We start from the raw sequence: 72,089 nt of genomic DNA, 5'->3' as shown, positions 1-72,089 counted from the left end.
TCATGATTTATCACCCAGTCGTCATTTTGAAGTCAAACGTTTTGTAAAAAAAAATAATTTCACTAACATAGTTATCGTCCCATTAGCTATTTTTACTAGCTTTATACATTATGTAGAAACTTTTGCTTAAGCTACTTACATTATTTTAAAATTATGCTGATGCAGACTATTTTGGCATCCGAAATCAGCGAAGTTAGCTTGCCCATGATGCCTAAATTTTATGTGCTATTTTTGCTCCTTCATTCCACTCGCACTTCTATAGCTGCAGTTCAGCATGATTTAGAGAAAAAAAATCAATGAAAGACTACCTTAAGAAGTTCAACTACATCCCTTTGCTTTTTACTGCCTCTATTTTGAAGAAGTTTATTAAAGGAGTCTTCTGCTTTATTTGCAACTCTTACAATTTTGAAAGATTCTCAGTCTTTGCATCATTCTTTAAAATTTCGAATTTCTTTCTGTGGAAATATTTTAAAAATGATATGTTTTTAGAAATTGCGCAATTTTCGTTCGTTTTCCTTTATGGAGACATGTATAAGGCTACTTTTAGTGGAAAACAGTTTCAAAGGAACATTTTTTATACATTTTAATTGAGTTTTTCATGACGATAAATATCTAAGATAATTCAATAGTTCTCACTTTTTTTCGTGGTGGTTTTTTTAGTGGTTATTTTGACGTCATGCCATCATTTCGTGACACAAGATAGTTAGCTTTGCCAAACGACTCTCGGGATCAATCCCAACTATTTATTTTTTCGTAGACTCCTAAAAGAGAGATACCGATGACACGCGACAGTTTATGATCTAAGTTTTAGACTTCTCCAAACTTAATAGCTGGAGCTTTTTTATACGAGGATTTTTAAAATATGTTAGTGCGTAGCAAACTGTGCAGAAAATGAGAATTAACGATTTTTATACCCGCGTTGAAGTTTCTGCACGTAAAACGTAACTTTATCAGTCAAACAACTTTTAACACATCAAGCACCCCAGCTGTTTATGCCTGCACTGATGGTCAATCTAAAGGAGAAAGCTCTCACTGATGACGCTGTTGCTAATTAATATTCAAATGTATTTCGTGTAAATATTTCTAATAGAAAATAAACTGACGGCTAAAAATTGAAATAAAACAACACTCTTTTGCTTTAACTAATAAGATACCTAGTTGCAATTTTTGTGTTAGTCAGCATATTATACGCTGGTTTCCTCAGCTTATAACAAGCAACAACAGATTTAAAAAAAAATAATTTGAATTTTTAGCATCTTGAATTCAAATTATGTTTTTCGCAATCACGAGCGTGTGTGTTTGTGTAGGCGCATGTGTGTGGGTGCGTAAGTGTATGTTTGCATGTGTGTGAGTGAGTGTTGTGTACGTGCGTGTGCGTGTAGGTGTTCGTGTGTGTGTGTGTGTGTGTGTAGGCGTTCGTGTGTGTGTGTGTAGGCGTTCGTGTGTGTGTAGGCGTTTGTGTGTGCGTGTGTGTGTGTGTAGGCGTTCGTATGTGTAGGACATGGACGCCACCGCCCAGCAAAAGTGGATTCCGGGGGACAGTGCTCAGGACCAGCCGCACCGCCGCCGCACAGTGGAGTATTTGACTGAAAATCCTGGCCAAAACTAGTTTGAAATTTTCACCCTTCTGAAGACGACATCCTTGTGTGCGTTTGTGCGCTGTATGGCGAAGCTATCCCACTTATAGACATGAAACTTGGTATACAAGTTGTCTGAAATGTCTAATGTTACAATTTGAAACTCGATTTTTAAAATTTGAATTAGAAAATGAAATATTTAATATTTTATCCACGGTTTAGACTTTTGCATGTTTACGACCGTAAAAACGATCCTAGTAAACGTAGAAAAAAACCCAATGCATCACTAGATAGGAAAAATAATTTTCTTCAAGATTATGGTTTGTTTGAAGTTCTAACGTAATTAACCGAATTTCTAAGAATTTACAAAGGAAGGTCACTTTTTCGACTTTTTTCAATTATTCAATCCATGTAAACTAAAATTCTTGCATCCAATATTCTAATAATGTTATGGCTCTGAAACTTTTCAAGGAAATAATATAAACACCTTACCTTCATTTACAGCGAAAACTGTGAAGTTATGTTCTTTCACTGATTTATAATGAATTTTTTTTCAATGAGTTGAAATAAAAATTTTCAATAATTTTCACTCGATCCGAAATGAATGCCACGGTTGGCTCTTTGCCAATAATGCTTAGACAAGTTGAAAGTAAACATGTTCGATGCGAATTGCTGTTTTCCTTTGAAGATATGTAATTAAGTGCACTGTTCGAGGGGGGAAAAGAGCAAAAAGTGGTTAAAAAAATCCTAGTATTCTGTACAAAACACTAATTTGAAACCAAAAAAATAATCAATATTATTCTTTTCGTTTGGTTTCAATTATTAAAACCCTGAGTTAATCATGCACGAAAAGAATTAAAGACAAGGGTTTCGGGGTTACAAAGAACCTTTTTTCTATTGAAAAAAAAATAAATAAATAAATGAACTAGGATATTATAACTGTAAAAACACTCGAAAATGGATATTCAAAAGCTCTTTGTTTTTGAATTGTATATATTGTACTCGTACCTTGGGTCGATCCTTAGTTTTACATCGTGTGATGTGTCCCGCTAAAAATTGTACGAACAAATTTGGAACTAAAATTTTATGTAACTTTAATTTCACAATGAGTAGGTAAAATGTCTTAAATATGGATAGGAACGTTAGGAGACAATTACAATTGTACCCTAACGCTAGCAAGTGTGTGGAGGGGGGTATTTCCCCCCTTTTGCTACGTATAAGGGGGAAAGACCCCCTCCCCCGGCACATTATTTGCAGCAATGATCTGAAAAAATATAAATATTTATTTATTTTATCTAAAATCTATCTCAATTTTAAGGAAGAGCAAATTTTCTTAGCGAGATCACAAAATAATTTAATTTATTAACTTATTAACGTACATGAGAAAATTAACATAACTGAACGCAAACACAGGGGTGTTTAGGGGTGCAGTGAATCTCTTTAGCGATGCATAAAGGTAAGCGTTTTCGAAATTAATTGGATGATTCTCATTCCATAACTTACATCTTTACACATTGATGAAGCGGTTTCTCATAAACATGAAACTCGTGTCTGAAATTTTATTGTTGTTTGTGCGCTCAAATATGTCGATCTTTTCATTCAGTAGTACTTATGATAACTTTTTTGCAAATTTATTAAATCTTTGTAGGTAAATTCAGTTTAAAATCATGACTTGTCACAAAAAGATCGAATTATGCACTTTTTTTTAAAAAAATCATTAAAAAAAAGGGCAGTTGTAGGCGGAAGATTTTTTTGCTGAAATTAGCACTAGAGACTTTGCCAAATACGATGCAACTTTCAAAACCGCCCGACCGAGCCCGACACCCATTTAAAAAGCTTTTTCTAGTTATAAATTAAGGCGAAAAGCCTTTAAAAATCTCACGTACCAAGTTTTCTTCATTTTTTCACTAAAAGAAAATAAAAATATTTACTTTGATTTATAATTAGCATTAAGCCCTGACATTTCTTTATACCGTAAAATTGGTTTGGTTCAATTCCATTCATTTAGAAAGCCACAAAAAAATCTACATTGAAACGTAATAATTAAGCTGAAACGTAACAAAAAAGCGAAAATTATTATAGAAATCTCATCTTTCACTGAGGCTATGAGCAATTGTATGTGACTCAAGTTTCCAAAACAGGTACCGATCGATGCACCAGTTAGTCAACTATCATGGAATAAATTTTCATAAAAATCGGGTAAATTTTTAATTTTGGACTTTTGGCCAGGATTTTCAGTCAAATACTCCACTGTGCGCCGGTGGACGGTGGTGCTGCAGGCCTGGTCCAAGCTGAAAAAGGAACCGGAACATCAAGGACGGTCAAGTGAGAACAATAAGCAATCGTGATTGCTCAAAAAAAAATCCACATAAGTTGTCTCATTAATATAAAACTATGCAATAAAAGACACATACAGTGAAATCCCGTTATAACAAACTTCAAGGGATCACACATATTGTTCGTTGTATTGGAAATTCCGTTGCACTGGAATTCAAACAATGTAATGGCAGTTAAATCGGGACTGAAAATTCTTTTCATTGTTATTGGTAGTCGTTTTGATGGGATTTCACTCTAACAAAAATAAAATTTAATAGTAATATTTACAGAAATAAATCACAAAATAAGAACAATATATATCAAGTTTATAAATATGTGAATCACAATCAATTTTCTCTGCAAAATCTGTAAGAATGATAGTTTTGCTTATGTTTAGTTGTGGTACATTTTTAACTATCCCTGTACAGTAAAACCTGTGCTAGTTGAGAACTTGCAGTGCACTACTTTAGTGGCCAAGTTAAGCAGATGGTCCAAGTTTGGAGGTTGATTTTTAAGATATATGAAGGTTACGAAGGTTACGAAAGCGGTTAACTTTCCTGGTTTTACAGAATTTTTTTTTTTTTTTTCAGTTAGCTTTGATTCTTCCGTTTTTGCTCTTTCGTTTCATAAATACCGAAGCAAAAATTTGATAATACCAGTGAAGTTGGCAAGTTTGGCTCTTCAAGAAAAACAATTGTTTCTAACCATTTTAGCTTATACAGGAAATCCCTCCAAAAAAGGGGGAAAAACGAATATCGGGCAAAGTGAAATATTGGGGTGATATGGTAAAAAATTTCCCCAGTTTTCAGCATCACCTGACTTACAACATTTTAACTAAGTTCTTAAGCGTTTGGTAACAGTCAAAAAATAGATATTCCCAATTATCAAGAAAAATAATAATTTTAGCCATTTTCAAAGTTTAATGAGCATGTTTTCAAAAAAAAAAAAGGTAACTATAATATATATATATATATATATATATATATATATATATATATATATATATATATAGGGTCATTCCATAGAAATGTCAACCTCAACCTCAAAAACTTTTTTTCAACAAAGCCCTAATTGTGACTTATCATTTCATTCAGCATACTTTCTAGCACATTAATCCAGTAACAGTTTGCAAAAATTTCATTCGGTATTTTTCTTCTGGCTCTAAACGTGCGAGGTTGTAGAAATGGCTTAAAATACGCTAAAAACTTGCGTCTAAGTTTTCTTGTGTAACGTAAAATTTTTTGCAAATTTTTAAAAGAACTATTTTTATTCTAAAAGATTAGATGTTGGCCCAATAAAATTGAATGTTCTTTTTGCATACATTATAAGATAAGTATTTTAATTAGTTTGGTTATTTCACTGAAAATATTTACGTTACGTCAGTCACGAAAATGAACTATTTTCTGCATAAAAACTAAACTAGATGATTGAACCAAACAGCACTTTTTATTTTCTAACATCTATGTCATATCTACTTAAAAAGTGCAAAATATTTATTTTTGTATCAGTAGATATACAATAATTAGTGTGACTAACGTAACATTTGAGATGTGACTAACGTAACAGTTTGCATGTGACAAACGTAACATTTTAAAAATGACTGCTAATATTTAAAACTTATTTAATTTAATTTACATTTTCTTGAACAATTTTGAATAAGTAGGCATTCTATATTGATAAAAAATATAAAGGGTGAAAAATACCAGTAATATTACATTGTAGACCTTCTGTCTATTTAGAAAAATACTTTTTTAAAGGTCTTTAAAAATATACTTTCAATTTAAAGAATTATTATTTAAAAACAATAGGATGAGTAAAGCAAAATGAGTACTCTGCTGAATGTGCGTGCATTCAATGCAAGAATCCAAGCTAAATAATTAAGAAATTAGAAAGACAGTTTTAACAAAGAAGAACGTATATTTTTTAGAAAATACATCTTCACCTATTATTAAAATGAAGTAATGGCAGCTCGTTGGAAAACATTTGAAGACGTTACACGATACAGTGAGAATAAGCACTGCTGCCATATATTTCAGAAAATGCAAGAATGATCATTTAGAAATTCAAACATTTGCGGTGATATCCGGAATTAAAATTCATTCTGCAAAAATGTTTGAATATTTTTTTTTCAATGTTACATTTTGATTCAGGATGCACAACACTATTCGTTCGATGAATCAGTAAACCTTAAAAAATAATATGCCATTGAAAAGTACTAGGAGTTTCTTATGACGATAACTAGTATATCTGCAGAATACTAGAATTCGGCGAAACTATCAACTTGAATAAAGTTAATTTTTTAAAAGAGAGATATATATAAGATTTAATTAGCCCAAAATAATGTAATTCAGTTTGTAAAAGCAATTTTTATTTATTTATTTATTTATTTATTTTTCGCATATTCAAATTGAGTTAATTGAACCGAATCCTTCCATTCAATTTTTTACACTAATGTAGAAAAAAAGTAAAGAAAGAACCATAATGCAACGCAAAGGAGGTTCCTAAAAAGTGTAAAAGTTATATAAGAGCAAAAGATTAATTACAAAAAGTTTTTATATGCATTCATTGCTTGTTATCCGATGGTTACGTTAGTCACGTTACGTTAGTCACACACAGTTTTTCGTAAACGCATCATTAAGGGCCAAAAAAGATTTATGCGTAATAAATCTGTAGTATATTTTTAAAAATAGACTGTTTACCTCTTACAAATATATCGGCCAATGTTAAATGCCTGCGTAACTTTCAGAAAAATTTGCCTCGTAACATAAGCATTGTTTCTCAGGGTTGCAAAAATGTTACGTTAGTCACGATGCCTTTTTTGGCAAAAAAATACCTGCCAGCGCTGTTTTGCTTCAAATTCTTGGTAGAAATAAAAAATAGTCAATTTGTACATTTTAAATCTGCATATTAAATCAAAAAACATTTATTTTTACTCCCGGTGTAAGTAAAAAGAGTAAGAAAATCAGCTGCGAATGTTACGTTAGTCACTATGGAATGACCCTATATATATATATATATAATTACCATTTTAAATATTAATTCAGATCTACTCTGCGGTGAACAGTTAAACGGCAGTATTTGCAGAAATGAGTTTTTGAGATAATTGAAAAAATGCGTTTTGGATTCTATACTAACGATAGATAATGTCGAAATAAAGTCTTTTTTTTGTGATTTTATTTCAGCAGAAACAAAATAAGCGAGCTTGCACAATAAAGCTCACGAAGAGTAGATGGAAAAAATGCAAAAAAGAAAGAAAAAGAAAAGCGAAAAATTTACATTGCTGCTTTTTACTTGCACACAGCAGTTCTGGTGCTCACTACAGTAAATATTTAACTAGTATTTGGCTTGTTTTTATCCTGAAGGTTTAACAAAATTTTTGGGTGAGAGGCAAAGTGGACGCGACAAATTGAAATAGTTCATTTCGTTTACTTATTCAATCATTTATTTACTTGATCACTTACGTATTCAATCATTCATTAGTGTATTAATTAATTATTTTTTATTTTTTTTATTTGAAGAATAATATTTTCAACATAGTACATTTAAAATAGTTTAAATTTTAATGAATATTTTTAAATAAAATTCAAAGTTTTTTAATGCAAGTTTTATTATAAAATAACATTCTTTTTTCTTTGTATACTGTAATTTTCAAAATAAATTTCCAATTTGTTCACTATGAAAAAGTAAATTACGTCATCAATGTCACTTCTTCCCGTTTTCCTAATTTTTAAAACGTGTCTTTTATATTACACGGTCTGACGCTACTTTTTCTCTAGTACCAAGTGTTAGGTTTTAAATGCTGAACAGATGTCGTTATAAATACAAAGGATATTTTAATACACTTTGATCATTTTCAACTTCTTATTACTTTTTCTGAGACGCACTTAATTTGATGATATTAAACCAGTGATAACGAATTCCGATATTGTGTGAAAACTATAGATAAGAAACACAATCATATCGAAAAAACAATCCGCTAGTAAAAATTACTATTCTGCATCGAAAAAAAAATACAATTGCATAATAAAGATTTAAGTAGGAATTTATTAGTACTGCTTATTGGGTTTTACAATTAATGTAAAGTTGGCCTGCCGCTCAGAACAAACGTTCTCTGAGCGCTGAATATTAGAAACAGAATTTCTAAAATGGAAGTTTTTAACAATAAGAAGAGAATATCGAATATTTTGGGCACGGAAGCAAAACTCATTGTGTTCAAGGCACAACTTTTGCTCAGTTATCAAGTATTAATTATATATTTATCTTTGAAGTAAAGTCATAAAAAAATTGATTTAGTTTTAAAAATCCATGAATGAATTTTTTGGGGAAAAGCAAACTTTTAAATGGCACCCATACAAATTTACTTGGTTTCATTAATAAGAAACTAAAAAAAAGCACATTGTCTGCGATATTTAAAATAACTCTTTGGAGCTACCAATAATGATATGAAAACAGATATTTTATTAATCTGACAATGATGTGACAATTAATTAATAGTAAGTGTATTCCTTTTCTACTCAATTAATGCACATTTAAAAAAGTAATTCTGACTTTTTTGGAAATTGGTATTTTTATTACTTGCTGGGTTCGGCCTCAAAAATGAGTTTTATTAGAAAGGTTATGCTTAAGGAGGGACCGTGATAATAGAGGATTGTTACTGCAAGGAATTTATCAGTTATATATACAAAGAGGGAATACTACCGGTTGCGAATGTATGAGTGAGAAATGTGATTAACCTGTAAATGCAAATGATTATTATTTTACGTGCACGATTCGAGGAAACAGAAAAAGTTTTTTGAAATTTTGAGGGGAAGAACTCGGTTCCTGTGAATTTCATGATCGATAGTGAACATGATTTTCAAATGTTCATCAAACTAATTTTTCTTTGGAATAGCTTTAGTTTACGGTTTACATATTTTGTACTATTTTTACGATTGGAACGTTATGAAGTGCAATAACTCCGTCAAAATAGTTATAAACCCGACATATTTGAATTGAACAAAAATGCCACGGAAGTGGAAATTACAGGGGGTTACGAAGCACGATTTTTTGAGGCTCTTCTGCAACACTTCGCTCCTCGCCACAAGATTATTACCAGTATAGATGGCGAATGGGGCAGTTTGCGACAAAATGGAAGTTGGACGGGAATGGTTGGAATGCTTCAAAGGAATGAAGCCGACATTGCTGTTTCGAGATTTGGAATGAATGAACTAAGAACATTTGTGATTGATTACAGCATTCCTTATGACATAACCAAATATGTCTTTGTCACTAAAGCTCCAGAGTTGGTAGGAAGAAATATTTCAATTTTGCAACCATTTTCTAAGAGCTTATGGCTATGTGCATTTTTCACCGTATTGGTATTGATAGGCACAATTTGGATATTCTTCAAGAAGAACAAATTTGATTGCAAAGTTTTATTTGACACATTTCGGAGAAACCCCTTGGAAAGAAGCCATCAAAAATAAAGTGGACAAGTAAGAGGATATTGCAGATTTTCTGTGTGTTATCCAGTTTGGTATTGTCATTCAGTTATTCAGCTTTGCTTCTTACTCTGTTGACGATTCCTATTCGAGAAAAAGGAATCCGACGTATTTCTGAGTTGCACAAAGCTGTTGAAAGTGGATCCCATAGATGTTTCACTCCTGCTGGTACACACATGCAGGACTTTCTACTTAAAAGCATTGACATATCTTCCCTATTTATTGGAAAAGCAATACAGAAGAATGCTTGGACAATTCCTCCTACAGCAGAAGATTTCAAAAGAATACTAATTGATAGCAGATCAGCTGTTATTGCTACTGCACTTATACTTTCGCAGTTTGATAAAAATCAGATATTGATTTCTGAAGATTCATTTTTTACCTTTCCAACAGCAGTCGCCATGACGAAGAACTTCTCTTGCAAAAAGCAATTGAACAGTTTTTTGTCGATAGTAAAGGAAAGTGGAATTTATAAAAAAATCAGCAACTGATTTTATTCTTCATAGTAAAACTGTGCATATGGACCAGGAGGAAAACTCAGTGACTTTGTCTGTTAACGATTTTGGAGAACTATTTAGTTTTCTCTTGTGTGGGTTTTTGACGTCCGCTGTTACTTTAATGTGTGAATTTATACATTTTAAACTTTCATGTTAGATTTATTTAGTAGCTCATAAATGTAGGTTCGTAGCAAAGTGGCCGGAAAGCCACTTATAAATGTATCTGACACAGAATTCCTAAGTCTGCAAACATGATATCGGACTTGGATAGCTATTGAGTTGCTGTATTGCGAAGAGTTCAAACTCAATTCTGAAACAATGTAAAATTTCACACTTGGCGCATTTTTCAGTGATTCATTCGCGTTGAAAGCATTTTTCGGACATTTTCCGATTTCAGGGAGTAGTTCAGTTGTGTGTACAGGTTGTCCAAAAAATCGCTTACGCACTTTAAGAATTCATAGAAAAGCAACAAATTGTCATATTAATATGCAGTTTACGCCATAATAATTCATAGGCTCAAGAATTGTTTATTACATCATAAGACAAAGGGAAAAAATGAAAAGAAAAAAGGAAGAATGTGTAATCATAAATAACTGCGGTAAGATCACAGTAAGAAAGAAACGCCGTGTGAGGAGTTTAATCATTTTATTATACAAAAAGTAATGCCTTTCATCTCCACAGTTCAATATGTGCACCGTATGCTGCTTGAACTACGTCTTAACGACACTCAAATTCGTCCCATTGTGCACATACGGTACACACAATAAACTCTAGTAATGAAAGGTATTGCTTTCAGTTTAATACAATGATTAAACACCTCACATGAGGTTAGCTTTTATCACTGCGACAAGACTGTGATTACTTATAAATCTCACTTTTTCGAGTTATGCCTGATCTTGAGGAATTTTTTTTTGTTATCGGCAGAAATATTGCTTGGATGAGTGATTGCTTCAACTTCAGATTTATGTCACCGTGCAAAATATTGTTAGCGAATCTTGCCTAGCAAGCAACTTATAACTCTAGTTTGTTTTCTCTCTAATGCCCTCAGTATTATCAAATAGAAATTATTTTTCAATTACTATACACAGAGGTGGAATTCATTAATTATTTATTACTTTTTTAATGACTGGAAAAAGCTTCTGAACTTTCTTGCTTGAAAATAAACGTTGTTATTTTATTGATATCAAATTTTGTATGATAGTTTATAACTTTTCCTTAATACCGAAGCATTTGAATTTTTCGAAATTATACAGAATGAATTAAGACGCTTTTTTAAAAACCGATTTTTCAAATTTTCGCATATTTTTCACTAGAGAGAAAGTTTTTGAAGCAGTGTACATGAATTACTTGACAGTTGCTAAAACCTTCCTGGACTACCACGTACAGATTTTAAAAGCTTCTGTTTTTTTTCCATTCCGCATATTGCAAATACTTAATGTTTTACACATTTCCCCCCCTAATATAGGGTTTTTGAAGTTTTTTTTTTTATTAATAACGTGATTGGTTCCCTACTTTTCTGTTGTCTCTTGGCTGAGTAGCGAGTTTTAATTGAAATATAGATAAATAAAAGTTGTTAAAAATGTAAGGCTTTCAATACTGTACATAAACTTTAAAAAAAGGGAAGAAAAAATAAGGGGTTAATTACGTTTGTTGGGGTGGTTTAGTAGAAACTATAATTTAAACATTAATATTTCTAGCTTAATGTTCTGTCTTAATGAATTGCAAACAAATATACGCTATTGTATATTTTAAAGAAAACGATGTTTAATCGAAGTTCATTAAAATGTTTACTTTTTAATGCAGTGTAATGTATTTTTTTGGTAAACAGTTACATAAATTTGAATTTGTAAGGCTTAGACATACATGTATGCATTACTTATCTCTATCTACTGTTAATTGTATTATTAATATTTTTGCTACCTCTGTCATAATGTCTTCTGAATATTTGCATATTAATAGTAATCTCAGAAATTTGGAGTTAAGGATGTCCATGCTTTTTTATGCAATATGCGAGTTGAGTCAAAAAATGGGCTTTTCTAATGCTTGTGAATAATATTTAAATGTATCTGCTTAATCAGATGAATTTGTTATTATATAGATATTCTTTTTTCCACTGCTACGTCTTTTTCTTTAAAAAATACAGGGAAAAAGTGCCAATGTGTTATTTTATTTTCATTTCATCAGTTTTCTAAAACCATTATAAATTTCTCAACGCAAAAATGCTCTCATGATTGAATGGTCTTTTTTTTTTGTGACAATTTTTTTGAGATTTTCAACAATATTGTTTCTTTACGCTCTGGTATTTTAAAAATTGTCTTCATTTGTTCACATGAAAATAAACATTTGTCGCATACGAACGCAATTAAAAAATATAAGACAAGCATTATAATTCGAAGAAAAACATACATAAATCCCACTTACATTGAAGGGTTTGTAACCTATCCTGCGTCAATTTAAACTGTACAGTAATTGGAATGTCATTAAAAATATTTTTCCTAAATAAATGACTCTGCTCGATGTCAAGTTTTAAAATCTCGTAGCCTGTTCTGATCACTGGATAGACGTGAAAAAAAAAAAAAAACAGTACAAAGAATGTTTTATTATATTAAGATTATTTTTATATATTACCTAAAAGCCTCATACAGAGTATAAAAATTTATTTTAAATTAATTTTAAATGTTTTTCAAAATTAAATGAAAATATTTTGTCTTTTTGTTTCCTGTAAGAATTACATTACATTAAATTGTCGACCAACTATTCAGTAACAAAAACTAAATGAATAAATAAATAAAAGAAAAAATAAATAAATATTTGAAAGTAACAATAAGAATTATAATTAAAAATAGAATTACAAGCTGATTATATAGAAAAATAATAGTTATAAATACTTACACATTTTTTTTCCTTATCTTTTAGAGGTTAAGCGGAACCTTTCACATGAACCCTAGATGTGCCCACAAGTGCTCCATCATGTACTTTAGAACTAACTTGCCAAAATAAAGAGTTCTAAAGTAAAGAAAAAAAATTAAACATTCATGAACTTACTTGAACTTTCATATAATGGTTCACAGCAGTTAGATTTATGTTATTAGTTACCTTAAAATGCATTTTCACGTGAAGAAAACAGTGACAAAATTATACACAACTATTGATCTAACAAAGAAGTTGTCACCACAGAAACATAGAATGGCCCATCGTTCGAAAAGTTCAGTCAAGAGGTAGGACTGGTACTGTCATTTCTTGAGAATATTTAAAAAAATTTTTGCTTGAAAATATTTTAGTAAAACATACCATGTTCACACGTTCTCCCCTTTCCTCTAATGATCTATTGCTAAATCTCAACGAAAGAAAGTTTAAAAAGAAAATACTGCAGCGTTTAATAGCCGAAATTTACCGATAACTTGACTTTCAATGCAAAAGAGGTGATGTTATGGATGAAAATATATCCGGAAAACATTCGGTGTTATAATATTTCTAATTTAACTTTGATATTATTTACGTCATTGCTTTTAATGTACAACACATGAAGCTCTACCTGAAATACACCGCCAGCTCAGTCATTTTCAGCCGAGGACTGCAGTTTCGTGCTTATTAGCACTCATCAGCCCGGCATAGGAAAGTGACTGAACTGGAGATGGAAAACCTCTTAAGGAAGCCAAGAGTGCAAACAAACTGGTAGCTAATATAGAATTAGCACAGACCAGACGAGTGACCGAAGCAATGGTTCGGTTCAACTCGAAGGTTGAAGGCAAGGCACGGTATATTCAGTGAATTACCGCCCATTAGCCAGGGCTAAAGCAGAAATACATGAAATACACCGCCAGCTCCTTAAGAGGTTTTCCATCTCCAGCTCAGTCACTTTCCTATGCCGGGCTGATGAGTGCTAATAAGCACGAAACTGCAATCCTCGGCTGGAATTGACTGAGCTGGCGGTGTATTTCATGTATTTCTGCTTTATCCCCGGCTAATGGGAGGTAATTTACTGAATACATGAAGCTCTCTATACTGTCTTCTTTGTAAAATGAATTTGTTTTTGTGCATAACGAGTTACATGGTCTCTCCATAGTGATTGGTGAGCAAAGTTACTGGTCACACTGAAACGAGATTCGTCAGAGAACATCACTCTGGCCCAATTTTTGTGATCCCAACTAACGTTTTTCTTACACTGGCGTAATATCTCTTGAAGATGACGCGGTTGAAGTCGGATGGAACGAACATGCATCCGTGCATATAATCCAACTTGATACAATTACTGTGAGATGGTTCCTGCAGAAACATGCGTATTGGTAGCGGTCGTAAGGTTTGCAAATATCTGGACAGGAGTGAAATTTCTGTTGGTTTTTGACACGGGGTTTTTGCATAACACTGCCGTGTGCAGGTTAAGAGCAGTATGTGCAGGAATGAGTTTTCGAGATATTTGAAGAAACGCGTTTCGGATTCAATACCAACAATAGGGAAATGTTGGAATTAGACGTCATTTTCGAGCCTTTTTTCAGCGGAAACCAAATAAGTGAGCTTGTACAGTGAAGATAACGTACAATAGATGACAAAAATGCAAAAAAATGAACAATGAAAAATTTGCAGTTACTGCCCTTTAACTGCACACGGCAGAACAATCCTCTATAGTTGTGGAGTTCCTACCACGCACCCGACATGCTTTCGCAAATTAGTTCCACCTTCAGCGGTCTTCTTTAATCACGAGTCTTTGATGCACCCACTGCCTCTTAATTCTACCAAGAACCAAACAAAATTTCATGTATGCACTGTCTTTTGTGCAGATAACGAGTCCTTGTCCACCACGCCCCCTATGAACTTGAATTTTACTTTTATTGGACAGTTGTCTGAGACGCAATTTTACATAAATCACTTGTTCTTTAGCAATTGTCAAGCAGTGTATAATGATACATAATGATATTGCATTATGTATTGCTTCAAGTATTATGTATAAGCTGCATGCCTTTCATCAGCATGTCAATTCAGTAATGCTTATTAAATATTTAATAAAACTTGCTCTTTAAACTGCCACTTCATGGCTGTTATGTTAGCTTATTGTATAGTTAGCAAACATTATTTTGAAAACATACTTTTCCGGTTAATTATATCTGCAAACAAAACCTTTAAATTTGAAATAAGTTATTTCAACTTAATTAACTTAATATTCATAGTTAGTTACTATGTCATTTGTAAATGATCAATAACTGTTAAGTCAACAAATCTGATATGTAATTTGATTTTTATTTGTCAAAGCTAAGTCTATGTTATAGTATTTGTGTTGACAACAACTTCTGTTTTAAAATTCGAGTCATCATTTTACTCAATTGAACGGAAAGTTAAAAAATGTTGTTATTTACGTTTACCTGATACTTATTACAAAAATAATGAAGTACAACAATTGCTACAATAGCTTTGATGTAAGGAATTATTACTTCTCAACTATCATATTTATAATGGAAAAAACAGTAGAATAACATGCATTAAAATAAGAATGCCGAAGTGAATTATAATTATGATTTTATTTTTAAAGAGATGCTCATTGTATACTAAAACTCATTAACTTGAAACGAATCCAAGCATGATGCATTTTAAATAGACATTCACACACCCTGAACACTTGAATTGCAAAGCAACAACCAATCCTCGTATATATAATAGCCAATGATCGAATACCCCGTGTGTTTCAGCAATGTAACTCGCGTCACGACATGATAGTTTGATAATATGCTTTGGTAATGTTTAACATGGCGGGAAAGGCTTTATCGTGACAAGGCCAAACTCGATCCGCTAACTTAACTGTTTTACTGCGAAACTGTGTCATTTCAGGGGAATGAAGAAACGAAAAAAATGGCTAACATTGAACGCTACGAACTGGAGTTTAGGGTTAATCTATTTTAGAGTTGGGGTTACAATATTAACTGTCAAAATATCGCCAAACAGGCAATGACTTCGTTCAAATGTAGAAACAGTTGTTTCCCGTCCTACCATGACGGACGGTTTTCCAGTCATTGAATAATTAATTTGTGAAATAGAAATTAATCCACCAAATATATATTTTTTTGTGTTATAACTGTAGCAAAATGTTTTCTTTGGTGTAACAAGTAATTTCTGATGTTCTAAAATGGTGTAATTTTAATAGAATTTAAAATGATCCGCACGTCACAGTTTACTTTTTTTTTTCAACGGTTAAAATTTTCATTTCTCAAAAAATAAGATATATTTCCTTTACACTAACTTTAGCTTTTAAAACATGCAGGTTGTAGAAAAACAATATTCACTAACGTATACAGCAAACTATTAGAGGTTTACTTTAAGTGTTCCGCATGTGAAACATGCAAATAACTAATATTTTTAGTAACAAAATTATTTTAAAAAGTATGACTGTAAAAAAAGTATCTTAGTATGAAATGTCAGACTTAAACTATCTCTTTATTCCGGCTTAGGTAAAATATTAAGATCTGATATAAAATATTGGTGCAGTTACAGAGTTCGATCGTCTCACATGTGACGATAGAATAGCTACGAATTTACTACAAAACAGGTCAATTACCAAATTCAACAGAAATTCCGTTCTAAATTTTCCCCTTGTTCAATCAAGATAAATTTTTGTTATAACGTATAATCATTTCTACAAAATAGTACATCGTGAACTAGTTAACCATATCATCAAAGATATATTTTGAAAATTGCAATTACTTAGATTTCATTTTCCGACTAATATTCATCCGAGAAAAATATTTATTACAGTCTCCAATGACATAAATACTCTTGTTGAATAAGAGATGCATGCTTGTAACAACAACAAAACTGTAATGAACTTTTCAACATCACGAAAGATTTACGTCGTGTGCCTTGTTAGCATGTTTACATAATCAATTTTGAAGGAATGTACTCAGCGATCGAAATTCTTCTTAGGCCCACTGATCCAATCTACGATCAGGGAAGCTATTTGAGTAATGGTCTCGTGCCGTAATATGCAACAATGTCTTGAATAAAAGTGACTGAATTTGGACAGTTTCTCTAAAGTGCTATTACTCAAAAGTTGTAACGCGCATGTAAAGAGGATATGTATTGCACGTAAGATCCAGTATGTTCTGAATATGGTAGTTCAAACGCTTTATGAATAAAAGACAAAGAGAAACGTATATATGAGTTTATTCTGCGTGAAATAGCGATCGAGTTAGGCTGCAATTTATATGTATATACTCTTTGAAGACACAAAGCGTGGCAAAGTATTTTTTAAAAATAGTCATGCTAACTGCATTTAACTTTTTTATTTTCTTATATTATATTGTTGAAAAATTAATCATACACATTCAGAGTAGAAATTATGCACTTCAAACCAATATATCTATGGCTCAGAAATTAGGTAACTGTTATGTTATTAGATGTTATATTTTTTTCCCTACTTTGTTTATTATTGCAAGATTTATCAGCTGAAAAAATGAGTAATGCCAAATGCTGCCTAAAAATAGAGAAATTTCTAGTATATGGCCTGTCTAACTAAGCAACGTTGTAAAAACCTATTACGCTTTTATTGCCTTCTCAAAAGTTACCCATCTGTGAGTTTGCAGACTAAGTTCTCGATACATGAAATATTTTTAGAAACAAAGTTGAAGTACACGTGAAATATCATAACCAATATCAAACAATGGTAGAAATAAAGTGTTTCGCCAAAATAAATGTTGTTAATGATGCATTTTCTGTCAATTTTCCTTTTTTTTGCATCTTTTACATTTATTAAAAAATGAGAAAGACCTCCGCAGAACACAGGGGTAGGGGTTACGAATGAGTACTCTTAAACAGTAAAATTAAGGACTGGAATATAAGATTTATTAAAAAGTCATCCCAGACGAATTAAAATGCTGAAGTAGGTTAATCATCGTTAAACAAGACCACGTTTGCTTAAAACTTCGTTTGGTAAATCTTGTGAACTTCTTTCAGATTAGGAGTTACTTTTAAATCAGATATTCAGTTCAAATGACGAAGTAATCAATATTTGTACCCTACTGACTTTGAATGGGGTAGGTATTAAGAGTACGAGAACATATTTTTACCAGGTGTGGAAAGACTTGGCATGGATTAATTCCATTGCGCATGTTTAGATGTAGCGGTAGTAAGGCGACGAGTTTTTCCCCCTCAAAACGGGGCGCTTTAAAATTTAAAATAAGTACTTAAAATTAAAATTTTTTTAAACGGTTTGCACTAGTTAAAGCTACTAATTTCGTTTTTAAAAAAATCGTCGCTAAAAAGACGAACGGGCGTATCTCACTTTTAAGCATTTTGCAGAAAACGAAATTACAGATTTCCATTGTACTGTATCGCTTGAGAACCACCACCAGTGTGAGGAACTGTAACTTTTTTACTATTTATTGTAGAGGTACGACCATTGGTCATATTATAAAATCAGCTTTGGACATTTCTGTGGTGGTAATAACTTTTTTTCGATTTTTTTGTGATACTATTATTCGTCTTCTTAGCGACGAAATGTTTCATTTAATGATTTCCTTTTTCTTTCGATGCTTATAGAAATGCGATCAAGCCAACATTTTTATCCTAAAGTAATACAAAGAATCTTTAATTGCTTTATACATTCAATACCTAAGCAAAGTCATAAAAATAATGCATTAAAAGTGTTCATTAACAAAGTTAAGTGCTAAATTAGTTTTTAAACAAAGAAGACTAAATGTTGATACCGTTTTCAATCTTACCTGAACTAACTCTCGGCTAGACCAGAAACAGTTAATGTGAGCTCGAGCCATCAGAACTTGTCTCTAATAAATAAGCATTTAATAGGCCGAAAACATCATTACAAAATAACTGACAATCTTTTGGTTTTGCGTTAAAACATTTCGTAGAGAATAAAATTGCGTCTTCTTTTATCTTTTAGTTTATTTGAATTTACATAACTAACTAAATATATGCACTAGCGCCGACTTCATGCGGCTTAAGGATAGGTCCCCACAATAATTTGTGTTTTTGTGTGGTATTTTTTAGAGGGAGCTTTTGCTTTAGGAGTGCTTTATGTGAAGACAAATTTATCTTTTGCATAACGAGTGTCAATGACAATGGTGACGTTTTTGGGAAATCTGAAGGCCTTTAGGATTTTCAAAATATTAAGGCAAAGACTCAATTTAATGTGCAAAAAGATGTTCTCGTCCGCCTAGACTTACTTTTCAGGACTAAAGAGAATTGCATTGCGGTGAGTCAAATATTCAGGACTTCAAAAGTTGGTTTTTAAATTTACAGCCTAAAGCCCTGTATGTCCACTACATGGCTCCAGGGCAGTAGCCTGGAGGTAGCATTAAAGAGCAATGCTCTATCTTTCTACCTTTTTTGTAACTGAAGCTCTACTTGGAAAATTACACTTTTAAAAAGGTCGAATTCGGGGGAGGGGTGTTCCCAAAACCCTCTTCCTATAACGTCAACACTCCGAAATTGCGTTTTAAGAACTTCAATTACTAAAAATTTCGGAAGTAGAGTACCGAACTCCATCTCTTCCCCTAAGGTCATTAAATGAGGTCCAAAATTGCATTTTAGGAACCTTTTTTGAATAATTTAATTGATAGGGCTGCAATCCCCACCCCCATTTTAATTTCAATTAAATTTCAGGAAAAAGCCGTATAACCTCGTTTTACTCTAACGTCATTAAGTGACGGTCTAAAGTTGCATTTTCAGAACTTCAATTTCTCAAATTTTCGTAAACTCCGAATCCCATTTTTTTTTGCCTAATGTCATCAAAGATAACCAAATGAGCTTTTATAACAGATATGTCAAATTTTCCGGGAGAGAATCCCCTAACTGCCTTTTACCTAACATTTTTGAAGATCATTTAAAATTGAAGTTTCGGAAATTAAGTTTCAAGCAATTACTGGGGAAAAGTCTCTAACCCCATCGTTAGCAAAGATGGCCTCAAAATGCTATTTTTAACACCAATGTTTCGAGACATTTTTATGGGAAAGAAAAAAAGAGGTGACTCCAAATTTCAAAAGGTCCACGTTAATGCTTAAAACACTAAATTACAATCTAAGCCTTTTAAACATTTTATAACTTCTCCGGTATAACTGGATTGAGAAGTGTACAAGGAGAGTTATTAAAATATTTAAAAAAAGAAAAGGATTAATGATAGAGAAAGCCTTTGAAAACATTGAAATTGGAGCTGCCTCCTTTATGCAGAAAATCCTTCAATTCTTTTTCTCCGCATACATATGTATGACGCAATTTTCAGGATTAGTGTGCTCATATTCTAGTGATGACCCCATCTAAGAAAATCTGTATACCAATTTTTAAATTATTTATCTTAAAAACACCATGTTACATATTGCTGGTTTTTAAAATTATGCAATAGAAAATATGTAAACTGACATTTTCAAGGTACAATAATCTGATTTTTTTGGAGGTGGAAAGGGGGGGGGGCGTGCCTCATAGGATTACATACCCCCTTAGACCCCCGAAGATGTCTACCCCCGCCCCCCAATAATTTTTACAAGTTGGCGCCCCTGACTCTATGAACATTATTTCAACTGTAAAAACTGGAGTCAAATTCAGTTTCACACCTTAATGGTTTGCTTTTTTGTTATTTGCTTAGATTCTCTTTTCAAATGAGTGTATCATATGTTTAATGTAAAGTCTGGTTACTTGGATTTTCAAAGCGTTCCACAAAATCATATATTTATTATTATCACAGTTTAATATTATTGGTAAAACATATTTTTGAGTATTTTAGACGAAAGTGAACAATTGAAATTTTCCTCTCTTCCTTTTGAAAGGCAGGAGTGACCTTTTGAAAGAGCCGAGATCTAAAAAATAAGTCGACTATATTTTTCCAAGTAAATTCAAATTCTTTGCAAATGTTCACTGAATCATTTGGAATCCAATGCTCTTTGAGTCCCTAAGGTTTTGTATCCTAAAATATATCCAAAGCATCTGTTCAAAAAATCGATATTTTCTGCAGTTTATTGCAAGAGTAGTACATTATACATTCTTCATCACTCTTCTTTGGGCCTTATTGAATAAGAAGATCATTTGCTTGAAAAGTTGAATGCTTGTCGATTCTAGTCTGAACCTAACATCAAATCAAATCAACACTGGTATTTTTGAAATTAGAGCACAAAGGAATAACACTATTTGCATTTGTAAAGTCAAACAGTGAATAAAACTATAAGACTCAGATAGAAGGAAGAAATTTTCTCTGTGTTAATTAATACGCTTCCTTATACAACTGAGTTATGTTGTCGTGAAAAAAGTCTTATAAAACTTTAACTAGTATTATAAGAGTGGAAATATCAATAAAGACATGCATGGTAAATATAGATAGATAAAAAGTATATAAATGAACGTAAATATTTTGCACCTTTCTGACCTATAGTACAGAGCTCGTTACTCCCCCCCCCCCCCGCCGGATCTTTTGGTTTAAAATCTTTAATCAATTTTACTGAATATTCGTCCTTGTATGTTTCACAGTACTCCCCTTCCCAAATCAAATGCTTTCCCCAGAGATGCTTAAACTTTGAAAAACAGTCCCGAACAGCTTCGTTTGGGATGACATCTAAGTTAATGACAATTTTAATTTGGAAACAAAAAAAAAAAAAAAAAAAAAAATCGAAAGGAGCCAAATCTGGCGAGTATGAAGACTGAGGGAGGAGAAAGGACAGCCACCAGATTTTTTTTTCACAAAGCCGAAGTACTGATAAAGCTAAAGTATGGCGCATTGTCGTGGTGTAGGAATCATGGGTCGTCTTACGAAAATTCTTGTTGCTTTTTGTTGAAAAGGAAATACGGTTTACTTAGAAACTTTGAAACTCAGAAAAAATGATGAATGAAAAAAACCTGTTTCTTGAAAATTATCTGGAAATTACAATCACTATTTATGTAATTTGATGACAAATCAATTCACAAAATTGAAAGAATTTGTAGTTTTGTAACATAATCTTCTGTTAAAAGTTCTGATAGCAACCAATTAAGACAAGTTAGAAAACTTCAAAATCAATCAATTGAAAGCATTCTTGACTGCAAGATATGAACTTTTTTGAAGATTCAAGTCTCACATTCAATCTACTCAAATATTTGACAAATGTTCTTAGAGATATTCTTTAACTTACCAAATGTTAAATGGTACAAATCGAATTTCCTCAAACGTAGTTGAGAACAATGACAAAGTTCATCAAATTCTCCTTTGTTCTAATTCCATACACATTCATTAAAAATCCCGAAAGAGACAGACGACTTTTGAACGATTTCCGGGTATGAAAAGAGATGTTCGGATTCTTGACTAAAAGAACATACTATGAGTATCATGAGCTTTTGTGAAGCAATCAGAGATCATTTTCAATAATTCCTTATTCTCAAACTTCCGCTTAAACAATTAAAGAAAGGTATTTTCCTGCAATGAAAATCGATTTCTTTTAACTTAAGCTTTCCACTAGTACCTTTTAATCCATATTAAAATGAATATTTTTTGAAGAAAAGAGGAAACCTTTTGTGTAGTTTTATTTTGAAGAAATAATTACTATACTGTCGGCATTGAAGATTTCTCCATTACGCTCTATGTGGTCTCTAAAGGAAAGAAAATGCAGTTGAAGCAACTTTTTTACATTGTTCTTAATCTATTTGTCAAATGCCAGGAGTATCAGATACTTAAGACGAAGTGTCAGCGACTTTTTTTTGTGTTATGTACTTGTAATTACTTACACATGCTGAAATACACTCATGTCGGATAAAAATTTTATTATAATTGAGTGAAGAATTTAAGATTAACAAAGGGATTAAGTCAGTGGTTATCTAACTTTTTAATACCTGCACCTCCTCTTTTCCACAATAAATTGCTTCGCCTCCGCCTTCAATTTTCGTAGCAATCTAATTTCATTAATTGTGTCTTGAAGTTACCATTTTTAAAAAGATTAGGAAACAATTCCAAATTTTATATAAAACTGTTTCCTATGCATCAAACCAAATTCATTTATGAATTAAAAAGCGAGTGTTGATAATTTTAATACATTAACCAACTCGTATAAAGTTACTGAAAAATAGATATTTAAAGTATCACAAAAGTGAAATATTAATATAATATTAAAACAATGAGTAGGCATGCTTTTGAAAGCAAAATTTTTCAAACCATTTAAAATTTACCAAACTTCTTAATGAGAGTCCGCAGTTCCAAATGCCTTAATGGTGACGTTCAGCTGATTTATATCTTACAATACAAATTTGATTATCTTTTTGTGTGTAATAAACCGATATGTTGGTAACTGCTGTGTGTTTACTTAAAATAATACTAAAGATTTTCTAAAATTAAGATAACTGACACGTGTCCTGATTCTCTGGATGAATAATAATCACGCTTTAAAATAACGAAGATAATCAGAACTTTGAAACGGTTCCGGTATATATAGCTGGTTGTCCAGAAAATTAACACTACGAAGTGCCAGCTAAAAGATTGCTGCATTGACGGAAACATGTGCCGCCAATTAAACAATAAGTGTGCTAAGATTTCTGCGTTGTTTGGTATTGGACCACATTCATTGCTGTTCCGACTTCGCATCAAGTGACTTACATCTCTTTTAACCTTTAAAGAAACATTTGGAGGACGGCATGGCAGAAATAATCGTCAAGAATATGAAATCTCATCAAGATGGCTTGCTGAACCACAGCATCGGTTCTGATTTGCAGACCTCTCAAGTGTTTTATTATTTTTTTTTTAAGATCCAACGAGGTGGAAATGACTTGGTGCGAAGTCGGAACTGTAAGGAAGCCTCCTGATGCAAGAAAACTTATCACCTTGTTTCATTGGCGGGACATGTTTTCCGTCAACGCAGCCATCTGTTAGCTAACATGTTTTTTCCTGTTAGTGGACATTCAGTTCCAACAACCACCGATCCCGTTTGAAAGATCTGAACATCTTTATTATCTTCATTGTGTTTTTTATTTATACATGTAATCTAAACACACATCAGAGTTCTTAGTACATTTTTTTTTAAACCCCCGTCATATATTCCTTGCTCCTTAAGGATATGCGCCGCACAGAAGATTCCCTTCTGCCTTGCTTACATGTGCAATTTTTTTATACAAAAAAAAATCATTCCAAGTTTTTGAAGGAAAATATATATTTGACATGCAAGATAAAATGTCTGTTTTCCTGTTAAAAAGGGGTCCTCAGTCATATATGATTGCTTTAGAACACCCTAGTTCAGAGTTTCCCAAACTGTGGTCCGCGGACCCCCGGGAATCCGCTAGTCCATGCAAGGGGGTCCGCGGTGCTATCCAACTAAATCGTTAAATATTATTGAGATTGAAGGACGAGTAACGATATTTTAGTTCAAAAAGAAAGCACATTTATGAGGAATAAAAATGTTCTTGCTTAAGTACATGCAGGACGCAGCAGCTCCCCAACCCCCCCGCCCCCTCTCTCGGAACTCTCGGAAGTAGACACTCTACACATAAATAAATTTTGTGTATAACGAAGTTCATATTTTTACAAAACTAAAGTTATTTCTTATAAGAAAACTTGTTGTAGAAATTTGGTGATAACGTTTTTGTTCCTAACTGAATTTCAAGTAGAATTTTACTTCCAAAATTTAAAATATTAATGTAGGAAATGAAAACCACAGACAAGAGCTGTGAAAAGTATACCGAACAATGAAAAAAATTTTGAACGAAAAAAAGCGTAAAAAATATATTTAAAAAAAAAGATTTGAAATTGCCCTTTTTTTCGCGTTTCCGGGGGGGGGGGGGGGTAGAGGGGTCTTGTAGTTCATAACTTTTTCGGAGGGTGTCCGCGGAAGTCTGAAGTTTGGGAACCTCTGCCCTAGTTGGTATTCGGAAAAGTATGCTCGTTTAGTTTTAGGGGGTCTTTGAACTACAGTCCATCGAAGATATTTTAATGGTCCGAAAAGCTTTTTTGATGGAATAAAATCAAACTGTAAAAAAATAAAAAGGAAGATAGAAAAAAAGAAACGAGATCCCCTATTTCAATTCCAAAGAGAAGAGGACGCTGTAAAATCGTTAACTTACTTCAACACAACGAGGAATAAAAACTTAAACATTTACGGTTTTGGAAAACATTTTACCCGCTTAATGTTTTTTTTTCAAGAAAGTTATCATTTCTTTACTTATTCGTTGATCATTAATGTCTGGAGGTTTGCCTGTTTTGCAACGAGAGTGTAGCTATAATGAAAGAATACATCAGTAAGAGACACTATGTTACTATATGCACTTGAAGAAATATTCTGCATTGTAAGGACATTTCCAAAGCGATTTGAATTTTCAGCACCTGGTTTTTTAATAAAAAAATTTTGCTAAACGCGGAAAATTTCCCCAAGATGAAGAGTTTATAAAATAATGTCTTCAGTGGGCAATTAATGTGCTTTGTCCATCAGAGGCATAAGCTGCTTAAAACATTACCTTGTTTAATGTGAAAGTAAATGAAATCGAACTGCGTTTGCTTCATTGACACAAGCAGACAACGAACAATTGTAACAATGGTAACAATTGCAAAGAATGTTAGAAATTATAAGAGTTTTAAACAATAGTAACAATTATTATCAATGGTGAGAATTGTAAGCAATGGTAACAATTATAACGCTGGGAAACAGCAATTTTGTTTATAGTTTTCGTTATTCGATTTCCTTAATGCGTGGCCTGCCCTTAATTTATTAAGATGGCTCTTGGCCCATGCACAGAAAAGGTTGAAGACATCTAGTTTAGACGACTTGTCGTTAAATCACGTCTAAGTTGAAATTCATTTAACTCAACGTCTCTATTATTGTTTCCAGCGAGTTTTAACTCTTTTTCCTGACTTTTTCTTTTGATTTATTAATATGTTTTTGAAATGGCTTTTTAAACCAAAAACACCACAGGTTTTGTATATTACGAAGAGAAGGGGGTGGGCAAAGTGTATGTTCTCAATTCATATTGGTATGAAAACCAACATGAATTGCGCAAATTAACCGAGCAAATCTCATTTAGTTGTTGAAATTTAAAAATATTATAACGCACGTAGGGGTGACCTACGTGCATTAACAAAGCTAAGAGCAAAGGCACATCCAACCAAATGCTACAAAGACCCTTCCAAGTGCGAGACACCGGCCCCCTCCCCAAAAAAGAGAAAAATACTCCTGAAGTTCCCCTAGTTGGTACCTCAGACCATCTACGGTTAATACCACTGGAGTACATCTAGACAGTTTGGAATCACATACCATTTCATGTTCGCAAATACTGTGCTTATGCGGTAGATGGCGATTCATAAAAGTTACGAAAAACAAAAGTTTTCCCTTTAGGTTCTAAATGCGTAATACCAGCTCGTTATACTACATTCGTAGTCTATTCTGTTGGGCTGCGTTCGGAAACGATCCACCGGTTACACCGCGTGGTTAGTCCGGTGTGGTTATGACGTATTTGGAATTTCTCTAGGAATTCCGGTAGAACAGCTGTGTTTCCGAACGCTCGTGGTTAAACCGCGGTAGTTCTAGTTCAGCAGCAAACGACACTCCAATCAAAGCGTAACTTTCATAATAGGCAAGTCACGTGCGTTACGATCAAAACATGAAACACCACCGGATTGGCCAATACAGATTTTGTGATCTTGCTAACCGCTTCCAGACAGCGGTGCCACTGGTTGCTACCAAGTCGACCGCCAGAAAACAACCGCAGCGTTTCCGAACGCGGTTAAATGACGTCACCGGTTCCACCGCAAGCGTTTCCGAACGCTTGCGGTTGCACCGAGGCGACCGATCCGCGTTTCCGAATGCACCCTTAGACAATAGAAATGTTAAGATTTGACCCTCGTGTAATAAAACAAACTGTTTATTTTTGTTATTTACCTTTAAGCGTTACGAGTTCAACACGTTTTCTACCTGAAAAATGGGCTTTCTAGCAACCTTAGAACAAGTGTGTGCAACATTTTAAAATATGTTTTATTTGAATAAATATAATTTTTTTGGACTAAATATAAATATTTCATTTTATACAGTGAGGCATACATTCATTTCATACATACGAGAAATCTACTACCGAACTCCGAAGTACATCCTTTATCGCATCAAGAATGCATGCCTGACCCTGTAATGCGGCGTGAATATCCTCTCCTAAAGTGTGACATTTTTTTAAAATATTCATCCTGTATAGGTAAACACATTAATTTCTCAAAGACAGGGGAGGGGAAAATTGCCCTCCTTTCTATCATTTTCTTCTACGAATCTAATAAAACCGTGCAATTTTCAATGATTTTACAAAAACGGTTTATTTATCCAGGTAATATCGACTTTTTTCGCAATCTTTCTTATCAATTTTTCTGCTGAAAATAGTATTTTTCTTTTGATATTTGCGGATTTAAAAAAAAGCCTTGCTTCTATTCTCTTTGGAATGAAATATTAATCTTCCTTTTCACTTGTTTGTTCAATTTTCCAGAAACGAAAGGCAAAACAACTCCCAATTCCGAGAAATGTGCGAAAATATCTAGTTTGTTATCGCGGGATGATTTCATGACTTTTTCTAACATTTCATTTCACATTCTTCTATTTGCTTTGTGATTCAATTCCAAATAGATTGCGAATAAATCAAGTTTATTGTTTATTCATATACATAATTACGAAATTCACTTCGTATTAATAATACATTTGCATTGAAAGAAATATTTTTTAAAAAATGTAAATGTGACACACGTTTTGCGTCGTTTCAGAAGAATCTTAAATGAAACTTATTAATCAACTAGAAAATCGCCCGTCAAGGTATGATGGGTGTGAAAATTCCTTCTACATTTGAACGAAGCAATTGCCTGTTTGGTGATATTTTGATAATTGCCATTTTTAACCCTAACTCCAGTGGATTAACCCTAAACTCTAATAGATAGCGTTCATTGTTGATTACCTTTTCCTTTCGTTATTCTCCTAAAATGAGTCTTACCATTAAAACAGTTCAGTTACTGGATCCGGTTTAGCCTTGTCAAAATAAAGCATTTCCCTGCATGTCAAACATTACCAAAATATATTATCAAATTATCATGTTGTAGCGCGAGTTTCATTGTTGGAGACGTCAGGAGCATTACTCGATCAGTAAATTCGCTAATAATATATATGAGGATTGCTAGTGGATATAGTGTTCAAAATTTTCAAATTATGTCTTTACATTCACATGTTTAGTAAAGTGATTTCGGAAAAATTATGGTTTCCTGTGAAAAGAAAAAAAATACTTTTTTGAAAAAGACCTTCACGAAAATAAGTTTAAACTTCAGATCTCCAGTTTCAATAGCTGTCTTCATTGAGACACTCATAAAAGCTAGGCCGTTTGCGGACTGTGGGTGTGGGGAAGGTGCTTTATTCAGTATCAAACACACACACACACACACACACACACACACAATATCCAACAGTATAAAAATAACTCAAAACATTTCTGGAAACCCTTTTTCTGTACGTCTAGCTCGAACAAAAAGCCCCGTCCCCGTCATTTCATGAGACCTTATGTCCACATGTAAATTGAAAACTTTCAACATTCTCAATTACTGAAACCGTTCGTTTCAAAGTAACGTTCGGAACAAATCACTTAATAATCAAATGAAAGAAAATGTAACGCAGACCGCTAAAATTATTAGGTAACTGTAGTAACGTGTTTAGGTGTGAGATTATGGATAAAAATTTATCCGACATTTAAAAAAACATTTAGTAAAGCAAATGTCATGTTCTAGTTCAATGCATAAACATGGACCCTTAGATTTATCGACTTGCCAAAACAAAATATACTTGCAAATCTTGATAAGGCAACGTTTAGATGCGATTCAGAAATGGCTGGGAAAACGTTTCCACGTGTTATTACAATTACAATGTGCTTTTAAATACTTTTACAGTATTTAAATCAGTAACGCGTCAATACTGACTAAATAAGAAATGATTGAAAATCTTCGTTTAGATTATATAAGGGTATAATGTAGCTATATATTGGTTAGTGTTTAAGTGTTAAACATAATAATAAATGATGCGGACAAAACTTTCGCAAATCATACAATGTCAGATTATATTGTCATTAAATGTGCTAACACCGAGTATTTACTTTTTCAGTCGAGATTTAAAAATAAAAGTCTTGTAGCAGCTACAGGCACTTCATCTACTATACAAGTTAGAAAGAAGTTTTATATCTTCGGCACAAATGCAGCGCTTTCCATTCGTTTCTCGACTGTTCCTAGTTAATGTTTTTGCTACAAGAAAATATTATAGTTTTTGAAAAAAAAAGAAGAAAAAGAAAAAAAAAAACATTCACATGCAATCTTCGATATAATGTTCGACATTAAACTGAATATTTGAAAGCTCTAGCCCCTTTTTTTCTGAAAAAAAACCCCTCTCTATGTATGTATTGACCATTTTAAAGCAGTAAAATGACACTAGTATTTTAATCAAACTTTAAATTTAGAGCCTACATAATATGAATTAGCATGTATGTACACATCAAGTAATACAGAAAATGAAAACAAAAATACAACATTAGTTAATTCGGCAACATTAGAAGAACTTTGAACAAAAAATGCAACAGGTAAATCTGACAAGCATAATAAAATAAATAGGAGAACAAGGAAAGGTGCAAACCAGCAATTAAAGCTAAATAAAAGGTTTACCCTCAGTTTCGCCGACATTTTAAATTTTTTCCCTTCTTAAATGCATTAAAAGGTAAGATTGAAATTGAAAAACGTGGGAAAGAGACATGTTTTGTCGGCAAATCTGGGGGGGAACCCAATTAAAATTCATGCTTTTTATTTCTACGTATTGGATACTAATTGTTGCTTTTTAGAGACACCGTTTCTTTCTGCCCGGCCTTGATGTAGCACATCGTAGTAAAATTAATTTTCACACCTCAATTGAATAAAAGTAAGAATAATTTACCGATACATAAGTTGTAAACCTGGTGCACTACAAAACTAAACAAACAATTCACATTAGCTCAATCATGCTGATAGCGCATGCGTGGTAACGCGGTTGTGCAGAGATTAGTCAAAATTAATTATCAAAGCGTATGAGACAAGTATCTATTTACTTTTTTAAGGTCCATCAAATTACGTGTATCTAGCAGCCTATTCATTGTTATCATAATAAGATTATGAAATGATAAATAATGCTTAGTATTACACTTGTCTGAAAGCAAAAATTACTTTCATTAAAAGTTATTCTGGACAAAAGTCATCGAGGTGATTATTTAAAGTGGTGCGTTCATCAACATCATTATCGGGATATTGGGAACAAGTTAGTTGAAAGTGAACAACTCTTTTTAGATTTAGAAGTAAGTTTTAAACATTTGTTTGCTTTTTTGAGAAGAATGCTGCTGAATTGTTTTGTTTAAAAAATTTACCTTTAGTTCTTCTCGCCATTTTGCGTAAGTTTGAGTGATTAAGTGTACTAAGAATCACAATAAGATGAATTCAAAAACAATACTGTTTAACTTCGTCAGTGAAATTGTCTATGTAAAAGTAAAGCCTTTAAAAGGAAGTAAAGTCGTACAGCTAGTATTTTTGGTAATTTTACATTTTTTTTTACTAATAATGAAATTCAATCATGGTAATAAGCGCTTAGTAACTGAAATTCTAGCGCTCAGGGTAGCTCATTTTAGTTTAAAAACTCTAAAAATATTTAAAGTTATTCATTACTTATACCAACATTTTCTTTTGGGAAAACGTTAGTGCGAGCCAAAATGGGAAAGTTAGTCCTTACATGTACGTATATGTAAAAATATAAATAAAATTCTTGGAGTCATAAGAGTTCTTGGTTTAACTTCAAAACCGTGGTCTTCACTTTCTAGTTTTAAATCCCTTTTTCAGCAAACTTCTGGTTGTGAACCGTCATTTTTATTCCCTGAAGCATAATACGTTTTTTGAAAAAGAAAAAAAAAGGAAACCGTGCTTGTGTGATATAAAAATCCTTAAACTAAATAATAACTGCTTTAAATGTTTCTTTAAAATATCCATAAAATAATTCACGTTATCACTCCAAATACAGCTTCTTAAATACACCTAATAACAATTTTCTCCCCTCTTCGCTCCAAACTCAATATTACCATATTTCTCATACGTATTGTGAAATACATAACTTTAAAAGTACTATTTACGGCAAAAGCGTAAAAAAGCAAATCATGTTCAAATCAAAATGAATGCAAAATTTTTACATTTACTTTTTAAAGTTGGGAAACATGAACGAAAGTTAGCCAACTGATAAGTTAATCTGCTGGAATGTGGGCAGATATTAGTTAATTGATTATCAACATGTTACAAACATTATTAACATTTATACTAACAAATGATGGACAGTTTTATTTTCCTCTTTCATTCAAACTTTATTTTAACAAAGTATTGACGTTTTTTTAAAAAACATTTAGACCTTAGAAAACTACCAATTTTGGAAGATTGTCACGACTTAACCTGCATTGCTCAGTCTAAATTTCAATAATGATACTAATTAACACAATTTTGCACCCAACAATGAATACAAAATTACAGTGCTATTGTTTCCCTTTCAAATGCGTAATTCAACTATTAAATATATTTTTTTCTTCCATGAAAGGGCAGTGTGAATATACGGTAAATTATTTTTTTGTGTTCTCAAAGAAAACGTCATCTAATTAGTTTAACAATCATTGCTTCACTAGTTGCCTCTATGTTTGTGTTTGTAAAGATGAAGGCCAAATCATTTTTTAATTTTTTTCAGTTTTATAGGCACCAGGTTAAAATGTTGTCAGGGGACTGACACAATTGGCAGAGTTATCTATGTTACTCTCTTAATCGTTTCCCCGCTTCCTTTTTTTGTCTAATAGTTCTGCTTTTCTTCCTCTTTTAATTCAGAATTTTTATCCCGATTTTTAAAAAAAAGTTTAGTAAAATAATCTTTCAGCTTTACGCTTTTTTTCCAGTCTATATCTCCCTGTTTTCTTCTTTTATGGTCCTTCATGATACATGAGTTCGAATGAGCAAACTAGAAAAAAAAAGTTTTATGATCGTAATGATGAATATGTATTCCCAGTGACACAAAAAACGCTAGAGGAGTGACATCAGAGAAGTGAAAAATCACACATAACTTGTAAAAATAACATCACACAAACGTTAAACTAGAACTTCACTAGAACTTCAGCGTAATCCATGATGTCTGCACACAATAAACACTTCATTGTACAAATTTACATTTTGATAAACAGTAAAATATAAACACATATACTTACCAGGGAAAATACTGCAACGACTGGAGCATGCACGGTTTGTGGCGGTTATAACGAAAACTGATGCAATAATGTTTGAATTTTGAGCAAAACAGTTAGCTTGCTTTTTAACTGACTTCAAAAAAGGAGGTTATGATTTCGTATTGCGGCTTTTTATGTATGTTTTCGAATTATTCCAACACTACTGGACCAATTTGATTTTTTTTTGTTTGGAAGGGTATACATCCCAGATGGTCCCATTATAATTTGGTCTGGATCTAATTAGGGGTCCCGGAGAAATCCAAGAAACTTTAAACTTCATACGTCACGGTCACGTGGTTTTACTGTAATCGGTGTATTTTTACACCTAAGGTTTTGGCTTTCTCTTGAACGAAATTTAATTCTCGCGGCACATGGATGATTAATTTTCACAACGCTGCGCCGCCGCCTGTTAATTTTTTTTATTATAGGTGTTAATAATGTATTTATTACTGCGTAGCAAAGCAGTAAATTAAATATATTTTGCTACTTTAATGGTTGAATCAATTACCTTAATATTTTATTTACTAATAAATGACTTTATTTAGGCACTAAAATATAAAGTTCTTTATTTAATATTCCAGTTTTTAAATATATTTAGTGTTCAATTAAGGGGGAATTGAATACCGAACACACCTCCCCCACGTTTTATTTTATATTCTTTAATAATATACGTTATAACTCTGTATGATTTCTGAAGTTTGACCAATATTCTAGATTTACTATTTCATGATGCCGCCAGTTCAATTGGAAATTAGGTTATATTAATTAGCAGGCTTTAAAAAAGGAAGAGGTTCTGAACTCGTCGAATTTGTTTTTCCTTTGTACAATTTTCCATAAATACTCGAAGACACCTGTACACAGAGGCGTGCACAGGGATGGGGAGGGACATCTGTTCGCCCGGGCTCGAGCCTGAAGGAGGCCAAATATTTTTATAACTAAGGGTGAAATATAGCGGTAAACAATATGGAGAGGAGCCCGGAAAAGTCATTTGTGATGAACTCCTAAATTTCTGTGCACGCCCCTGCCTGTACCGATAAGGAAAATTCTTTTTTGTTTGAAACGGTATACTTCCTCGGCGGTTTAATGGTAATCAAGTTTAGGTTTGATGAAATTGAGGGAACTCTTCAAATATCATACTCACATTTAAATCGATTTGTACTTTATTAACATTGTATATCGTCTCACTTAGTGACCCGGTTTTTTTGCTTTTTTTTTTGGTTTAGTGGTGGTTTTGTTTAGGGGTGGTCTAACTTAGGTTCCAAATCTTTGATTTACCCTATTTGTTCTTTGGGAAAAAGTTAAGAGTAAAAAAATAAATTTTATGCAATTTCCCTCACAAACGATTAAATATAAAACCCATTGATGAACAAAAGCCATAAAACAGAGGTATATACTTTCTTTACCTATAGTTAAAGAAAGTACTAAAAAAATATATTATTAAGAGTAATGATAAGGAAAATTTTGAATTAAGGATTCTCTGAAGCAAACATAAAATTCGTTCTAGTGGAATTTTTAATCTTCATCTATAGTGAAGAAACATGCGACTTTTATCACGAGTTGCATCATGACACGTATTTTGAAACATAAATTACAATTTACAATATTACAATTCTAAAATTTACAAATTTAAACTTAAAGCGATTTCTTTTTTATTTTTCTTTTTTTTTCTTTTTTTAGTGACTTATGCATTTGCTTCCGAAAAGCAAACTTTGATAAAGTTGAACAAATGATGAAGACAATTTTTTTTTGTACAGAGTTACGAATTTGAAAAAGCCTTTCTTCACAGTCGTCGGAATTCTCCGAGACGCTCGCCGTCTTATTTACACCACTAAAAAGCAAAAAATAAATTACTTTTAAATTAAAAAAAAAAACGCCTTCAAAAAATACCCAGGAACTAAAAAGCAAAAAATAACTGATTACACTTACGTTCTATTTCCTACCCAAACATAGAAATGAAATTTATTTTACAATTCCAGTACAAAAATCAATTAAACTAAACACCGAATTATAAAATAAACACTGATTTAAATTACTATACGATGAATTATTTTAAATACCTAACTAATTATATACGATCTCTTAATTTTTAATAACCTTTTGAAGTCGGGGCCTCCTATAAACTACTGCCTAACGCAACTGAGTACGTTAACTTTAAAGACTAATTTCGCGTATAGCAGGCCCAAATTAGTGTTTAATTAAGGGTTCGGTGGGTTGTCAGTTGGTTAAATTTTATTTCTATGTTTGGGTAGGAAACAGAATGTAAGTGTAATCAGTTATTTTTTGCTCTTTAGTTTCTGGGTATTTTGAAGGCGGTTTTTTTTTATTTAAAAAATATTTTATAACTTTAGTCTGTATTACGTGGATTATTTGCCGTCAAGGAGATACTTCAGCAGTTCCGAAGTTGAATTTCAGTCTTTCAATTTTATAAGGTGAGGGTGATACGGTTCTTCTGTGACGAAAAAAATCTCTATTTTTTTACATATTAATAAATATTTTTTCAATGTATTCTGATAAAATATGTTCCGATGTTTATTCAGGAGTATGACTATAGCAAAATACATCATGCCAGGTTATTCAAAAAAGAACACTGAACGTATTTGTGCAAAAAGTCGAAAAAAGGGAAGCCAGAGGACTATACATTTTTAACCATTTTCAGCTTTTTTATGCTAAAATGAAACAGTTACCGAGAATTGAGTGGGTGTTCCAAATAAAACACATATTCTTCATAATTCAGCATACAATAACAATAATATACTTTATTTTTTCTAAAACTATTCTATGCGCCGTTGAAATTCAAATTGCGTATATTCACCTGGCAATATATCTTCAGCATCTAGGAAAAGAAGTTAACCCTTATTTTGACTTTTCAACAATCTTGAATTAGTGTGAAATATTTGTCACAGATATTGAATAAGTATAGGAAGCATATAATTTATAATACTTTTATTACATAATTAAACATTATTTTATGCATAGTAACTCATTAATTTTATAATTTTTTAGTCATGAATTTTTTTAATCGCCTGTAGCAGAAATGACTACTCAGTAAACTTCTATGCTCAAGGAAAAAAAACGATATTGCGTGACTTTTTAAGTTCTCCCCTGGGCTATTCGAATATTTTCAGTTAAACTTCGGAATCTTAACCCTCTAAAGCAGAGTTTTTGTTTAACCTATTTTTTAAAGTAAAAGTCATTTAAAATTTTTATTCAAACTGCCGTGAAAAGGTAAAGCGCAGTATCTCCAGAAATGAGACTTTGGGATGTTTTACAAAACTCAATATGGTCACCATACTAAAAATATAGAAATTTGGAGATTTGACGTTTTTTTCGCGCTTTATTCTCAGCGAAAAGTAACTAAGCAAGCTTGTACGCCAAAGCCAACTTACAATAAATGACAAAAGTGAAATAAATAAATAAAAAATAAATAAATAATGCAGCTACTGCGCTTTACCTTCCCACGTCAACAAATTCTGCCCGTAAGCCCCCTATCATGAGAGAGCTTTTCTAATGATTAGGTGGACAATGTTTTCAGGCAATTTTCAAAACATATCGCTTCCTTTTGGTGAAATCAAATTGTTCAAATGTAGCTTATTGGTATGCATTTCAAATATGAGTCATTAATGCAAACCTGAAAGATTGGACAATCTGTGCGTGAGCCTGTGTTTTGTGAACCAGAAGATTTGTGCAATACGTTACTTACAAGTTATAAGGACGTATGACCTCCTATTTGTTTAAGCAACATAATTTTAGGAAAAATGTTGTGAAATTTTCTGCGCTTCTGTAGGAGTTTCTCTTGAGTTTTGTGCCAACAAATGCAACAAAATTGAGTATGAATTGAGAAGTTTGTAATAGAGAAATTGTAACTCAAAAATAACCTGAATGACTGTAAACTGATCTTGGTGGAAAAATATTCTAAAATACGTCAAAAAAAAAAAAAAATGTTCAGGTTGACTATACTTTTAGCTCTTTTAGCTGTTTTCCTCATATTAAGTTTAAAGGAGAAAATAACTTAACAAATAGATTAGCCTGGGAAATAAAAATCAACTAATTTCTGTGTTATAATGCCGTTACCATTTGTGAAAATGTTTTTGTTGTAATTGCATCATAGACAACTGCCATTATTTTAAGCAATACGCAAAGCGATTTTTTTAATCATGTGCGTAACGTTTGGCAACAGTACAAATTACTTAACTTGGAAGTTTTTCGAAAAATCTGTTTTCAAAATCCAGATTATTGCATTGTTAAACAACTTAAACATGATTTCAAACTAAAAACAAAGCAAGTACTCATGAAACCTCCTTGTGAAATTTTTTAATGCACTAGAGCATTTTGGTGGAACGAAGTAAGATCCACGTGTGGATCATATTGTGTATGGTCTAGTAACTCGAGTTCTAATTGATACGAGGTTAAATAATTTCATATATAGTGAAATCTCATTACAACGAATGTCAACGCAACAAAATTCCGTGTAAACCAAACGAATTTTTAGTCCGAATGTAATTGCTGTTACATTGCCTTAGTTCCAATGTAATTTCTGTCATATTACTTGAATTCCATCACAAAAAAATTACGTTACAGCAAACAAAGGTTCGGGTCTCTTAAAATTCCTTGTAACGGGATTTTACCGAGTTAAAATAAGGGTGTGGAAAGATAGTTTGCTTTACAAATAACGTACTGCGATGGTAACCTGCATTGTGTTAATTTGGAAAGTCTTCCTCTTTCTTCCTAGGAAGAAATATACTTTCTCGGAGAAAAATGTGTTGTTATTCCAGCAATATTATGCATCATGATCAGTTGGTGAAAAGAGACGTAAGGAAAAGAACCCTATTACAGAAGTGACATACTAACGTACATGCACATTAGGATGGGGCGAAAAATAAGAAAAATTTCAGATCAACTTTTAATAGCTGCCAAAAGTTATCTTTTGTAGTAATTAGTTGATGTGCGAAATTTGACGAATATCGGTTAACATCTTTTTTTTTAAACTTAATTTCATGGTTTAATTGTAAAAAATAGATTTTAACCAAATTTAATAGCACCTTTTTTTTACTTAAAAGGACATTTATGTATTAATAGCATATGAAATATCTTCCAAAAAAAATTTGGTCTTTAAACGTTAACATTAAAAGAAGGCAATGCATCGTTTTGTTGTAAAAACCATGTAATTTAAAGATGCACTGCTGTCGAACTGGTGGAAGCATGTGAAATGCCATTTAAATACCTCATACAACCTTGAGCTTTGACCGGGAAAAGTTCCAGACGCATTTCTGCTGCAAAGTTCCTGTCAAAGAAGTGTTAATAAAAAAAAACCCCACATGAAAATTTAAAAGGATCTTTGAACAAAAAACAAAAGAAGAATCAAAAACGAAGAGAAGAATCAGACTTAATACCCGTGAAGAAGGTACTGAGGAAGCAGAAAGAGATAAAGAATATTTAGCAGAAGGTACTAACAAACCTGATCTGGAATTTAGTTGCATCAATTATAAAGCAAAGTACATCGCAAGCAAGGGTTAAACCCCTCGATCAGGGCTTTTTCTAAAACGTGTGATCGCCACGGTGTTTTGAATAAATTAGCTGCCGCGTTAGCATCATCGGTATTAGAAGACGTCGGCTCAATTTCACCTGAAACATCTTCAAATATAATCGTGAAAAAGTGAGAAAATATCTGCAAGCTCACCACCAATGCCAAAAATGTGCAGACGTACGAGGTTTGTACCTCGATGGACGAAAGTATAGGGCAGTCTTCTTGGAACAATCTATGTCCGACTGTTGTCATCGAGAAATATGTATTGAAGAGCATGTAACACTGCTTATGCTGCCAGATAATAAATATTTAGGATATATTTTGCCAAATCCATTAAACGCAGATGGAATTGCAAACGGCATACTAGATTTTATTGCAGAAAACAAAATCGATATTACTTAGTTGTGCGCCATAGTATGTGACAATACTGCTGTAAATACCGGAAGAAAAAGTGGCGTAATTTTATGTCTTGAAACATTCTTTAATAGACCGTTGCAGTGGTTAATATGCCATCTTCATGGCAAGGAATTACTTCTTCTCCACTTACTAGAATACTTGGATGGACCAAGTACTAGTCCCCAAGGACTTAGCGGTCCTATTGGCAAAATGTTGAGAGGCTGCGAATCTCTACCGATAGTGAAATATGAGGCCGTTGAGTGCAATATCCAAAACATGACAACTATTGACCGAGGTAACCTAAGTACAGACCAGAAATATTTACTGGAAATATTTAAAGCTTTTATTAGTGGCAACTCCTCCGTACATCTTTCTGAAAGTGTATCTGGTTCCTTGAGTCATCCTAGTTGGCTCACGACAGCCAGTCGAATTTTGCGTTTGTACATCGGTACTTAATATCCGACAGCAAATTCAAAAATGCCTTTTTCATTAATTGTTAAAGTTTATAAATTTTGCTGATTTCTAATTAAGTGTACCTCATCATCCAAGGATGGTTCACGAAACTTGTGACAAGTTAATTCATATGTCGTATTATTTGCCAGACGACCTGTTGCATGCAATCGATCCAGTCATTCAAAGGAACGATTTTTTTTCTGCACATCCTGAAAATATTTTGCTGCCAATGATAAATGATGATCGAAGGTATGTACGGCAGTAAGCTGCTCTTCAGATTTTGAGAGTACGAGACATCAAATCTGTGAATAATAATAATATCCGTTCTTTTACCATTCCTGTTCTTAACTTTTCTTCCTCCGGCTATGTAGACTTGATTAATTGGTACACTCTCGTAACAAAAGTTTCAAAATCGAGTCAAATTTACTCATTTATGAAAACTTCACCGTTTCATAATGGCTCCGACTACATGGGTTTTAAATATGAAACTCGAATGTGCTCAGGTTTGAAACTATTTTAAGTACTCAGAAACGAGTCAAAACTACTCAATTTTGAGTCAAAATTACTCTTATTTGAGTATGTTGAGTTTCAAAAAAATGAGCTGTATTTAATCTGTATTTGTTGACATACTCATTTTTGAGTATGAGACTTCTCATTTTCGAGTATGTATGTTCAGTTACGAGTATATGTTACTGATATTTTTTGAGTATGTCTGTGTTTCATTTTCTAGTATGTGTGGTTTTACTTTTGAGAATGTTTTTGTGTTGTTTATGAGTATGTATACGTTTCATTTTTAAGTATTTATAGTTTCTTTTTTGAGAATGTGTTTGTCGTGTTTGAGTATGTTTATGTTTTCACTTTTTAGTATGTATAGTTTTGTTTCTGAGTATGTGTTTGTCTTGTTTATGAGTATGGGTATGGTTCATTTTTTAGTACTTACAGTTTTATATTTGAAAATGTGTTTGTGGTGTTTGAATATGTTCATGTTTTCACTTTTTAGTATGTGTAGTTTTATTTCTGAGAATGTGTTTGTCTTGTTTATGGGTATGTGTAGGTTTCAATTTTTAGTATGTGTGGTTTATTTTTGAGTATGTGTTTGTTCTGATTTTGAGAATGTGAAGTTTTATTTATGAGTATATGTATGTTTCGTTTTTCAGCACACGTTGTTTTGTTTTCGAGTATGTTTCTATTTCGTTTGTGAGCTTGTGCATGTTTCCATTTTTTAGTATTTGTGGTTTTATTCTTTAGTTTGTATTTTCATTTATGAGTATTTCTTCGTTTCATTTTTCAGTATGTCAGTTTCATTTTTTAATATGTTAATTTTATTTTTCGCTACATGTGTCTTTATTTTTATTGTAATAGCAAAAATAACTCTTGTTTAATACAATAAAATACTGCATTTTAATGCATCAGTTTTTTCATCATATTTCTGCATTTATTTTATTCTGGAATGTCTAAAAAGCACTGTTAACTGAAGGTTTAGATACTAATATATAAATAATTAAAATAAAGCATACATAACAAATTTATTTAAAGTAGCACAGGCAAAAATGAGTTCTTTTCCTTACATGAAACTTTTAAAATGCAATAAAAGACTGAAACTTGCTATGCGAAATTATCGAAGCATATGCACCATATTGCTTTTTATGTTCTGCCAAAACTTGCTTCCCTTGAATGTATAATACAGTAAACGCTCGATATAACGACCATCTCCGTCCCTCAGAAAAAAGGTCTTTATAACGAGTGGTGGTTATAACAGAAGCAAATTAACATAGAATATATATAAGTTGGGACTTTCCTCACAGTTCGTTTTAATGGGATGGCTTTTTTTTATGGTTGTTATAATGAGCGCAGACTGTAGTATATTCACTATAAAATAACCCGTCAAAGTATGACGTATAAAAAATGCATTTCCATTTCAGAGAAGCAAGTAACTGCCTCTTTGGGTATATTTCAATAGTTGAATTTATGGCTCACCAAATACTTGACAATTATCTTTTTTCTTGCAAAATCAGCAGAGTCGAAGTACACAGACTTTGACAATTATAATAAATAAAACTCTATGGTAAATACAAACTACATGTTCGGAATTAATCATCGAGCAATTATAGAATTAACCTCAACCCAGTAGATATTAACTGGAGATCTTTTTTTCATTAGTAAAACAATTAAGTTACTAAATCCAGTTTTGCCCTTGTCATAGCAGCGAATTCTCTGCTTTTCAAATGCTGTCATAAAATATTATCAAATTATTAACAAAATTACCGAATTTTACTTGATGCAACAATGAAATAATGCCATCTCGCATGCTATTGTGTGGGACTCGTTGCGCGTTAGAAAATCATTTACCTATTAAATAAATGAATATGAAATAACATGACACAAACACAAAGCTCATGCAATAACATTTTTTTATTGTAATTCGTAGCATTGATACAAAATGCTGAAATATTTTTTAGACAATATCAAATATCATTTTTTTTAAATGAAAAATTACTTTGTAAACAAAATATAGAGAGAAGAAAAAAAAATGCCAAATACCTATCAGGGGTATATGCTACATTAAAAAAGCAGGCGTAACTAAAACTTCATTTCCTAAACTGAATATTAAACGCATCACAAAAAGCTATTTTCGACAAAAAGTATTCCAAAACAATAAAATTAAAAATAATTTCCACATTAATTTATTTTGTACCACTGGTATGGCACATTACATGCATCACAAACTGCTATTTTCGACAAAAAATATTCCAAAGCAATAAAATTAGAAATAATTTCCTCATTAATTTACTTTATACCACTGGTATGGCATAGAAATAACACTGTGCGGTAAAAAAAACCCTTTGAAATGCTTCTGATATTTTGTCGATCGATGTAAAATGATCCCCTGATTTCGAACATGCTCACCGTTTCCCCCTATATGTACAATATTTCTTTAATGTGAAAGAAATAAATACCATTGTGCAAATAGGTACGCATATGGGGGAAACGGTGGGCATATTTGGACTCGGGTGTCATTTTACATTAGGATAAGCCAACAAAATGACATTTTAAAGTTTTTTTTTTTTTTTTTGCTGCAGTGTAAACATACAAATCATTTTAAAAAGCTCGTTTCTCGGAATTTCCTATACAACACATTTAAATGTCCCTTCGATGTCTATACAATTTGCCTTAAACGATATAATTGAAAAGTTTTATCAATACAACAGAAATGTGACACAATTGTGATGAAATATACTGAATTCCATGGCCGAGAGAAAAAACATTAGTAGTATAATATTGCAGTATACACTTGATAGTTGATTCATGGGCTATTAATATTAAGTCTTTATAAACCAAACACTGAAATTAGTTACATATGAAATTAAGTAGTATAGAGTGGACCGACCAGTGAATATACACAGTGTAATTCTTTTTAAAAAAAAACAACACATTCACATTTACAGGAAGAAAATACTGCTTTTGTCCACTGGTAGGGGTGTTCATTCACTGGGTTTTTTTCGTTTTAACCTCCCCCATAAAACCCTAGCAAAAACAATAAAAGATCTCCAATACATTTTTTTTAATAATTCAACGACACTATGAATTTTTTAATTTGAAAATTTGCCTAAGAGTTCATTCACTGGTCGGTCAACCCTATATTGACTTTATTGGCTGCAATGCCCTTCTGTTATTTTGCAGATACTAAATTTAATTCACGGTGATATATCACATGTCTGATACAAGCAGACAAAAAGGGTAACTATACATTATGTAAAATTAGACACAGTAAGAAAAAATATTTTTCATTGTAGAGGTCACGTTTACAATTTAAACAAGATATTTACTAATCCCTCCATGACGGGGACTAGACCGCTTCCAGAATATACACCTGAATCCTACAACCGCACAATGAACCAAAACCCTACATTGTATGGCTAAACCCTACAAGTTGGCAGAAATGCAATGTGTATAAAAGTACACATGAAACATTTAAAAACTCAGCATATGCTCATTTTTTAACTCTTTTTAAATGTTTCATTTGTACTTTTATACACATTGTGCTCATTTTACTCATTACATAGTAAAGTTTTCGGCTGCTTTTTTTACAAAATATTTGTAGCTGAAAATTTTACATTTTCTAAAAGAGACAAGCTAAATTATTCATGACATACTTCCGTTGGAAGGTTCTATTGTAGCAAAATTTAACTGTAGACCATTCGCAAACTGTTCTGCAGCAAGCCTTCCGCAGTGTTTCGCTTGCAGAATTAGAGATGTAGCTAGAAGTCCGAAGTCAGCACAGAACGAGTTTCCTTTGTTTTCGTAGAGCAGGTTAAATTCTGCATCGATCTAGAAAATGTTTTGACACAATAAATAAACTATTCATTAATAATAAATTATTTTAAACAGAAGGGAGTAGGTTGATTTTAAATTATTGGAGGTTAATTTCGAGCTTCAAGGGAGTGGTCCAGACCCAGGGATTACCTTTTTTCCTACCGCTAGTGGAAATAATATAAATTGTGAAGGTAATCTGCTTGATGATTTAGAGAGAAATAATTATCAGATTTAGAAATCTAACTTAAACAAGTTATTTGTTATTATCAAATATTGCACTTGACAGAATTTAAATTTTAAAAACTCTACCAAAATCAAATCGAGTCTGATTTAAATTTAAAAAATCCTATTTTCTTGATTTTTTAAACACTAATTTGTGATTGTGACACTCGCCAAATACTTTACAATTATCTTTTTTCTTGCAAAATCAGCAGAGTCGAAGTACACAGACTTTGACAATTATAATAAATAAAACTCTATGGTAAATACAAACTACATGTTCGGAATTAATCATCGAGCAATTATAGAATTAACCTCAACCCAGTAGATATTAACTGGAGATCTTTTTTTCTTTTTTTCATTAGTAAAACAATTAAGCATGCATCCCCCCCCCCAACTTGAACTAAATTCTTAACGTATGCTATTATTTTTTAGAATAAGATGTCAATCAAGAAATAACCATAAATAGAATAAAATTGTTAGTACAGAAATGAAACATACTTAATGTTTATAAAATCTCTGTATCTACACTTTTTTAGTTATTTGTATACCTGCCAACATGTCTACTTCGAAAACCCTACAATTTTCTCGACAAAACTGTACAAAGACAATAACATTTTTAACTGAAAATGCGACGTTATATATGAGATCTTAATTACATGACTGTCACTTCCAGCAGGTTTACTTCAATTTTCAGTTAAATAAATTTGTTTCATTTATGTAATTTTCTGTGAAGTATGTTAAATTAAGCAGGTTTGAGAAAAAAAATATGAACAATAAAAATAAAATAATCTGTCTAAATGAAAAGTTTAACTAATTAAGGGTAGCAAGCAAAGGTTAATACAATCTCTTGTTTCCAGAAATATAAAAATATTTGCTTGAAGCAAAAGGATAGCGATCTCAAACACGGGAACCAGTATTCAGCTAAGCACGTATTCACTCTTGAAATATGACGAAGTTCGTTCAAGTTCTTCTTCCCGTATTAACACACCTAACAATGAATGCTGAAGAAGCTCAGTGCTTGAAATGTAGTTTTATTTATAAAGAAACGTCAAAATCGGTAAACATTTTGAAAAAACCGCACACTTTTACCCTACAACCGTACAATAGGGTCCAAAACCGTACATTGTACGGCTAAACCCTATACAAGTTGGCAGGTATGCATTTGTCATTTCAATCTTCAAAAATTGGCACAAAGGACATCATGAAGAAAAATTGACAAAAGTAAACAGTGTTGACAAAAAAGAAGACATGTAATTGAATACATGCTTTAAAAACTTTTTAAAAAAATTTTGCGAATGGAACACAATTTCATGCAAATAGAAAAACATGTTTAATGACTAAGGAATGTTTACTTACATGCCCTTCCCCATCTAACCCTTTCAAGACAGGAAAGCATTCGACGATCTTTTTTGCCAGCAGTAGTTTCGTTTGTGTTGTAGGTTGACTATCGAAATTTGAGATATAGGCATCCACCACAGCTCGATTTATTTTGTACTTGGCAGTTATGTTTATGCTACCAGGTACTCCGGCTACCAACTTCAAATAAATTTCCGGTAATTTTCTTTCGAGCAGTTCTTTTATTCTAATTTTCTTTAAAATAAGTTCCTCTGTTGAAGTAGTTTTCCCTAAGTTTTTAACTTCTTCTGCTTCAGAACTTTTGACTAAGTTTCCGTCTTCTTGCGCTCCCTTACTTTTCTCTTCTGTTTTCGAGTCACATTTTTCACTGCCAATTTCATCTGGCTTATTTTCTGCAGTATGAGTTGTTCTGAAAAGTTTTAGAAATTTTAATCGAGGCCCTGCTTTTGGAATCAACAATCGGATCGTTTCTTCATCAAGCAGCGGGAAACTGTATTCATCGATACCTTCATCTGAAATGTTAGAAATTAAACTTATTCATTTTCAAGCATAATTATTTGATGGAGAAATACATCTTTTGAATAACATAAAATGAAGGGCCCGCAGAGAGTTTTTGGAGAGAAAAAAATTAAAAAATAGGAAAGTTATGGCCTAATATATAGGGAAAAAATAATAATAATAAAAATAGTGCTAAAAAATGAAAAGAAATTTAAACTGAAGCTTCTGATTACAAACGTTGTTCTACGTTAATTAAATATTAAATTCTAAACATGGAAAACATTTCTGCACTTAATTTTTTTAACACTAGACATTCTGAAAAAGCATGAAGTTTTGTTTAAAACTATTAAGTGAAAGTCTCACAACATATTTTCTTTTTGTCCCTTACAAAAAAGAAAATTGCACTTGTTACTGAATGTATTGAGAAAATTATAACTATATGCAAGCAATACGTAAATTGCCAGCTCAATACAATGTGAACTGATTCGAATATTTCATATTCATTCATACATAAGGGACTGGATATATTATTTATGCATTTTTAAACTTAAGTTAGCTGAAAAAAAAATATTTAGTCAGAGATTAGGCATTTTACTTTTTGACACTTTTAAAGAGCATGATATTTCGTTAAAAACTTTGGAATTCAACGTTTTTAACGAAATAAAAATTTTAGTTAATCGTCTCTTAACAAGGCATAGATAACATTAGAAATGTGAAAAATTCGATTCCTATAGCGGATGCAAAGAGATACCGATTATCAAAACAACGTTATCAAGTTTATAGATGGCATGTAAAAGACTTTAATAAAGTAAAAGTGTTTCAGGATTACACGATTAAACTCAACTCTACCGCAAACATATTATTAATAACTATCGACATATTTGAAGCAAAAATGAAGCTAGTAAAATGTGGCATTCTTTACACTTAAAGTGTTGACACATAAAATTTAAATCAGCTTGTAAATATATTAGTTGATATAAAAGTTATTGATAATAGTTCATTGTTATAAAACACCATGAGAATCAACAAAAAGTTAATTAAATATGAAGTTTTATTATTTTTTTTTATTAAGCAAAATAAAGAGGAAAGCACATATTTCTTGCACATTCACTTTTAATGAAAGATAGTATGTTTTGATTTCATTTGTTACTTTTAAAAAATTAATAATAACAACTATATTTTTTTGAAATAAACAAATCTAAAATTAAACGTCTTTTATACTTCATTCTAAATAAAAATATTGAATGATAAATAAGGAAAAATGAATGTGCATGATTCAGGGCAATTCCACCATAAAGTAAACCAAAACATGTAAAAGTGAAATTTGAAAAAATTATCAACTTTATACATTTTTTGAAAGCTAAAAGTCTGCAGATAAGTATAACATGAGGGATTTTGATTTATATTAACATTTTAGCCAAAAAAATGCTTGATATGAAAATGGCGCAGAACAGTTCTGTGCAATAATTTGATATTATTATATCCTTGCTCTGCAGAAAGTTCAGAAGCTAGGAAAATAATGGTTGACTTTTACAATAACATTGGGGTATAATACATCTAAAAAAACATCCTTAAAGTTCTATATTATTTATTAAAGCATTATAAAGTTACATTAAAATATCATTAATTAAAGATACGTCCGTTACTTAAATTTCACAATTTTCAGGTCCTATGATTTATTACACATTAAATATAAATATTTCACTCATTTTTTCTAATTATATTGTTTATATTATTTATATAAAAAATCTGAAATAATTATTTTTATATTTACATATATTTTTGTGAGTAACAGACGTATCATTTTCAATCGGTAATAATTCTGTCAAACTAAGTATAATGGATGTTATCATTTGTTGAAGTATTTATTTATGTTAGTTTTTAATTTTAATAACAATGAAGGCTAAAATTGAGATTATTATGCTAACATTATAATCTCAATTCAATATCTCAATGCAAAAAAATGAAATTTTGAACAACATCCCAAAGGAAAACGTGGACAGCATATTTATCATGCTGCATGTAGTCAGAACACACAGCATACGATTTTGTTATTGTTTTATGCCAGATAACTACTGTGAAGATTGTTACTTTCTCATTAGACCAGTGTGTGCTTTGAACCTCATCTTGGTACCCAATTGTATAATTTTCAGCAAAATCCACTTGAACCAAAGCTTTTGTTGGATCATTTTTAATGTCAGTTTTTAATTTTGCATAGTCTTACTATTCAGAAAATTGATATTTTTACTGATGGAGCAGGGCAACATTTTAAGCAAAGGTTTAATTTATGCAATGTAAGTTTTATGAAAGAAGATATGGAAGTTAAAGGCACATGGCATTTCTTTGCCACCTCTCATGGAAAGGGACCAGTGGATGGAATTGGTGGTCAGCTAAAACATAAAGTTTGGATGGAAACTAAAACACGAAGACATGTGATTAATATTGTAGAAAGTTTCGTCAAATGTGCAGTAGCTGCCGGCAAGAAAACATCAGTTATATTTGTTCCACAATCAAAAGTTCTTACAGCAATGGATGAACTAGAAGATAGGTGGACTGGAATTCAAGCAATACCCTCAACTCAATCAATACACTGTGTTAAAGCTGGTGGCAGGTACTGTATCAGGCACTCTCTTGTATCAGGAAGCCAATCACTAACAAAATTTAATTTTCAAACAGAAAAATCTGAAACTGTAGAAACCACCATGCCACAAAGTAAAAGTACAGAATCTGGTGCATTTGGAGATTGGGTTTTTGTCGAATTGGTGTCGGAAAAGAAGACACTACATCACTTTGTTGGTCAAGTCACTGTTTCTGACAACCAACGTCCCAAACTAACAGTGAAATTTCTTAATAGAGTTGGCGAAAAGTTTTTTTGGTCAACAAATGATGTTTCAGAAGTTGATCGCAAAGAAATAACATCACTACACCCAGAACCTTCATTTGACACCAGAGGACGACTTACCTTTTGAGTTCAATTTTTCACCTTATAAAATTTAAATACCTCAACTAATTGCAATTGCTTTAATTAGTACTTAAATTGTAATAAATGTGTTTATGAACATAAAATGAGATTTGATTGAATTTTATTCTTTAAAATAAAAAAGACCTTTTAATTACAAGAGTAAGTTTTCAGAAATGATGCGTTCGTTACATCTGTGATACGTCCGTTACTGTTATATTTTTAAAAAATAACAAGTAATTTTCAAGTTAATAGATATTTTGCAAGTATACTTAAAATTAACATACTTTTGTTGTTTAAAATAGTTTATTAAAAAATTTCTTACATAATAGTTTCAGAAAATTTTGGATTACTAAAACAGTGTGTTTTTAAATTCCATTTGTAAGATACGTCCGTTACTGGCAATAAAAAAATGAAATTAATTAAAATTTAATATTGACTAAGAAAAACCAGAAGATTAATAAGAAGTTAGCAATATGTCTTTAAATAATATCAAGCAATAAAGCAAATAGTTAACATATTTTGTGTTTATGAGGCCTGTTTTATGTTGTGAATGATACGTCCGTTATCGTGGAATTGCCCTTCAACCAAATTCAACTTAACTTCAAAAATTTTAAATTAAGAATATTTTCGTGTCTATTTACAAAATATAATGTGTTACAAAGATTATATCAAGATGTAATGTGAATAGCATCAAATTTCTTGATAAATTATTTTGTAACTTAATTTGATCATATCAGTTGATTTTATTATAAACATCAACTTAACTGTTGAACATTCCTTCCATATTCCAAGTAATGCTTCATAATTACATGTTTACAACAAAAAAAAAAAAAAAAAAAACTAGAAATGTCTTCTATTCTGATACTACCAGTACAAAACCAAAATTACTTTAATTAGTAAAATTAATTTAGAAATGAGATGACAGTGAGCTAAAAATGTTGTATAATATTAGGGATTTTTAAACATGTGGGGAAAAGTATCATATTGTGTGCATTTATTATACATTAATGCTAAAAAATTAATACGTGCAGCAGCCAGAGCTTCGGGCATTAGCTAACGGAAGCTTTGGTATTCGCGTTTCGGCCGATCTCTAATTTTAACACATTTACATAATGAGTATTATTAGTAATTACCGACAAGTATTTAAAACTTCATTAACTTAAGAAGTTGTCAATAAAAATTTGATTCAAAACTAAATAAGTCGACAATATGTGAAAATGATTAAAATAAAGCTTGCAGAAATGAATAGCATAAAAACCAAACCAAAAGTTTATTACTTTTCAGCTATTGAAATAAAAATAAACAATAAAATGTGGGGCAGCACAATCAAAAATTTTCAATTGCCGAAAGTTCAAAACGCTTACAAAATTCAGAATTGAAATCTCCTACATGGCAAACAAATTTTCGCGGTGCACGTTCAAGTTGGCACGTTTCCCATGAAATACATTTATTATTTACTAGCCGCCTTCGGCGACCAGCTGGTTCGCCTTTTTGCACCATTCGACTTTTATGCAATCGACTTACTTGCCATTCACCTCTTTACGCCACAGTTGCAACGGCGGCTGCTTAAATAAATTTTGTGGCGGTATCAATCAAACTATATCTATCTATATCAATATTAATTTGAGCAAAACATTTTCTGGTTCCATCTCTAGTTTCGTCCTTTGGAATATTTTTAAGTGAGGGGGGGGGGGGACTCAAAGGGAGTACTCTTCATGCAAATTTCGTCGGAAAATAACAAAAAGTACTTCTACTTTTGTGTGAAAGTATTGTTTTTTCAAAGTCGGTAGGGGGTGGGGGGTGGGTGGGGTTAGTGACGGGTATATCTATTTCTTACTGTCCATCTACTATTATTATGGACCTCTATATTTGTCTATCTATCTATACGATCAATGAATATCTACCTCTGATAGTAATTAACAATCTTTTTATGTGTATAAATATTAATTAAAAAAACAACATTTTGGTCCACTCAACATATCTATCTCTCTATCCACCTAACCTAACCGACAATCCCAAAAAAAAACCCCAAAGATCATGCAAAAATCCGCGGGCTTTATTAACTTTATTAAATAGCACGCGAAAAAAAAAACTTCCATTTTACCCGTAGTCTACAAAAAAGAGCACTTACGAAAGCTAAAAAAAACTCGCTGCATGCACACAAATGTGTGAAATCATTCACTTTTTAAGTCAAGTTTGCCGCCTTCGGCGGCTGTTTAAATAAATTTGGCAGCGGTATTAATCAATCCATCTCTATCTTTTTCAATATAAATTTGAATATTTTCTATGTCTATCTTCAGTTGCGTTTTGGGCCATTCACCTTTTTACGCAAAGATTGCCGCCTTAAAAAACAACAACAAAAAAAAAACCCTCGCTGTTTAATTCAGTTAAATGCAAACAACTATCTAGTCTTGGTGGGACGGGGAGGGGGGGGGCTATTGACCTCCCGTTGAAGCTCTTTAAATGACGGGCCTGGCTATTCTACACCAATCCCTAACAAAAACAAATATCATGCAAAAAACAGCGGGCTTTATATATAGCACGCAAAAAAAAAAAATCTCTATGATTATCCATCTCTTTTTTTTTTTTTTTTTTTTTTCAACCTCCCCGCCAATTCCCTAATTCAAACAAATATCACTCAAAAAATCGCTTTGGTTATTTAATTAAATAGCCCAAAAAAGAGTTCTCTCCCTTGTTCCCTGTAGTGTGGTGCAAAAAGTAGCGTATGCCAAAGAAAAGGAAAAAACAAAAACAAAAAAAAACCCTCACTGTTTTAATTTATTTGAATGGTAGCTGTTTCATATTGAATCGAAATCCTTGATGTGACGTCAGTAGTGGAAAAATAAAGAAATGAAATCCTTTACGCGAAAAAAAAGTAAAGAGAAAGCAAACGATTGATAAATGAAACAAAAATGTATTCAGTGATTATTAATATCAGCAATCAAAGATATTTATGATCTTAGCTTTTGCACCAACGAAGTCATAGCATGAGATTAACCATGAGATTAACATCAGAATATCGCTAATAAACAACAGAAGAATCTAAACACACAGCTTGGCATAGTACAAAAAATAATTGTTCCGTTTATTTATCTAAAAAAATTGCAAATGTAAAAAAAAAAACTTCAAATGTTAGGAGAAAAGACAGTAAAAAAAAGTAAACTGAAAAAATTGTTTGGAATATGGAGAAACCAATATTTATTAAAGTAAAAAATATAGATAGAAAAAAATACAAATAAATTTTGCTGCGATTAAAATCTGACTGTCTAATATCGAATCGAAATCCACGCTGTGACGTTGATGGTAGAAAAAGAGCGAGGAATGTTTTTCGACCGACGTAAAGGATATGATGATGTCGTTCTGCATTAAAAAAATTGTAGAAAAAAAACTATTGCGTATTTTTGAAAAAAAACTTCTTCTGAAGAGGGACAAATGTTTTGACTATTGCATAGATAAATTATAGAAAAGAGGCTTTTATACCTTTTGAGGGATGGGTTAAGCAAAAAATAAAACAGAGGAAAATGGGAAAAAAGACATTTTTTCCAAAATTCATAAAAAATACAAAAATTGGTCTATCGTCAAAATTTTTTCGTTCATCATGTTTAAAATTACATTTCCTACACTATAGTACAAAAAATATTTTTCTGGCGCGATTGGTTGGGGGTCTGTGACGAATTGAACACGAAAAAGGGCTCTAAAACACATAAAACATTAAATAACTTTTTTTCTAATTAAAATATCAAAAATCGAAGCCCGAGGTGCACTTTTTCAGCAAAATCTGCATCTGTATACACAATTTCATCTTTCCACGCCTTACCGTTTTCCCGGGATGCACGCCACAAACACACACACACACAGACACACAAACTCCTTATTTTATTATATGTAGAGATTAAAATTAAACATAAAGAATGCTTATCTAAGGTAGCGCAGGTAAAAACATCTGATTGCCCAAAATAATTAAAATATTTTAAAGATGAACAGAAACAATATTGTTTTCAGAAACATAAAGGAAATAAAATGATTTCATGAACTTAAAATGAAATGAATTTGAAGTAAGAAATATATGCAGGAATTGCTTTCGTTTTCTTAAGTGTTTTACTTATATTTTGGAGATGAACTTGCAGAACAAGTGCATCTCCAAACGTAAAGTATTGCAGAAACAAAAAGTATGCTTATCTAAGGTAGCGCATGTAAAATCATTTGTCTGCCCAAAATAATTAAAATATTTTGAACATGAAAAGAAGCAATATTGTTTTAAGAAATATAAAGGAAATAAAATGATTTCATTAACTTAAAAAATGGAACGAATTTTAAGAAAACGAAAGCATGCATATATTTCTTACTGAATCTTTTTACTTATTTTTTGGACATTAACTTACAGAAGAAGTGTGATAACAAAGAGACATAAAAATGTAAAGTAAACACAAATGAACTTACTTTCAAAATTTGAGGCAAATTCGCTTAGATTCCAATCTTCCAACAAACTTTTTACGAAGACGTCTATCTTCCCGCCTTACTGCTGGTCGAGAGTCTCAAATGATGCGCGCACAACAGAAATGTAAACCGTGTCACGGCGCTCAATGGCTATGCATACGCTACAACAAAAGAGTTCACCAATTTTTTTATCTATTAGAAAGTTACTGAAATTAGCAATGCGTTCCAAATACAACAGATAAAATAGCGTGAATAATTTTAACAACGCAGCTCAAATTAACTACGTTTAACTGGTCATAAGTAATATTGCCATTATGAGATTCAATAATAAGAAAAACGAGTTGAAACGTCGAAGTTTCATATCAATATGAAAGCATGAATGTAATCATTCTCGATTTTTCTAATCGCTATTGAAACAAGAGAGTAGGTACAATAAGAACGGAAAACATAATTTCAAAATGTCAAAATTCATTGAACTTACTTTCAAAATTGTCAATATTTAACAGAATAACAAAAGCAAAACAATCACATTTTTAGAAGGCGGCCATCTTGTATAAATTCTTCCGCCGTCATACGAATCACTGCAAACCTGACAAGAAATAGTTCGCTGTATTTTATCAAATACTTCATTACCAAAAGTTAGTATTTGTCTCAAAATAGCGACAGATGAAATAGTATATGAATAAGTTCAACTACCACGCTAAAATTGGGTTCATTAAACGCATAAATATTAATTTTCGTCAAATTTGAAAACATCCAATTTCATAATGAAAAATGTTGTGCCTCATATTTGAAAAAAAAAATTCATATTTGAAACATTTTGACTCACGAAATTTTGAATTTGAAAATGTACTCAAATTTGAGTATTTCAGTTTTTTGAGTGTAGTGTGAAGACGTGCTTATTACACAATCTTCTATAACAATGATGCTATCTGAGGACGAGCTATATGTCTTTCGGAAAACCGAGATGTTTCTCTTTTTCTTCGAAACATGGCGGAAATTTTCTTGTTATGCTCAATCCGTGGAGCACTGCTTAAAATTGATGACGGATGCATCTCTGACCGTAAGTGAAATAGAAGCGAGGGATGGTTTCATTCGTGCACGTAAAAAAAAAAAAACCTATTTTTGTATAAGTTTTAGCTGTGACACAAAAACGTTTTCTATCGTGTACGTAGTATACATTTGAACATATTTTTTAAAAATATTTCATTGATGCCTCAATAATGCTGTTTTATTTTATGTGTCTCATATGTTTGCATTTTCATAATTTTAATGTCTCTTTTTGCAGAAATTCAACAGTTTTTACTTAATATTGCCCTAAAAGCCACTATTTTTTTACGTTTCTGTTTGTTTTTAAGATGTTAGAAATATAAATACATAATATAAAACAAATTTTGTGAGATATTTTGTTTTTAATGCATGAATATATACCATGGGTAAAAAAAAATGCAATGAAATTAGTTAGCAGCATTATCTTACATAATTATTTTGATAATGAAATCCGGGAAAAAAGCTACAATAAAACTTTGAGATCGCAGCGCCCCATGAAGATAATAACCGATCTTCTTCAAATTTTGCACATTAGCTAATTATCATTAAAGACAACTTTTGGCAACTATAAGAAGTTGACCTGAAATGTTTATTTAATTTTTAGCTCCTCCCTAATGCACATCTTCACGAAATATGAATAACGTAAGTAAAAAAAAAAAAATCTTATTTTTTCCAATAAGAACTAGTATGTTGTGGCCATCACGAAACTTTCTTCTATATTTTTCTTTTTCTTTTTTTTTCTGATCCCTCCCCATGCTTGACGAGGAAGCAATATTCCCAACAAAAACAAAATTACACATGCAAAAACTTGACCCAATGTCTGAATTATTGCAAAAGCATAGCAAAGAGCGAAAATTGAAAGTTATTTTAAAAGCCTTGCTTGAATGAATTACAAATATTTTATTTGTTAACAAACATAAGATGGCAACAGTTAAAAATTTTAAATCATTGAGATAATATTTCCTATCATTTCCATACAATTAAAATCACGAGAAATACGCAGACGACAATCTATTACGATTTATCTTTCTTATTGTTGCATTAATAAAAATATTTTTATTCGCAAAAAAAAAAAAAAAAAAAAAAAAAAAAAAAATCAACACCTCTTGGAGCGATCGGCGTCAAAATAGAACCAAAGCCTGTTTACATATGGATTCACATATATTCCAAATTTCAACCAGAACGTAGCATTACTTCTTGAGATAGGGCACTCAAAATGGAAAAAAAGAACGGGTGATTGCGCTACCCCCTTTTTAGCTGTTGACACAAAAATAAAATCAGTTCTTATACCCACTAAGGGCTACTTGCCGATAAATTTTTCTTTCATTCCGTTCATTATTTCTTAGGATACAGCAGTCACAATTGACGACAAAAAACGTTCTATAGCTCAACCCCCGTTTGAGTTATTGACACCAAAATTGAATCAGCACCTGTTCCTGTTAATACCAACATATGGACCAAATTTTGTTTGATTCCGCCGGTTACTTCCTGAGGAATAGCAAGCACGCGCAACTCGAAAAACGTCCCATTGCTCCACCCCCCTTGGAGGAATTCGCGCCAAAAACCAATGGGCACAAGTTCACATAGGGGCACATATGTGTACCAAATTTCGTTCGATTTCATGCGGCAGTTTTTGTTGTAGAGCGGCCACAAAAAACTGGTCACACACAGACGTGACACACATACATACACACAGACAGACAGACATTTTCCAAAAATGGTCGAAATGGACTCAGCACACCTCAAAACATTCGAATCCGTCAAAATTCGAAATTCGAAAATTTGCGCGAATCCAATACTTTCTTCTATATATTAGATATAGAAGAAAGTAAAAAGAAGTATTTTATTCGCGAATAAAATTTCCCTCAAAGATCTGCCTTAATTTCCATTTGCTCAACCCTGAATGAATGTCGATTTTTTTTTTCAACCCGACCACACGTGGATAAGTGCCTAAGAACGTATAGACCCCCGAAATATCCATTTTGACAATCCCCGAGTTAATTGCAACGTTTTCTCGTGGCGTCCGTATGTACGTATGTATGTATGTATTTGCGGATGTGCGTATGTGCGTATGTATGTCGCATAACTCAAGAACAGTATGTCCTAGAAAGTTGAAATTTGGTATGTAGACTCCTAGTGGGGTCTAGTTGTGCACCTCCCCTTTTGGTTGCAATCGGGCGTTTCAAAAGGGGGCTTTTGTCCCTTTTTGGGGGGGAATCATTGTTAATTTCGATGCAAACTCAAGTGGTGTTATAATTTGACGGACACTTGGCAATAAATCGCCAGTCTTTTGGTAGTCAAGTTTTGTCGCCAAATTGGCGACAAAATTGGCAATTAAAGAAAAATATTTATTTTTAATCTGTTTTTTTTTTAAAATAAAACCATCAAATAAAAATCCTTAAGATTTTTTTTTATATATCATGCATCACAGGCAGTACTCGAAGTGTGTAGAATTACTATTTTTATAATGAGAAATTCGTTTCATGTATCGAAACAAGATATTTGCCTAGCACTAAACGAGTTTACTCTTTTGTGCTTTTAGCATTAGTTATTTTAGCATTAGTTATCAGTAAGTGATTTTTAAAAATATTTCACCGATTAATCATTAACTTAAACATCGGTAAGACAGACCCAAATGGCTTTGGTTTATTTTTATAAACGACAACTAGAACCCAGTTCAAAAGGTATTTTTTGCAAGTGTAGAGAGTACCAAAAAGAGAGGAAGAACTTACACAAAGAGGATAGATTGTGTATAAAGGCTGATGTCAAGGCTGTAAAAACTAACCGTAGGGTGCAGTAATGAACTTACAAGTTTAGGGAATCCTCGCCATCCATTTTTGACGTGTCCTTTGTCTATCACAGAACTATGGAAAGCCTTTATCATGAGCATTTTACTTCCTTTTACAAACTAGTATGTTGTGGCCATCACGAAACTTTCTTCTATATTTTTCTTTTTTTTTTCTGATCCCTCCCCATGCTTGACAAGGAAGCAATATTCCCAACAAAAACAAAATTACACATGCAAAACCTTGACGACCATCCCAATATCTGAATTATTGCAAGAACAAAGCAAAGAGCGAAAATTGAAAGTTATTTTAAAAGCCTTGCTTGAATTAATTACAAATATTTTATTTGTTAACAAACGCAAGATGGCAACAGTTAAAAATTTTAAATCATTGAGATAATATTTCCGATCATTTCCATTCAATTAAAATCACAAGAAATACGCAGACGACAATCTATTACGATTTATCTTTTTACTTTCTTCTATATCTAATATATAGAAGAAAGTATTGGATTCGTGCAAATTTTCGAATTTCGAATTTTGACGGATTCGAACGTTTTGAGGTGTGCTGAGTCCATTTCGACCATTTTTGGAAAATGTCTGTCTGTCTGTGTGTATGTGTGTGTGTATGTATGTATGTGTGTGTGTATGTATGTGTGTCACGTCTGTGTGTGACCAGTTTTTTGTGGCCGCTCTACAACAAAAACTACCGCATGAAATCGAACGAAATTTAGTACACATATGTGCCCCTATGTGAACTTGTGCCCATTAGTTTTTGGCGCGAATTCCTCCAAGGGGGGTGGAGCAATGGGACGTTTTTCGAGTTACGCGTGCTTGCTATTCCTCAGGAAGTAACTGGCGGAATCAAACAAAATTTGGTCCATATGTTGGTATTAACAGGAACAGGTGCTGATTCAATTTTGGTGTCAATAACTCAAACGGGGGTTGAGCTATAGAACGTTTTTTGTCGTCAATTGTGACTGCTGTATCTCAAGAAATAATGAACGGAATGAAAGAAAAATTTATCGGCAAGTAGCCCTTAGTGGGTATAAGAACTGATTTTATTTTTGTGTCAACAACTAAAAAGGGGGGTAGCGCAATCACCCGTTCTTTTTTTCCATTTTGAGTGCCCTATCTCAAGAAGTAATGCTACGTTCTGGTTGAAATTTGGAATATGTGTGAATCCATATGTAAACAGGCTTTGGTTCAATTTTGACGCCGATCGCTCCAAGAGGTGTTGATTTTTTTTTTTTTTTTGCGAATAAAAATAGCTTTATTAATGCAACAATAAGAAAGATATATCGTAATAGATTGTCGTCTGCGTATTTCTCGTGATTTTAATTGTATGGAAATGATAGGAAATATTATCTCAATGATTTAAAATTTTTAACTGTTGCCATCTTATGTTTGTTAACAAATAAAATATTTGTAATTAATTCAAGCAAGGCTTTTAAAATAACTTTCAATTTTCGCTCTTTGCTTTGCTTTTGCAATAATTCAGACATTGGGATGGTCGTCAAGTTTTTGCATGTGTAATTTTGTTTTTGTTGGGAATATTGCTTCCTCGTCAAGCATGGGGAGGGATCAGAAAAAAAAAAAAGAAAAATATAGAAGAAAGTTTCGTGATGGCCACAACATACTAGTTAATTGTTGCATTAATAAAGCTATTTTTATTCGCAAAAAAAAAAAAAAAAAAAAAAAAATCAACACCTCTTGGAGCGATTGGCGTCAAAATTGAACCAAAGCCTGTTTACATATGGATTCACATATATTCCAAATTTCAACCACACAACGTAGCATAACTTCTTGAGACAGGGCACTCACAATGGAAAAAAAGAACGGGCGATTGCGCTACCCCCCCTTTTTAGTTGTTGACACCAAAATAAAATCAGCTCTTATACCCACTAAGGACTACTTGCCGATAAATTTTTCTTTCATTCTGTTCATTATTTCTTGAGATACAGCAGTCACAATTGACGACAAAAAACGTTCTATAACTCAACCCCCGTTTGAGTTATTGACACCAAAATTTGAATCAGCCCCTGTTCCTGTTAATGGCAACATATGGACCAAATTTTGTTTGATTCCGCCCAATTACTTCCTGAGGAATAGCAAGCACGCGTAACTCAAAAAACGTCCCATTGCTCCACCCCCCTTGGAGGAATTCGCGCCAAAAACTAATGGGCACAAGTTCACATAGGGGCACATATGTGTACCAAATTTCGTTCGATTTCATGCGGTAGTTTTTGCTGTAGAGCGGCCACAAAAAACTGGTCACACACAGACGTGACACACACACATACATACACACACACAGACAGACAGACATTTTCCAAAAATAGTCGAAATGGACTCAGCACACACTCAAAACGTTCGAATCCGTCAAAATTCGAAATTCGAAAATTTGCACGAATCCAATACTTTCTTCTATATATTAGATATAGAAGAAAGTAAAAATGGGGCAAGTTGCAAACTAGGTTTAATGAGTCTAACTAAACTTTGACTTTAGACCCAATCTATAATTTTCACGATATTTACACTATGCAAATAATAATAAAAAGTATATTTATCACAGTTTTCTAACAACTCATATAATAAGTAACAACTGTTTTTTTTTAATCATATAATAAAAACTCTTCTTTAATTCCAACATGTAAGGAAAAAGTTCATTTTTATTCCACAAACGTATCTAGCAGTGAGAACTTCAGTAAGGTAAACAACAGAAGCCCCAAACTAGGGAACCACACTTATCCATTAATTTCTCAGGCGAAAATGAAACAAAAACCTGTAACGGGTCAAATAGTTTTTACTTAACTACTGCTAAATCCCCAGATGCATCTCTGAGGGAGTTTACGCCATTGCACAAATGAGAAAGAGCATTGAACTCTAACAACTGTTAATGGAATATAGAGCGAGTAAACATTTGGAATGGAAATGAAGCATGTAAGTAGAAAAATTCCCATGCAGTGGTGATGCTGCATAAATAGAAAGATCACCATGAACAGTGAAATAAATGAAAACATATGGAAAAATATATTTTATTGATAAACTTTTAGTCTGATGTTAATTATTTTCCAAATAATAACTAAACTCAACTGCAGCATAAATGCTTCTTTATTCACTAGACGCCTCCTAATAAATAATATTTATATATTATTTATTAGGAGGCTCCGCCCCCTGCTCGTCGACGCTCACTAACTCCCGAAAGATTGCTTCGTAACCTTTTTTAACCTGTTAGGCAGAATCAGATTAAAAACCGCGTTTCGAGTTCCGTATTGAACGAAATGAAAATCCTCCTCCCCCTTCCGTAGAAAATGGAACTCAAGAAAAGATCTCGTAATTAGAACTAAAACCCGCTCCCAGCCGAAGACAAAACGAACTTGATAAAAAAAAATGCATGACCGAGGTATTTAAAAAAAAAAAAGTATTTAAAGAGCTCCCCTATTCCGGGTTCCAAAATAAATTGTCCCAACTTGCACAGCTATGGGTGCTAAGGTGAACCTAAGAATTACAAAACGGCAGTTTCGTACGTTTAAAGAGTCGCTTTCAACTTTGTGGTCTCTAGTAATATATTTTGCTTTTAAGCTCCGGGCTTAGATTGAGTTAAGATTAGGACTTTTCGATGAATAGAAACCCTTATATCTGATGTGCTAATTGATTGATAAAATTGGAACAAACCTTATTTGATGTAGAAGAAAAATCTCTTTTGAACAAAATCGAATGTTGAGGAGTGTAGGAAATCTTTCAGCCCTTTAAAAGGAAATTTACGTGAAATTTTAGCTTAAAAAATTAATTAGAAGAAAAATAATTAATAAGTAATAAAAAACCCATTTGAATTAATTACTTACAGTTATGAATTGTTTGAATTAGACATTTTTTACGCGCTTCTTTTTCCTGCGGAAACAAAATGATCAACCTGGTGCAATAAAGCTAACGTGCAACAGCTGACAAAAACGCAAAAAAGTAAAAAATTAACTGTAACTGCCCCTTTATTTACCCATGGCAGAGTAGGGTCGTTTCCAAAATTTTAAAAATGTTTTTTTCTGAAAGAGCATGCTTGAAAACATAGAATTTGACCATTTTTAACCAATTTAGAAAAGTTTACTATTTAAAAGATATATGTATTTAAATCGGTGCGCATATACAATTTAACTTTTTTACGCTCCTGCGCATGACATCACAAATGATAAACTGTCATTCACTGTTGCCGTTAGCGCTGAGCACAATACTTAATTCACTTCTTTATTCTCGTGTACTGGCAACGATACGATTGATAGCAAGCATAGAGCACAATATTTAATTCGCTTATGAATTATCATAACGTGGAAACGCGGTAGACAGCAAGCGTAAGCATTCAGCGCACCAGTGGAATACGCGTCTAAGTTCATCATTTGCGACGTCATAAAGACCACGCCTTGTTTGAAAAATCGAACATTTTTAAAAATTAAATAAAATTAAATGTTGGGGAAATGAAAGTATTTTCTGGGTCCATGCAAGTTTTTTTGCTCATTTTATCAACTTCAGTGACGGAAAAAAAAGGGCTTTTGACTGAAGGAAACAACCTCATTGGACTTTTGCGTTCAAATGCTTTGTAATGTTTTTATTTTTCATCGCTTTATATGCACCTGTTTGTCATTTACGATACTTTTTCAGTTTTACTTTGTATAAATAAATAATATAATCATTTAAGGCATAGTACTACCTAATTTTCAAATCTATATGGAGTGCATAAGGGATATTATAACATTGCGGTTAAAATACCTTACTACTTATTTTGCAAAAAAATTATGTCAAAGTAATTTTTACCTTAATTCCCTGAGCAGAAAAAGAAATCGATTAAAATTTATCTCCAATGGAAGTTTTTGAATGAACTCAAAAACAAGTCATTTGTAGAATAAGTTGAAATAAATGGAAATAGGAAGTTTCAAATTTTCACCTTTACATCTTTTCCTTTTTTTCGATGAATTTAGAGATACAATTCACTAAACTTTTCTCGCAATTTCATCTTCAATGATGACTTCTATACAATTTCTTTAAAACTGGCGGAACTTTCAGAATATATTCTTTGTATTGCCTAGTCTTCACTCAATAGTGTTTAGTTTGAAAAACTACTACAAATCTGTCTTGGTGATATTGCATATGAGTCTTTAATGTTCAAAAATTACAACAAACGTAGGATTAGACTTTGTTTCAATTCAACCCAGCTTACCTTACTTGTAAATTACTTTCCAAAGTCTGGACTCTTAATTTGACGTAATAGTGGCATTCAAAAATGAATCAGCGAGCTGCCTAGCTGGCCAAGATTCCAAAATAAATCGTTAGATAAAGTACTTAAGTTTTAGTAAGCTTTGCAGGTCAATTCAAATTCACGGTCTGTATTAGTGAGATTGCAGATGAGTGTTTAGTGTACTTATAATGCAGGATTGGTATGGAGATAAGCTATAAGCTGCATATTAAGTGGTACGTTGTTGTTATATGCATCTTAATTGCAAACGCGCTCATACGTAAATAGAAGCTTTTGGTCTACAGCTAAGATTTTATAAGGTATGTGCTAAAAACTATTTATTATTCCCGATCTAATTGTCAAGTTTTTAAAATCTTATATTTAACTAACGGTAACGTACGGCTTTGCTCGTAGTAGAAAATTAAAAGGTCATTTGGTTAGCGTGTACATTTGCAATAATGGATGATGAAATTCTTGACAATATGCTATGTTAATTGGTTCGTCAGTTTTGTGGTAATTTGCTCAGCCATGTTATGGCAATTTGCTCGTCCATGTTATGTTAATTTGCTCGTCAGTGTAATGTTAATTTGCTCGTTCATGTTATATTAATTTACTCGTCCATGCTATGGTAATTTGCACATCCATGTTATATTAATTTACTTGTCCATGTTATGGTAATTCGCTTGCCCACGTTATGCTAATTCTCTGGGTAAAATGGGTGTAAAATCGGAATAGAAATAGAAAAAATTGAATTTTCGAAAACTTGCTTCGAGATGCTCACTCCTATGCTAAGTTCTAATTTTGTGCCAAATTTTATGAAAATCGGCCGAACGGTCCAGGCGCTATGCTAGTAATAAACTGAAATCCAGAGATCCAGACATAAAGATTTTCTGCTTTATTATTAGTAATAATAATAAAGATAATACGGGATTTAAATGGTATGAGAATGTTTATTTTGAAAGATCTTTTTCTGTTTTGTTAAAGTGAGTTTATATGAAAAATAAGTGTTAAATTGAAATAAGAAAGGTCGAAATAGATGTATAGGAAAGTAGCTACGATCTCAGAGGTGCTTTTTCTCAGAAAGCGAAAAATGTTTGTGCCAAGTTTGGTCGTGCTAGACTTGCTATCGATTAAGAACAGCACGGCATACACTTAAGTGTACAGAATGTACTTTTTTCTGTTAGGAAGGAAAGGGAAAGGAAATTTCCTGTCAGCCAAAATTGGGGGCGCTAAAATACAAAATACCACTAGGTTTGGTAGTGAAATTGGGAACAATTTGAGGATATGACACTAAAATTGGGGCTGCCATTAAATTTCCAAATCCAGTGTCAGTTTGGTGACATTGGTGATATTTGGTGAAATTCTGTGGACCATTAAACCATTGGTAACATTTCTCAATAGCACATTCCTTATTCAAAGTTTTTCCCCCCAAGTTTGACTGAATCATTCCCCCACTTTTTTAATCAGAGGCACGAATGATACGCCTTTTTAAACTATTCAAAAAATGCCGTTGAAGTAATAAGTTAAACATTTTCTGTAAACAATCCTCGTCAAAAGTCCATAGGCGTATTTTTAGTACCCTAAAGGAAGGCTACTTTGGCCCTAAGGTGCTTCTTTGGCCCAAATGCAGGAAATCATACAAGTTTCTCTGACAAGCTTCAGGAAGCAATTTTTAAATATATTTTGACAGAAACCGCTAGCCCAAATAATCAGTCATGTGTAGCAAGTAATGTGTAGTACGTGCTCAGTCATGTGTAAAATTTGAACGATACTTAATTTCTAGCACATAGTTCCATTGCTCTGTTCAAAAAACGACACTAGTGGTTCTGCGTTCTTTGTGCTAACATATGAAGTAGTACTACATCTTTCAAGAGTTTTTTAAGTACATATTTGTGAGCAGAATTTAATACTCTGTGCCGTAGTATAGTTGTACTTCTCATTTCTGTTTAAGTTTTTATTTAAAAATTTGACAATGAGGACCTATGTCTCAACCTTAAAATAAGGTCGTTTCCAAAATTTTAAAAGTATTTTTTTCTGAAAGAGCATGCTTAAAAACATAGGATCTGGCCATTTTTTTTAAATAATTTGACAAAGTTTAATATTTTAAAAAAATTACTTAAATTGACGCGTTTTCAATGTTTATGATTCTGTCCGATGACATCACAAATGATGAAATGCCATTCTGTGTGTTGCCATTCACAAAGCAAAATATTTAATTCGTATTTTTACTCACGTGTATTGGCAACGATATGGTTGATAGCAAGCGTAAAACGCAATTTTAATTCGCTTCTTGATTATCATAACGTGGAATCGCGGTAGAAAGATGCGCCAAAGTGCATCATTTGTGACGTCATCAAGACCACGCCTTGTTTCAAAAATCGGCCTTAAAAAAATAATTAAAAAATAACTGTTAGGAAAATGTAAGTATTTTTTGGGTCCATGTTATTATTATTTTTTCTTTTTGCTTATTCTATCAATTTCAGTAACAAAAAGTACTACTTTTGACTAAAGGAAACAACCCCATTACGACCTACTTTGGCCCAGCATAAAAACTTGAAAAAATCCGTCAGAGGGATTTTGAAAAGTAAAGAATAGCTAAAAGTAAGGCTCTAAACTGGAAAAACACAAGAAAAACCTGGAATTATCGGCAACGGATAAAGAAGCGATTGCAGACTCAATTCACCGGGGCTCAGCTACATGGCATTTATTATAAAAAACTAGCCTGCGTGCCCGGCGTTGCACGGGCACCTTAAAAAAATGAAACAGATGTCCAATTGATGTTTTTGTATTACTCTGACATCAGTTTCTAAAGCGCTAAGGAGTAAATAAATACGCTTAATGCAAGGTTTGTAAAACACCAGTAGAGCATATTTTTGTCAAAATTCTCTTTAACGTTAATCATAGTTATCAATGATACAAGTTATGAGTATTTTCAATTAGCACAAAAGATGAAAATATATGCATTATCAACTGTAATCTCTGGTCACTTTAAACTGAATTAAATCTGATAGACTATATCTGAAATATTTATGTACAATTACGATCAGCTTTTTACATAAAATGACACACACATTTTGGTTTATTAAGTGAAACTAAAGCACCAAGACTAAATAAATACCAATAAGCATTAATTTAATACCAAGTCATCAGATTCCGAGCTAGCTTTAGTTAAAACCCTTAAAAACAATTTTTTTGTTCAACTCTGTTCCACTTAAAGAAATCCAAACAATCTTAATTTAACATGTTCTTTTAACGATACAAACAGTATTTCAAAAATAGAAACAGGAAAGAAAAAGAAATGTATTGCAATTCGAAAACTCACCCATGTAACGGAAAAAAGTTCAACAAAATAAACATAATTAGTCGCACATCCTAAATGTATCAAAATATGGGACCGGTGAACGATAAACTTACACTACAATCAATAAACATATCTAAAGAAACAACTTTCCTATGCTGAAAGGAGTTAAGAACGTCGAGTGTAGAAAAATAAAAAAAAGGACAGACGATAAAATAAAGGTTATATCCGAATAGAGCAACCAATTTTAAACTAATTTGAAATGAAATTCTAGATGGAAACGTTGTTTTAAGATTTGGACAGCAGCCAAAAAAATCTCTTTTAAAACAATTATTAGAATTTTATTTGCTCATACGCAAAATAGCAACAGGAAAGAAATAAAAATTCCTGAATAACGTTATGTTAATTAACGTTTTAATTAATATCTCCGCTAATTAAAGTCGTACAATTAGGAGACAGGTTTTATTGTTTTCTTTGGAAATTTTCGAATTTATCGGTATCTCGTTCGACTCTCGATTCGCAGCGGTTCTCGAGGAGATCGATCTTCAGACAGACAGACAGACAGACGGACGCGAACAGATTTTAATATTATAGTGGATGAAGGGGAATTGAAAGTTGTAGTAAGTTTAGAAAAGTTGAACTAGTTGTATTCACTTCCTACGAACTTCGTTACATTTGTTGGGAAGTTAACGAAATTTCGTTGTTGTAGTATGAACGGTTTCTGGTTTTCAGCTTTTGATGAGAGAGAAGAATGTGCTAACATTGAGAGTATGGAATGCACCAGCAAGTTTTGGAAGTAGCAGAAAATTTAAGATCCTTTGTTTTACGAATGGTGTTCGGTTAAAAAACCTCTAAAACTAATAAAGTCAGCTTTTTCCGAGACAATAACTAGGCATGCACACACATTAAAAAGAAAAAAAAAATCTAAAAAAAATGTGTGACTCTATTAAACTTCTTTTATAATGTATTTTTCTTTCAAATAGATAGTTTTTCTTACGAATATACTTTTTTCTTTAACTCTAGTTAGTTCTACAATGGTTTTAAATTGAGAAAACCACTTTGGGCCAAAGTAACCCAAACGCAAAGGTAACATTGGCCCACATAAAAAATAATAATAAAGGGTAAACATATTTGGAAATGAAATTATCACTCTTCAAAAGTTAATTTAGGAAAACTTCAGATGCGTAAATATGGTTCCTCAGCTTGGAAATATGAATAGTTACTAAATTATTGGGAAAAGATGAGAAAAGTTCCAAAATGTGGGCCGAAGTAACCCGCGTTTACGGTACAGGATTCACTAGTGCTTCGAATTTGCTTGAAGCTTCTACTGTTAAGTTTTTTTTTAAACTATTCAAAAAATGTCGTTGAAAAAACAAATCTTATGCGTTTTTCATTTGCAAATTGTGCGTAAAAATCTATTTCAATTTGGGTTTGGTCGAAAACAAAATGAACCTTTCCTTTCCGGGTCTCGATCTGCTTTAAATTATCCCATAGGTACTGATGTTAAATTATGTTACACTGCTCAAAATTTAACAAAAATTGTTCAAGTCTGAGAATGGAATTTGGAAATAAAGTGTCGTAGCCGAGATCTTTCACACAAGAAAAAGAAAAGAAAGAAGAAAATGAAAAGAAAGAGAAAAAAAAAGTTTAAATGTGATTGATTCCTCAAAAGTTAATTTGAGTGCGCCGCACAGTGGGGCCGAATGGCCAAAAAGTGGAAAAAATTCAATATCTCGAGAACGAGTTAACATAGAAAGCTGGGGCCGGTCTCGTTAAAAAAAGAACAAAAAAATACATAAAGTTCAACTGTTTTTATTGACATTTTGAAGTTAATTAAATAACTAATTAGGAAATGAAAGACTATTGGAAATATAATTTTTTTTTAAATTTCCGAAACAGATTGTACTTATAAAAAAAAAGTTGCAACAAATATTTTGAGCATATATTTAAATTAAATATTGCTTAAAATGATTCCTTCAAGGAAGCTTAAAGACCCGGAGAGTTTTAAAAATAATAAAGTTTGAGATTCTTAGTCAATAGTTGTTTAAATTGAAAGAATGCATACCAATTCAAATTCAAGGAAATTAGATTAACAGTTCCTTGGCTGCCTCACTGATTTCCAGATGCTTTTTCTTTGGTTCGGGTCTCATGTTCGTAATAAAAGGATCCGAAGTTTCCAGTAGCTTGTGGAACACGTCTTCGTTAGTGGATATACGAGACATTTTTCGCGAGTTGGTGATCCTGAATGCCTTGTAATCTTTATTCCTACTTTCTTGTGCCTCTTCCGACAATATTCCGACTGGGAGAATTGACTTCTGCACTATTTCAGCACCGTGTAACAAAATCTTATGTACTGTGGATGGCATATAGTACCATGAATACTTCTCAATGGCCAGCTCTGCTGTTTCTTTTGAGAATAGTCGGAATTTCTCTGGGTCAATCATTGCATTGCTGTTTATGACTTCCAGAATGGTAGCGATCCGGTGGATTAGAATTTCGTCGACTCCCGTTATTGCACTTGTGACCTTGCAATCATTGAAAAAACGTCAGGCTGTGTTGCCATTATTTGAAGATCCGCAACCCTGCTTAACAAAGTCCACTTTGATGCCGACTTTCTCAAGAAACTCTTGTTGAATACGTTTCTTTTCGTTTTCGTGCATGTCTCTTGTGTCTTTTGTAGTCCTCTATTTTTCGAATTTTTTGTTGTATGCAATGTGAAGGATGTATTCCATACACTTGATTCTGGCGTGTAATGGAGAGATACCGAATTCGAGAGCATTCACATTAAGAGGTTTCTGTTGGATTTTTGCTAAGTCGTTCCTTTCCGACGGTAAAGCATTGCATATGTAGCAGGCACTTGCAGACTTTGTATTTGTGATGGCTTGAGCTACCTTGCCGTCCAACATTGTCATCACCAACGTGTGTCGAATGCGGTTGACATTAATGCCGATCACAACTTGGGTAATTTCCAACTTCTCTATTTCTTCTTCAACCCTTTTTTTTTCATCTCGTGCCAAATCAAGTGTCTCTTTCTGGAAGCTGTATCTCAAGGGCCTGCAATGTCTTGTTGAAGAAGGTCGGCCGTTTTCCCAAATCGATCCATTTTGATCAACATCAATTGGCATTGTGAGCTTCAGATGAACTATGGACGTCATGAATAAATTCGAGTCACTTATTTCGTTATTGCTGATCGAATATTTTTGGGTAAATTCACTTTGACCTGAGGCACCGTCGAATCCCCATTTCGTTGTCAATATTAATTCATGTTCATTTAATTTTTCTAGTTCTTCTAGGGGTTTTGTTTCCAGAATTCGTTTAGCTGTATGGTCAAGCAAATTCTGCAAAGGGACAGCTGCAGATGTTTCACTAATTAACATATTATCAGGGTAGCATTGCTTCTTTGAGATGATTAATTTTTTATAACTTGGAAAAACATGGCATCCAAGGTCTTTTAGTGTTTGTCGAATCACCTCGTACTGATATTTTGTCAGATTGGCCTGGAGAAATATTGCTAATGCTTGATCGGCTGACAAAGCTTTGGGTTTATCATGCTTTTCATGTGTCGCAGCTGCGTTAATCAAGCTTTGTTGGTACGATGCTTGACGTTTACGTATTTTATTCTTTTTGCTTCGTTCACCAGAATCATCAAAGTCTTTACTTGGTCTCCCAACACATCCTGTAGATTCCTGCTCCGGTATGTTGAAAACGTATTCATTTTCCATCCACTCGCTGAACAATTTTTTGAACCTCTCCCGGTCTCGATTTACTTTATCTTTTTTTTAATTAAAATCAGGCAAGAAACACTTGCTAAGAGCTGTCAGCATTAAAGAAATGTTTCCTTCGTCAAGTTCAGGGTGATTTTGTCGAAGGAATACGTCGAAATTTGTACCACTCCACAAGCACTCACACAAATCACGGTATTTAATTTTGATACAGCTCATGACTAAACAACGTTAGCAACTAGACTGAACTCAAATAAAAAAGGTTTTGACGAGGGGAAATGTTTTGTCTGAGCCAATTCTATTAACAAAATAGTGCAACAAACAAATACGTACTCTAATCCTTTCCTTTATTTTCTGTTTTATGCTCGGATAGGCAGATAAAGGCAGGTGATTTGTGTTCTAATGTTTACTTAAGCACCCCTAGTTTGATAAATAACCTTCCCCATCGCGGAGGAAGCCGGAGCTTTTTTTGTTATCTTAGCTGTTCTCAATGCTAATTTAAAATTCGTAACTTATAACGTTGTAAAGCGCTGTAATATTTTTTTGCACTGTTTGACTGATGAGAGGTTTAATTGACCATCGTAGAACAGGGGAAAAAATTGATTATTTTTTTCTAACTCTTTTACATTTTTTTATCACCCATCTTGAGTATGGTGGAATTTGGTCCAACTTACATAATTCTGACTTTGAGCCTAAATTAATGGGAATACCCTCGATACAGCGGCAAAATCATGCCGTTCCTATATCCTGTATCTTATATAGTGTAAGAATCATATACCAAATAATCGAAATAAGCGCTTTCGAAAATCGAATTTTTTCCACTCTGGCACCACTGTGCGCCGGGGTTAAGGGGGTATTGACACGTATTTTCACATCTCAGTGCCATATTTTCAATAATTATTTTTTATTTTTCAATACTTATTTTGCATTCAACCCTCTTTTTAATTTTTATTTTAGCATTTTTAAAAGATGCATTGAACCTTTTTTCATGTTTCTTAATTTTGGGGAAATTTTTTAAAGTATTCTCAAAAGGGGGGGGGGGGGGAGTCTGGTGCTATAAAACAATCTTCCGGTTCAATCGGAGTGGTTAGGAACAACTTTTACGGATTTAAACGAGAATGCGAAGCAGCTTGAAGAAGAAACTCCCTAAGAATATGAATCTTTGAACTCCGTAGGGCAGGTTCCGGCTACGGGCAAAAATTTAACCTTCTTTTGTAGTCTGGGAGAAAAACGATAACTCGTGGAATAAAAGTTTCTTTTCTTTTCTTAAAGGAAAAGATAAAATGTTTCTCAGAAAGTTCAGTTTTTTTCAACCAAGAATGCATCTCGGCTCTGAAACATTGTTTTTTCTTTCTTCTTTTTAGAAACGTCCTTTTTCTTCTTAATTACAAATTTCTGTTTCCTACATCTTATTGTTTTGTGCCCTTCAAGTTATGACGTTGCAAAATTTATCATTTCAGATTGTTTTAGTCACACTTAACATCATTCAAAAGGAAACTAAAAAATCGTAATACATTGATTGCTACACAATAATACATGAAACACTAAGGAACACTATTCAGTAACAAATTCGAGCTGTTGCATTATTAAATTAAAGATGATGCTACTAAAATTGTATAAGTCTGAAAAGAAAAACTACTTGGACTAAGAGAATAAAAATTAAAACAACAAAAACTTTAGAAAACCATCAACTCTTGCTCACTCCGCATAAACTGCTGAAGAAAAAAAATGGTATGGCAAAACTGAAGACAGAATAAAGTGTTAAAGTTATGTTTTTTTCTGAACTAATAACGATTTTGTATGTCAAAATATTTCTTTCTCCCATTTTAAACATACACATAGTAAATAAATAAAACAAAGATATTTTTTTATGAGAAAACTTAAATCATCCAAATTTTTAACTCTCCGAATTGGGTCTGGTTCCAATTGATTCGGATAATTGCAGTTTCATTCTTCAAATTTTTAACGATACTAAATTTCAAGCATAGTTATTGAAACAAAACTGTATTGTCACAAATAGCATTATACACACTGCACAATTCACACGGGCTCCAAAATTTCTTTTCCATGAAACATTTATGCAGATACTTTTTTGCACCTCAATTTTTTTGCTGCATAGTCACCTAATTGCTGATCTCAAAAACGGTTTCACTGTAGATAGAATTGTTAAACCTTTCATCTGCACTTCGGAACTAGATTTGTAGCAAAAGTCTGTTTTTGAAAATTTTCGAATTCCCAATTACCACAGAAAACAATTTATCTACGGTAGATATTTCAGTTCTTTATGAAAGAGATGATCTAGGTTGGCTCTTAAGCTCCCAGATTGTTGCGAAAAAAAGCAATTGGTGAGTGCTTGATCGTTCGACATTTTATAAACGCGGCTGAAACTTGTTTAACCGAAACTAAGCTTAAATCCTTTTTTCCGATAGGAAGTTGATCTCCAAAAAACGTTTTCCACGAAACTTTGGCTAATTTCCAACTTTTTTAAAGTTATTACCGACTAGTATTTTTGCAGAGACTTTCAGAATTCTGATCTCAAAGTAAAGAACTTGCTTCTGAATAAATACGAAAAAAGCAAAAAGGAAAATGTTACTTTCTGGAAGTTAAGAAACATGACAGTTCCGTTTCGGATAAGATACATACAGGATGGTTTAAAAGTATCTTACCTTATTACGAAGCTCTAGCGGCCTTTTAGCGGAACCAACAGAATGAAATTTCAGATATGTTTGTTTGAATCTATGTGCTCGAGATTGTGATATTTTTAAAACAACTCATGGTTCACGATTTCAGTTACAGGGAATGAATTTTGAAATGTTGGACAAGCAACACCGTTTTTCCTTGCGCAAATTGATCAGCGTGTTGAAAAATCACAAATGGCGTTGAAACAGTTGGCGTAAGACTAAAACTGCTGAATCTGAAATTTGAAAACCGAGCTGAAGAAAACTCTTCCCCGCACATCATTTTGAATGTTTCCCCCACAAGCAATGCTTTCTACTTGGAGTTTCGTGATTGGTTCTTCTGCCACTCTCTGACCCAATAAGTTATGCAAAGTGCGTCGAAAAATTCTCCTGTTTGCTCATTAGGTCTAACGATCTCTTCAAATGCTTTAAGTGGGTGATTTTCGTCGCATGACAGTCGTTCCAACGCAGTTTGTAGCTTTTTAATTTGCGGATCAACTTAAGGAACAAAAACATGGCGGTTGCTATTCAAAAATTTTGTAATTTGTTCACCGTAACCAGGAGCACTGTAATGTTTAAAACCTTCACAATCTCGAGCGCGTACCTTTAAATAACTTTATTTAAAATGTTGATCGATTGGTTCAGCAGATAGGCCACTAGGGTTTCCATTTAATGGATCTTATTTTTGAGCTACCTTGTATGTACATGCTGTCAAAGCATGAGTTTAAATCTGAGATCGCTCAAACTGGGTATTCTCGCTTGAAGTGATTGAAGTACTAATTTTTGGGAAGTACTTACGCTTTTTCAGGCATTTATGAATTATGAAACTTGTAAAATAAAACTGATAGATTGGTTGAATTGCTACTGTATTATTGTAATTGTCCAGGGAGCAGATCTGTAGTTTTATATTTTCCCCAGTAAAAGATTTTTTTAACTAAAATGGCACCAAGTTTATCTCATCTTTCACACCAGTACTTTGATATTAATTCTATAGTGGATGACGGAGGTTTGATATGAAGTTCAGACCCAGAACTAAAAGAATTTCAATTTAAAAGTATTTAAAATCTCAAAAACCAATAGCAATAACATAATTACGAATCAAA

This window comes from Uloborus diversus, chromosome 6 (genome assembly GCF_026930045.1).
Source record: "Uloborus diversus isolate 005 chromosome 6, Udiv.v.3.1, whole genome shotgun sequence".
Lineage (NCBI taxonomy): Eukaryota > Metazoa > Arthropoda > Arachnida > Araneae > Uloboridae > Uloborus > Uloborus diversus.
Note: the sequence above shows the minus strand (reverse complement) of the source record.